This window comes from Neodiprion fabricii, chromosome 5 (genome assembly GCF_021155785.1).
Source record: "Neodiprion fabricii isolate iyNeoFabr1 chromosome 5, iyNeoFabr1.1, whole genome shotgun sequence".
Taxonomy (NCBI): domain Eukaryota; kingdom Metazoa; phylum Arthropoda; class Insecta; order Hymenoptera; family Diprionidae; genus Neodiprion; species Neodiprion fabricii.
This window is the reverse complement of record NC_060243.1, coordinates 26,882,560-26,946,445: the sequence shown is the minus strand read 5'-3', so window position 1 is coordinate 26,946,445 and position 63,886 is coordinate 26,882,560. Positions and strand designations below refer to the sequence as shown.

The window sequence follows — 63,886 nt, the reverse complement described above, 5'->3', positions numbered from 1 at the left end:
ACAAAAAATCATCGTCCGTATAGTTGCATACGACACACCGAACTATTCAATTGTAGCCTATCGCAATATCCTGCAAGGTAAATAATACACGTACCGCAAGTGTATATACATACCTATACAAGTATGAGCAATTGACACAATTGCATATACAACTTGAAAATTCGAAATCGAACCATGATATACCTATAAGTAAATCTTTGAATATATATTAATTCAATTTATACAATTTTTCTTCCAAAAAGATAAAATTTAGGCGTGACGAAAGCATTTTCGGTTAAACAAATTCAAACACATTTACATGGCAGGGTGGCCACTCAATTCCGGTCACGGAATTCCCTGACATTTCCCGGTTTTCCCTGACTAAAATCATTATTTTTCCCTAACAATTTGTGCAGAAATCACTAAAAACTATAGTAACCTAGGTAAAGTATGGCCAAATATATTAAAGTTATAAAAGTTTTTAAAAGTTGTTTATTCCGTTCATTATGATTTTTGAAAGTTGACAAAAAATGAAAATTTCCATTTCCGTGGTCTTGTTAAGTATATATTTAAGAAGGGGCTCCAAGAAGCGAAATATTTTTAGAGCTATTATTTGAACATTTATGCTGTTTGCAATGAAAATTGAGGTTCGAAGAATTATGACTAATTAACGAATGTGTAACTTTTTGAAAAATATACTTAAAAATTTTTTTCCAACGGGACATTTTTCTTTCAAGTGTTAAGAATACACCACAATTTATCCAAATTTTAAAATTGATATTCAATACAGCAAAACAATTATTTTATGCGGTGTACTGTCTAGACGCGGCACGTCTATGCCGTAACAGTTGCGCAGAGCGTTAAATTAAAATTACTAATACTGAAGATAGAATTCCGGGTGCTCGTACTTTTTTATTGGAAATTTCCTCCTCTTTAAGAATCTTTTTAAAATTTTCGCTAGCGCTTTTACTTTTTCAGTTATTGCCAAAAAACTGAGGCTTCGTTTTTTCTAGACTATTAGGCGTCGGTGAACGTGCGTCTCCACACGCAGTGACGGCCGTAGATAAATCAAACCGATGTCTGCTCGTACTATTGAATTCATGTGACAATCAAAAACTAAGCTTATAATCGTCAATAAGAAGAGAAGAACAATTGGGACGATGCGGTGATAGCATCTCAATTTTATGGACAAGGCTTTTGAAATCCGTGAGTTCTATAAAAAGTCCCTGACCAGCCAAAAAATTCCCTGACATACAAAATTCCCTGACATTTCCCGGTTTTCCCGGTTTTCCAGACGGGTGGCCACCCTGTATGGGTATGTTGTTGCTTTAGTTTTAAAAAAGATTGGTTAAAATATGTGAGTGAAAAACATAATAAAAAAAATCAATTATTCTAAGATTGGCTAACTTATGAGAAAAGTCTTTTGTCACGGAAATAAAACCTTACCAATTACCTATCCTTGAAAACCACATCGAGGTCACCGATGGTATTAGTGCAGTGATAATGGATTATATCTAAATTAGATGACATTTTTTAAGCTTATATCTTGTCGATAAGTAAATTATACATATATCGATGGCTCAGCGGAACAACATTGCATCGTAGAATTTTGTTGTACTTTAGATTTGATTTCAATTTCAAGTATATCGAGTTAAAATTCAGATTGTAACATTTCCTAAGGCTGCGCCGCAGCTGCGTACATGCGATTTGAAATTAAAATTATTGTTGCTGGTTCTCACAAAACGTGATTAAGTTCAGTCATGTGCCAAAAGATATTAAATATTTGAATCGCGCAATTGAGAATAACGATTAATTAATCATCATCAATGAGCAATTGACGAAAATAATCGAGCGTGTTAGATAACAAGTGTAGTAATTAATTATGCTCCACAAATGAGCCATGATGAGGGAAATAAAAGTTAAATCCTAATCGCATTTCCGTGTTGAGCAGTATCAATATTTCTTCAGTAGCGAAAACTCGGAAAAATTTTCGAATGACATTGTTATTAGAGATACGATCGTATAGAACCAAATTTTGAGATCCAATGTTTTTGTGCTTACAATCAGCCATCGACGTATGTATTTTTATGTTTTTCATTCGGGCGCGATGTGAAAAAAAAAAAAATTGATAATCATACACTTCTCGCAAAAATTAAGGGAACAACAAAATTTTCGCAATTTTTTGGTGATTTTCAACAGGCTGTATTTCAGTAAAAATGGTCGTACAAGAAATAAAAAAACAAAGCTTTTGAAGCTTGAAGACTCTAGTTTTTGAATTTTTCGGTTAAAAATTTTTCGAAGCACTATTAGCCATGCAATCCTTGGATAAAGCACGAAGAAAAAATTTTCAAAATTTTTTACATTTTTTTTTTCGCTCTACGGGCATGGAAAAATTTTGAAAAAATCAAGGGAACAAGGTTTTTGTTTCTTAAGGAACCTTGTTCTCTTAATTTTGTCAAAATTTCAATCAATCAGTCCAGGAAAACCGCTGAACCGATCGATTTACCGATTTAGAGGGACCTTTGGGGTACATTAGGCTGTAAAATTTTCTTCTAACCTAAGCTTTTCCCCCAATATTGACGAAGATACAGTCGATTATCCAAAAAAAGGCAAAATGGCATTTTTTTGCTCTTTTTTCACGTTAACGCTACAGGTGGAAAAAAATTTTTTTTTACATCAACCATGACAGATTTTTGTAGGAAATTTTCTGCAGAAAAAGAAACTGCCCTTCGGCTCGCTGTGCGATCAGTAGTTCCAGAGATATCGGCAGTTGAGTGAAAAAGGATCCTTTGGCATTCAAAATTCGATATCTCGAAGACAAATGGTCGTATCGAGGTTTAAAAAAAAGCATCTTGAAGCTGAATAAACAGGCTATGCGACCTATGCATTGGTTTAGCTCGGAAAAATTTTTCCATGCCCGTAGAGCGAAAAAAAAAATGTGAAAAATTTTGAAAATTTTTTCTTCGTGCTTTATCCAAGGATTGCATGGCTAATAGTACTTCGAAAAATTTTTAACCAAAAAATTCAAAAACTAGAGTCTTCAAGCTTCAAAAGCTTTGTTTTTTTATTTCTTGTACGACCATTTTTCACTGAAATACAGCCTGTTGAAAATCACCAAAAAATTTCGAAAATTTTGTTGTTCCCTTAATTTTTGCGAGAAGTGTACTTCTGGTCTATACATAACCTATTTATAGTTATAAATTTATATTTATTTATTTATATATATGTGTGTGTGTGTGTGTAATATATATATATTATACATATTTATATATGTATGCGTATCTGTATATACATATATATGTATATATCACAATGTTTTTCTTTTTGTTTCATTTACTTTTAATAATCTTACCCTAGACAAGAGCAGTAAAAAAATTATTCAAAATCAAGTGTAAAATACAAGTAAAAAGTATACATTATCCAAAAAGGATTGATTAGAATGTGTACAAATAGAGTTTCCAAAGGAAAACTTTATATCAAAAGTACTAAGAATAAAATAAATGCACCATACAATGAGGTAATACAGTATTATATACATAAATCAATGGCTAATGTAATTTGTTCATGAAAAAAAATTGGGAGAAAAAAATAAACTGAATCTGACTGTTCGAAATACGTATCGGCAGTGGTAAAAAGTAATTTGTGATTAAGATTGAAGAGATTATTGAAAATAGTAAGACTCTTTTCTTTCTTTCTCTGTTTTAGTTTTAATGAGAAAACTAGAAATGAATGATGCTGTGTATTTTTGAATAATTTTTTTTTTTTTGTATAAAACTGCTAGAGATTAGAAAAAAGATTTCAATGATTAAAAAAAATTATAGTAATCACACCGTTACCTCAGAAGCGGTGATTTTATACCAAGTATTATAAATCTGAGGAAATGGGATGCGATATTGTGAACTAAATACAATAAAATTGGTTTCAACCGATGCCCACCGTTGTTAACGGCAGTTGTCATCGATTGTTATGAAATGGTGACATGTTTATTCATTCCGTTTTTTTCAATAACAGCCAGGTTATAAATTGAGCCTTCGCCATCAATGGTAATGAACCTTTTAAAGTTTTTTGAAATGCATACATTAGTCGCTAAATTACCGTCAAGTTTAATAACGCTCAACAAACCGGGTGTATCGAAATCTTTTGGCCGTTTATCAGACCAACAGAAGGAAGGAGAGTTGTGACCATTGCCGTTAATCTCATTTGTGTCCTGTTCCGACGAATAAGCTGAAACCGCACTGCCAGTTGAATTTGATACCTCTTCAGTAGCATCATCATGGTTGTTGTTCAAGGATTTATTTTCAGATTCTTGTATAACGCTACTGAATTGAAAACTTTGGCTATTCTTCAAAGGCTCGCGAGGTAAATTGGGATCAGTGGTTACATTCAAATTAGACGAAACCGTCAGGTCTGTGTAGCTTTGACTAATTTGTCGATTAGAACCTGCTATATTATTCTGCGACGAGCTTTCACCAATTCGAGATATGTTCCACCAGGCCATCTCGTTGCTCAAAGAGAGAAGAATCTGTTCGTTGAGGCTCGAAGGTCCCCAATATAGCTGTTTTACAGCTCGACGATGGAGATCTAATAGTTGTATCTCCTTACTAGATTTTCCATCAATTATCTGATTGGGGATATTGAGAATAAAGTATAATTATATATCAGTCTTGTTCCTCTCGCTTTTGAAGATGTTTCAACTTTCGCAGTTTCAACATCTTGTTCAACGCGTATGTAAATTAACAAATTTGTGGTAAAATTAGCGTGAAAAAAAAAAAAAACAAAAACAATCATATAGTAAAATTGCTTACCATAATTTTACCCCTTTTCATTCCGACAGCGAGTAAAGTTCCGTTGGGTGAAAAATTACAGGCTGTTATTTCATCAGGCAAATTTTGGACGGTATTTTCTTGAAACGCTATAGTGTTACCAACTTTCTTAGGCACCAGTTTGCAAATAGTGAGACATCCCGAGGCGTTGGCTAGTGCTAAATAATTCTCCTCGTCGCTGAGAGAGCAGCAGCTCACTTTACGCATCTTTGTCGGCACGTACTTAACTCGAAGCCGCCATTTCCGGTCCCATAGTTTTGCAACTTCGTTGGCTACGGTTAACACGTGTTTCACGTTTTTTAAATATTTGGAAAATATCACAGATCCGCTATTTTCAATTAATTGGTTATCCTCAGGACCCTCCCAGATCTGAAACTCGGAGAACGGTAAGTTGAAAAACAAAACAGAAAGAAAAACTTAATCAACCGTCTAAACTGAACAGTAAACAACTGAAATAGAAAAAAATAGAAAATATGGAATAGATAAAATGGAAAATCTCGCACCTGCAAATCCGCGGGTCCATTATTGCACACGATTACATTTTTCTCCTCGATTCCGAGTATAGTCATAAATCTCACGGAATACGACAATTGCAATATTTGATCACAATGTTTGTGTTTTAAGTCAAACAAGAATATTTGACCCCCTTCAGTCGCATAAGCGACTCGATTTTTGTCTTCAAAAAACATTATATTAGTTATCTTCGCGTTAACCGATGGTGCCTCGGCGATAACATTGTCATTTTGAATAATCTGCACTGTTCTATTGGATGTCGCTACAGCAATAATATTTTTCTCAACTGATTCGACAATTGCGTCAAACAGGGGCAGTCTGAAAGCAGGAAAGCAATATGTCGATGAAATTAATTTGTAGACCGATGAACAAAATTTATAAAAATAAAGTGAAAAATTGAAAGAAAAATAAAAAATTGCCATCAATCTTTCTTCATTTACGTTTCAGTTTAACATATTTCTTGTACTACGGGGATGCTTTACCTTTGAGAAACAGGATTCTCCGTAGGGTCAAATCTCCACCTGTGGACCATTGGCACAAGTGTATCACGACTGCCGGCACAGATCTGTTGAAATAAATGGAGAAATAATAAAGGAACTAAATTCTATCGAGTACTGAGCAATAAAATCACTCACCATGTGACAGCGTTCATTCTCTAGCCACTGAGTATCAAGGCTAGTAACACATTTCTTGTACGTTTTTATTGTTTTATATCCGTTTCGAAGACTGTGAACAGTAACGGAGCAGCCAGTGTCCGCAGTGATGACGTACCGGCCATCTTGAGTCAACGCTGCGCAAGTATATGTCACCGATTCATCGGCAAGTTCGGCAAATTCGTTATATGTCGGATAGCCTGTGATTTCGTCAAGTTTCCAGGTGACGGAAAATAATTTTTTATCCAACAAGCCAATCATAATATTGGCAACCCCCGGAACAGAGAGGAGTGATATCACTTTTACCATCTCAGAGGAGAGGGTACATTGTGTCACGTAATTGCCGTGCGTAGCGTCATACATAGTCAAAGCTCCTGTTTCTAGGTTGACTGTATGAAGTTTCGTACTGGATATCGTGAACACAATGCAGTTTAACGTTGAATTGCTGAAAGCGAAGTTGCAATTATTCGATCGTGCGGCTAGGATGATGCTCATTTTATAAAAATGATACAGAACGTTATGCTCAAAACGTCTGTAACGAATTTAGGATCAATCGTCAAACATTGATATTTTTCATCAAAACTTACCCTGCCATTGAAATTTGATCAATCAAAACTTCGCCGGTCCACTTCCATACCTGAGGAAGGAAAAAAGTTGTTCAAGTATCTATTACGGTCGATATTGTACAACAAGGAATGAACTCTGTTATAAAATTTCAATCATTGACCTCAAATTTCAAACATTGTACGTTTTGACACAGGTTTTAATCATTTTGTTCATGTTTCTCTCTTAATTTAGTACCTAGTGCTTTTCTTGGACAAAATATCAGATTAAGAAATTAATAAAATGGCCAACATACCATGATGTTCCCATTCTTGGTACAGGCAGCAATTTTCTGGCTACTTGAGCAAATAGAAATATCCATAATTTTCTGATCCTTGACTGCGAAAGTAAATTTACTGTGATCCTGGTGGATATCGTTTTCGTACATTGTTTTCCAGTCCTTCTGCCTGGTTCGAGGATTGAGAGTTTTCATGTAAAACTCTCGTTGTTTGCTGAGATCGAATAACTTTGCTGTACCGTCTTCGCTAATAGAGACAAAGTACTCTCCGTTCCTCGGAGTGATAATCTTTCGGATGGAATAATCCCTATTGTTCCCATAAAAAACAACGTGGTGCCCGTCGTGGCAGTTCCACAACACAACTTCTCCCATGTCATTTCCTATGAGGATCACACTAGCTTCGTTAGTAAAAGCGACAGATCGCACCTGCATGTATAATTCATCGCTCAGAGAATTCAAATTCTGATTGTTGTTCTTCAAATGGCTTAAATAGAGGCTGCTCTGTCGCTCATTTGCCAGAGACTCAGCCATGTCTCTGACAAAGCCCGAATATGGGTGTTTCAGGGCCACTTGAACAAGGTCAAGGCAGTTCCGTCTTCGATATTCGGCGAGGGTTGAGGCCTGTTGTACGAGGAATTTCTCAAGATCTGTAACCTTATCCAAGAGCTCTGGAGATTCCTGGGTAATGTGTTTTCTGTACTTTTTTAAATCAATTAGAAGATCACCAGGACCGATATGGTAGATTTTTGCCTCGATGAATTTAAAATTAAGATAAACTTCCGGAAATTTTTTTAGTAACTCTCCCTCTTCCATATGGTGTCCAATATAAGAATAGATGTAATTGTCCTTTGGGAGATTTGACAATTTCCCGTTGCATGCCTCAAAATTTTTATTCACATAAGTCTTATGGAGATTTATTAAGGATTCTGCTGTCAATTTGTCTCGAAGGTGACGCAGCACCAAGTCGTGAACACCGTATATATATGTTTTTAGATGTACATGCCACTGTCTCACGGCCATTGATTTTTTGCAAAATTTAGACATTATCAAATCGACTTCTGGTGGATCCAGATCCCAAAATATTGACAATGTCTGCAAGGAGCATAATTGAGGATGGTAAGATCAGTTAGTTCATTTTTTTAGTTTATTAAAATTGGATATTCTTTTTTTTTTCATTAACAAACCTTTGTTGTGATGTTCACGTCTTCAGGGAATATAGCAAACATTTCATAGTAATGTATTTCGTCTTTGGAAAGCTTATTTATGCACATTTCGAATATCGCTTTCAACTTGTCGAGACTCTCTTGCAAAACGCTGCAATGAATAAGAAATACATGAATGGATAGTGGCTGTTAGTTGCTCAATTTAACGCGAAAAATATTGCAGGGATGTAACGATTTTTTTTCTTTTTTTTAATCAAGACAAAAATTAACACTTGGCTATTCATGATACGTACGCAGATTTCTTCTTCTTCAATGCATCGAGGTAGTAAGACCACGTGTCAGCCCTTTTATCACCTTCGATAAGACTCTCTTTGACATCTTCAAATTGGGCTGAAAACATCGCGATCATAAGAGGCATTCCCTTGCATTCCTCGTGTATCTGGCGAGCCTGTTTGGGCAGCTCCGAGGCATCGACACCGATAGCTTTGGCAAACAAGGCAAGCGATTCTTTCGGGGTGAAGCCCTCGTTCATCTGAAACAAGTCGAGAAAAAGAATTATCAAAACAAAGCTAGACATGACGGCACAAAAAGTAAATAGATAAATAAGAGAAAACTGAAATTACGTTCGAGGCAACAGTAAATTTTTGCATTGTACAAACATTATCAAGGCAGGAAAACTCACCTCAATGATATCGCATTTTTTTCCTCTCAGTATGTCTGTGTCAGTTGTCAAGACAAGAGTCTTGCATCCAAAATCAAATGCTTCGATAATTTCGCGCCGATTAACATCGTCCAGTATTAACAGGGCATGATTATGTTTGGAAAAATGGTGCCTCAGAAAATATTTGAGAGAGTCTTCACTAGTCGGTTCTGTCAACAGATCCAGATTTCTCACTCGGTGAAAAAGCATGTTCAACTGAGTGAGTATGTTCTCTGCGACTGATTGTTCCGATCCAAATTTAATCCAGTACATTTCCTTCTGTCATGGGCAATGAATAAAAGTTGGTTTTTGGTTACAGAAAATTTGTTAGCCTTTTTCATATTAAAAACTTAATTGCATTAGGATTGTTTTTTTGTAAATGTCAATTAAAAATTGGTACAAATTTCGTTTATATAATCAAGCGACTGACTAATTAGTTCTCGACAATCGCATTACCTGGAATAAATCAGTAGCAAGATCATCGTCCTGTAAAGTTTCACTGACCAAAGTTGATTTACCATATCCTGGCAGCGCATGGAGAGCCAGGTAATTACTTGGTTTCAACTCTTCCAGCCCTTTGCGCAACTGTTCCATCTGAAAATACATGTCCAATTATTGATGTTGTAGTCCATTGAATTTTTTTTATTGCATATATCGACTTGCAGATTAGAAAATAGAAGTCTAAGAAGGTTACCTAAGTTGATTAGCTTGTAGTTTTTGACCATTCAAATAACAGTAAAATATTTTCTGATGATATTGTTTTTTTGTGGTAAAGTTATCGGGGTTTGAAACCTGAGAACTCGAAAATGTCAAAAATATCATGCAATAAATGCCAGTTATTGTAATAGAAAGACTAAATTAGATTGAGACTGGGTACCGGCATTCTTGAATTCATAGTTCAGAAAATAATGAATTTCAATTTTGCATGTACCTAATTTATTTACCATAAGAACTTACCGATTTTATCGACGCCGCATTTGAAAGCACAGGATTAAAGAAAATTCATACAATATAAAACATTACACAGCAATAATATAAAGATCTACAGTAAGTTAAACTAAATTTCAAAGTATTCGAAAAGATAAATGTTGATGAGTTGAGAGATTATAGTCTTTAAAAAAGTATAATGAGATTACTAAAGTGAAAAAATTAATAAACCTTTCTTGTCCTTGACACATTTAGCGATGGAATTGCAGGAAGATGCGGGTGTGGGACGTTTTGTCCTACGGGAGCATCTAATGAATCTACACTGTCAAAATTCTCTTCGAGCTCATCCATTTCTTTGCTGATCCAATCATAATTTAGTCGCATAGCTTCTTTAAATATGGAATAAGCCTTCGGACCGCGTCTAAAGATTATGCAAACAAAAAAGGTGCAATTGTGAGAAACAATTCAATGCATGCAGAAAAGTGTAATATTTTGAGTTTGAACAATGTTAATAAAAAAAGTTGGTGATAATGTTCTCTCTGATTAATCTAAAGCTTGAAGAAATATGAGTAAGGTTTGTAAGAGGAAACATGTTTTAAAGAAATACTAATATAGACTTTAAATAGACAAAAAAAAAAAAAAAAAAACTCCAAGGAGCAATTTACCCCGGTAGGTGAGATAGCAGCTTCCGGATTTGCAACTCTCGATTTCCTGCATTAAGAATCTCTTCATTGGATGCCAAGGTGATGATGTTCTCTGCAACCAGCGTGTCAAGGACATTCTGATAGTCGAGATCACGGACGATCGCTGGTTGCACTTGGAGTAGGATATTCCGATGTTTCTCTTCCATTCTCAGGACAGACTCCTAAGGGAGCCTTGAAACAAATTCATAGATATATCACACATAGATATAAACACATCACCGTACAGGGTGTAAAAAAAATGGATGTCCCAGAAGTGCGCTGTCATATTTTGAGTAAAGAACTTAAAATTCATATACTCGTAATATACAGTTCAGTTTCAATGTTTCGTATCGCTTGAAATTGTGAGCAGAAGGGGAAAAAAATTGGAATATCCGACGTATGATGTGTACAAAATTTGAGTATCCTTCATCACCATTCGATTGTTTAAAATTCTTCTTATATACTATACAGTCGCATGCAAGAGTGTCCGGCCAAAGATAATCTTATGATTAAGTAACGCTTAAAGGATGCAAAATGAAAACACAAATACATCATCGTAAAGTTCTTTTATTTTGCAATTAAAATATGTAATTCAAAAATTGTTAATAACGGTTAACGATTATTTGTAACAAAAATAACACTCTTTGCTTCTTCATAAAGGTCTGGCCAAGCATAAATTACGCACTCTATGCAAAGAAAAAATATAGTAACTTGAGAAAAAATAATTGAAAACGGTAATAAATGTAAGATTTTCATCAATACTTGGTAGGCATACACTTCAAAGCTATCATGGCAGAACATCGTTGCGGCCTTGGTTCAATAGGTATGATGATCTCTATAAAGGGTTTAAAAAAGTCGCGCATCAGTAAAAAGAATAAGAAGGCCAGATTGGAATACGCAGAAAAATATCAGAGCTGAACTGTTGAAGATTAGAAGAAAGTGCTGTTTTCAGACGAAACTAAAATTAAATTGTTTGGTAGAAGGTACATTCGATGACCAAAAGGTACTAGAAAATCTTACATTTATTACCGTTTTCAATTATTTTCTCTCGAGTTACTATATTTTTTCTTTGGATATAGTGCATAATTTATGCTTGGCCGGACACTTATGAAGAAGCTAAGAGTGTTACTTTTGTTACAAATAATTGTTAACCGATATTAACAATTTTTGAATTACATATTTTAATTGCATAATAAAAGAACTTTACGACGATATATTTGTGTTTCCATTTTGCATCTTTTAAGCGTTACTTAATCATAAGATTATCTTTGGGCGGACACTTTTGCATGCGACTGTAGCTGTGAAATGAAAAGTGCAAATGTCATACAATTGGTCTGGTGAGTAAGGTAATTTTTGTTGATTACGAAGCTGCGGTCGGATTAGGCTATACGACATTGCACAAGGAAAAGTCTCGAAACGACAAAACGTCAGATCTGATAAGCCCTGTCTTGTTTTTTCTATCAGACTGCCGGACAAAAGGAAAATCTTTTCTTCTACTCTGTAGTAGTTCTATTGCCCCATCAAAGCGTGAATTTTGTCAATAACGCTTATGTCAGGGGCAGCTTAGCATTACCTAACGGAATGAAAATCACATGCCGCACCATCAGCCGGACTCCAAACAAAGTGGAGTCCTGCACGTGAGCTTCGTTCGTTTGCACTGGTTAGTGCTGCCAACACAACAAAATACGATGAACAAATGGTGACCCTAATTATCGGTGATAACTGATTTTTCGCTTTTATCGACATGTAGTGACTAATTTAAAATCTAGGTGCTCAACTAATGGCAGTGTACCTGTAAATACTGCGAACTTCAAAACTTAGTAAAATATAACGAATATATATGTATAATCCCGTTTCAAAATGGCGCGGCAAATTCTTATCTTCAAGTGTCTTCAGCTACAGGTGACTATCCGGTGTCGCGAACGCATCGGTTTCAGATCCGGAAATTCAAAGTAACCCACGCGCGGAGTAGAGAAACTCGGGATGAAGGCCAACGCACTGACCTTTCTCTACCCGTGTGATCAGGTGTCAATGAACGGACTTCGTGCCGGTGGCACGGAGACGAAAAACTCGGTTTCTGACTTTGCATAAGCGTGGTTAAATTCATGCGTGGCTCCGACGTAAGAGGGAACAAACGTAACTGTACTTTTTTGGCGAATTCTTCCAAGAACTTACCTCTCTGAGCGTTGGCGTCGAACAGGAGGTCGCGTCAGATAATGCTCAGCTAAAGTAATAAAATATGCCGCCTGCCGATGAAGTTCGTGGTAAATTCATTATTATTTTTTATACTTTTAATCGCACGCGCAGCGATTCTTTCACCCTCTCTGCACTTCGCGCATTTCAAAACACGAGTTTCACTCAACTTTGTTTACACAGTCGATGCCCTCACTTACGTGCAACGCTTGTGACGGTCCGTCCGCAACTGAATATGCATGCATCGCCGGGGAAAGCTTTGGCACGGGGTATGAAGGTAGGAGAGAAAAGACAAAGGCATCTAGCCGAGTCTGCGATGCACCGGCAGATGGCGACACGCGCTTCACTTCGCTACGTTTCGTTGCCTTCGCGTTCTTTTTATCCCGTCAACGTTCCAATCTCGTCGTTTGTTTCCTAGAACGGAGGATTTTTAGATTTTTTTGATTCGATTATTACCTATGCGTCATAAATTAGCGCTGCGTACGTGACCGGGTATCGTGGGTATTGGATGAAATTTGGCAACTTCTGCATCCCGTATACTCCGAACAAATTATGGAGTGATCGGAATCAGCAAAGACTCACGGTAAACACATGCACATACATTCTACATCGAAGTAATCCTTTTGTCTTGTATTTTCCTCGAGCGCCACATCTAACACGTACGACGAGTCACGCGATTCTTTGTTAATAACTTCTAATCGATTTAAAAGAGATGCGCTCACACGTGGATGACAATTGTCAAAAGTATTTCGGCCCAATTTAATTTATTGTTAAAAATATTATTTCGCGAAATGTTGAGATATTATTCCAGTTATGTTTATTCCTGTCAGTAAAAGTGATTGTTGCAAGACGATTATTATAAAACTGGACAAACAACGTTTGTACGCTGGTCAGTTTATTTTGACTAAACGTGCTTAAAATAGAGTCTGCAGGGACATCTGGCAACCTTGCATATACATTTAAGTTTACCAGCTGCAGGTAGAAATGTAAGTACTGTGCATCTTATCTTATTCCACGTCATTGCACGCGTCATTTGACGTCTTTTAAGAAGCCCTGAAAGCGTGGTGTCCACAAGGAGCGTCCCCGGTAGTTATTGAAAGTATATACATTCTTAATAGTCACAATATTCGAGTCTCAGGCGTAGAATCGGCAAGCAGCTACGATCTAAAGTATTCAATGCCGCATCAATACACATTCCGAAACACAAATAACGAGAAGTATTTCGACGGAAGACGAGGTGAACGGTCCTCTTTCGCTTCCGCAATATTGGCAAACGTGTTATCTTCCACAAATCGAACATATACAGGATTAGTCACGTTGTTATCTATGCCGATAATAACTTATTGTTAGCCCTCTAAAATATCTGAGAAAATCTGCAACGTCAACGTTTGTTCAGGCTTCCCGAAGCTCATTTCAATTTATATTTACAAAGATTGTAAGCGATAAATGACCGTTACATCGAACTTTATAAATTACATTTCATTCAGCAAAGCATTACAAGCTCTGTCGTGTAGGTCCAAGTTGTAATCATTGACTCAATGTATCACTATATGAATCACCGAATGAAGTCTTTTGAATATAGGCCGATTATAGATAACCTAACAATAAGACGAGTTTCAAAATGCCTGACCTTCAGTGCTATCGTTGATTATATCTGGATTTTTAAAGTTTCACTTTTCAATATTAAGCCTATCTACAACCTATCAGTCGTATTGAAGGTCATCGGACTTGTAATACCTGCAACGAGGCTAGAGCAAAACGAGTCGCGAATCACATGTCGGTGAGTGTGTATGTAGGGTACCCGTTTTGATCGCCCCGGGCCAATACGCCGAAGCTAAGCAGGACACTAACGTTTCATACAATATATTCAAAGTTCAGAGGAGGGAAAAACACGAATGCACCAGATATTTTTTAAGTGGAGCCACCAAAATCGGGTCAAGGCCTATTAAGTTTTTTTTTTGTTAACGGAAGGTATATTTTTTTCATCGGCATATGAAAGGGCATCAAATATCGCATGAAATTATAAATTAGATAGAAGTTCTTGAAAAAATCTGGTATGCTCGTCGCCGCTTTTTCTTCCGATAATTACATTTTCGATATTATTTTTTCCTGCTAAATAAATTTATTCGAATTTCAAACATATAAAGGAATGTAGTTGGTACCAAAAATGCGTAGAAACTTCTGCTCGTCTCAATTGGTAAATCCCGATTAAGATTCTAGGGTAAAGCAGGATGCAAATCAAAGGCAAATAAAATCAAAGGCTCATCCGTTTGTCAGTGTTGTGCGAGTCTCTGCATTATTTAGTCAAAGTGGAATCGAGAATTGAGTTATTCCGCAACAGCAAGTTTTGTACGAAGTTTGACCATCTAATACAGCGCCGTTCATAAATCGTCCACTTCCGGTATCGGATCTAAACCGAGTTGTGATTCAGCCATCTACACAAGTTACACCAATGACCGAAAAAACAATTGCAAGATGCGGTTGCGAGCAGCTCGTAAGATGGCGGACCGTAGTCGACCTTTCGTCTGAAACGATCGTACATTGTGGAGAATTAAGTTGTAAAATCAATCGGAACGGTGACGCTGCGTCGATCATGAATACAAGTATGTAAATTTCCACTAAATTTATCGTCTTCGAAACGAAAAGGGCGACAGGTAAACAAACAACGGAATCGAAACTTCGGCTGACTCGCCAGTCCCGTGAAGTCGCTCTTTCGAATCGCTTCGATCGGCTTTTGTTTACGACTCGTTCATCGCCAGTGCTTTGTTTATTCGGTTTGCGGCGAACTTTACGCCGCACATTCGCGTTCGCAATAAGATTGGTGATTAACGTTTTACGTGTTGGTTTGAAAAGTGTTTCTTCTCGGTATGTTTTATCGCGTAGTGTGAATTTGTGGTGGAAAGTGAATTCTGCAGCATCGAAGTGGCTTCCTTCGCATCGGATCGGATCGGATGATCAACGGTTGAAGGTACGTATCACGCTTCGAAATATCTTATTCACATACGCCACGTATTCCGCACTTTTCATCCTGCCGAAATACTCGTTACCACCGACGTGGATAACACCACGATAAAACCTTCGTATAAGTTTACAGGCATAATTGAGTGTGGACTTGAGTGTACAAGTAAAAGGAAATCAATTATAACATTTTCCTCGACTCAATGAAAACTTGTCTAGTTGTCTACCGAGGCTTGTGAATCGGAAAGGACGTTCTTTTTTCCTCTAGCAGATTCTCGGACGACACCAGGAAGATTTACTACGATATTGTATAAGACGATGTGTTATACGGACATGCATTGGTGTATCCCACGGATATGACGCATCTCGGAACGTACCGCAGAGACATTGGAAGTTCACTAGTTTTTCCTTGTATTTACCGCGAACGGCGAGAGTAGACTCGGATCTATTTACTGCGAAGAATTTAACTACGGTAGAACCTAGATTATCCGAAGCAATTTGAACCGAGACTGGTTCGGATAATCAAAACGTCTGAAAGACGTCGTATGATTTTTTTTATATCTTTTTCACAAAATCGTTAATTTTCGATTATGCGCGCAGTTCTTGCAATATTGCAGTGAGCAACAATGTATCTTTCGCGCCAACCTTCAGATCATTGAGCGTTCGGATGAACTAAGGTTCTATCGGATAGGAGAAAAAAAAGAGTAGTCGAAAATCGTGCAACGTTTCTCTCACATCGGAATCGGTTGACACTTGATATAAAAACACAGCAAATTTTTAAAAAGTATTCATTGTCTTTCTTTCTTTCGATTGACCGAGGGTTTCGTTTTGTGAAGTTGGCTCCCCGAGTGTTAAATTCGATTTTCATTACCAAAATCGACAGAAGTATTTTCAAAATTTGGAAAGAACTCTAGAACTATTCGAACGGAAGCTAGAAATCCGAAAAAAAAAGTTCGATGTTCGATGAATGAGGGGTCGAGTCAACGGAGATTGATCGATGCGAACATGATTAAGAAGATAAGAGAGCAAAATGGAAATGTGTGATAAAAAAATAGACGTGCGATGGCCGGGAATCGAACCCGGATCAACTGCTTGGAAGGCAACTATGCTGACCATTACACCACCATCGCACACGGAAGTTGTTGCCAATCGAGAATTCCTGTTTATCAATTCAGCTAGCTGTATTATGTGTACAGGTGGCCGGCTAAGCCTTTGCTTACGAACGGTTTACGGCGGTGGTCGAGCCGACAATGAACGACCGAGACTCGGTATCGTGATCCGTAAAAATGAGAAAAAATACGTTTCGAAAGTAAACAGAGGAAAACAATACAGCGGCAATTCATTCCGCGGTAAGACGGTTTTTAATTACACCGAAACTAAGAGAACGAATAAACTCCCGGCGGGTATTTTACCGCGTGGATTAGGCAGGTTTTGCGCATATTAAAACGCATCGCACAGGCGGGGATCTGTTCGATTGTGAGCTTCGTGATTATTTAAACGATGATTTACGCAATATATCAGGCGTTCGAAGGTTCGGACGACATCGAGGTGAAATATATTCATGGTGCAGGTTCGTCCGCCGGGTGTATACGTATATATACGGATAGGCGGTGGTGCCATTTCCATTTCGCGGGTAAATCTGGCCGAATCTAATTTTCTGGCGCCCGTGTGCATTAGCGGATTAATGCACTCTATTCCCGGTGCAGCACCGAGTCATGAGGTATATTTGCATGACATTACCCTTCTAACCCCTTCCGGTCGCCCTCTAATTATCCCCGTAGCACGCGACGCCCTTCTCTGCCTCCCCCCCCCCCCCCCCCTCCTCGTGTCCTCCCTGTCTAAACTATACAGGCGATAATTATATTACAAGCTATCGGAGATTTACCTACGCGTTTCACGCGCCTCTCTTCTCTTCTCGGTCCCGGCACAGCAGTTTCGGACGCTCTATGTTGGGGCGTTGAGGCCCCGCTGACCTGGCCTCTCATATATATATATATATATATTTGCACATATATATATATATCTATATATTTCGTGCGGTCAGAAGTGGGAAAATTTCCTTGTCGAATCGTGCGAGAACGGGGGTAGGAATCTGACTGGGAAAATTTTTAAACCGTAGCTCGAATAAAAGCGCACATACTTATCTCAGTCGTTGCTAACGTAGATCGCCGATAACGTTTGTTGAAAATAATGACGAAATAAATAAAATCGCGTCACATCGAACGTGGCCGATCGGAAGTACCGAGTTGTTGATTATTCACCGCTTCTACGATTTCAGAATTTCTTTCACTTCCGGCACGGAGATAGAGACGTGTAAAGGCAGACACGTGATTCGGGAAAACCAGTTCCATCGGTCAGCTTTTCGTAAATATGACACGATTGGACGAGGAAATTTTCAGGTAGCAGGAGCCCTTTCACGACCCACGAGAAGTCTGTGTCTACTTGTAAGCGATCTCATTGGACGGAACTAACGAAACGCGCCAATGAAATCAGCGGTCTTAGTTGAACGTTGAACGTTCGGAAGCGTTGTAAGCGAGGCTGCAAGTACTTACGACCTCACAGAATGGAAATTTACAAGCCGGGTCAGCAGTGCCTTAATCCTTACGCCGCACACTTATTGTGTATAACAGCGGTAGCTCAATTTTGAAAGGTGCAGCTGGCCATTTGAAATTTCCCACTATAATAAGACGCAAGAAAAATTTTTTTTCATTAGAAATGCCGTAAGTATTGCACGTTTAGAGATAAAAAAAAGTTTCAAGGCATATTCTTGTAGTGCATTAAATTCTCTAAATAAAGACCCCCTAGTCGATTTTCTAGACTCTAAAATTCGCATACTTACGGGTCTTGAAAGTCGAGGAAAAGCAGAAATATAGAGTTTTAGGGCTCTACGATTGAAAATATTCGTACTAAATGAAAAAACTTAAACCAAAATGAAATAAGGCGTGTGAAAGATGTTGTTTATAAACCAGATTCGTCAAAGTAGTAGAGTTTTGAATCATTTATTTATTTTTTATTGTACTTTTAAACAGTAATACTCTTTTTAATTGTCGATAAAACTTTGTTACAATTAGGATATTCCTGGCGATGTAATTGCACTACTTGCAAAATAAATTGTTTTTCTTCTTTATTTTTCGTTAAATTTCGATTATAATTATGTATTAACGCTATTCTGCATATTTCCGCTTTTCTTCGACTTTCACGGCCCGTAAGTATACGAATTTGGAGTCTAAAAAATAAACTCCTGGGTTTTTTTTTTCACAGAATTTAATGTCCTGCAGGAATATGCTTGGAAATTTTTTTTTTAATTCAAACGGTTCAATAGTTACAGCATTTTATATGAAAAAAAAAAAATTTTTGCTTGTTATTTCAAGGGGAAATTTCTCTCAAGACCATAGATTCGATGGGTTAGTTTTTTCGGCTTACCCTAATATATACCTTATTGATTAAGTTTTGAAGTTCGTGACTGTGTTTGTTGTATGATTAAATTTTCGTTGGTCGAAGCAGTCAATGATGACAAGATGCAATTCATAGAATGATGCTTTTATTACGACGTTTCGGCAGGACCCCGTTTGCCATCGTCAGGTTTATTTCTAGACGTTCCTTAACTTAACAGTTGTTACTTACGCGGTGTTACAGAAGGAAGTCCTCATTTTTAATCAGAAAATTTAATCAGATGACTGTATAATTTTCACAGGAAACGAACGTGTGATATACGCCATCCCAGTTTCGGTCAGTATATTACGAGAACGCGTATTCTTTGTACAGCTCTGCGGTTAATAAGAATGTGAGGAGCGGCTCGCGATAAGCGCAAAGTCCGTATTATTTCTGTTCGACATGCGGTGAAATCAGATAAGCTTTGAACAGAAACGAACGGCAACAAAAGTAGTGCCAGGCTAAATACGCGTATAGGATAACGCGTAATAGAAACTGTCTAACGATTGTTTGTTACATATTAAAGACATTTCGATGACCTATAAACCTAGTTATTTCTGTTCTCATTGCGGCTTCTGCTCTTTTTTTTTTTTTTTTACTTCTTACAAAGCTGCTCCATTACACATTTAACCAATGTTTGACGGTATGTTATGTGGTAGGTATGCCAGTATTACACACGCTCTATGTAATATTATACACGGTATAATAATACGCGAGGCGGATTGAATCTACAAACGATGAGCTAAGCATTTGTGGTCATTTTAAAACGGAAATGACAGAGAGAGAGAGAAAACAACGAAAAGGAAAGAAGAAATACAAATCACTCCGAATAGCGCAGGCTAAGCCCCGTGCAGTGGGGTAGTTAAAAATATATTTAGAGTTTTTCTCTCTTTACTCGTGTAGCGTTCGGCTGAAATTCAATGGATTTTCAAAGCGGGCGTCACGGATTATTGGTTTCATTAATTACTCATGCACTTCGTGCCGCTCGGTGTGTCGTTCTCGGTTTGTCCTAGCCGTACAACGAACGTATAACGTCACATCCACGCGATCTGCGCGCCTACGCACATTTACGTGGTGAAATCCTGATGGATTTTCGCAACGATATAAATTCAAAGTGGTGCTGCTGCTACGCGATCGAATATATCGAATATGTACACACACGCACACATGCGTACACTATGCATGCGCGTTGCTGCAGCTTCGTTCTAAATGCACGTGCAGAAACACACAAAAACACGGACAATTCGTTGCAGAAAACCCCCAGGGCAGAGACTGAGTGGACCCGAAAGTAGCTGCCCGCGTACGTGCTGATACTCGATCCGGCTTAATCAACCGGGGTCTGGCCCCCCAGTCGGTTTTTCACTCTCCCTCCCTTTGACAAAACTAAAAAAAGAGAAACGATCTTACAACTTGCGAATCGAAAGAAGCGCGCGCTGAAAAAATTTTATCGCAACGACTAATATGAAAACGGTAAGCGAGTGACTTGTTTGCCATTTTGATGCAAAAATTTTCAAATATTTGATAACTATAATTCATAGTTACAGCGACTATGCTCGAAAAAGTATCAGTTACTGTAATCAAATATCAACTAGTACTGTTGAATTTTCTCAGCGATAGATCGAATTACAATTAGAAGAAGACATTATTATTACGTAATTGTATCGTATTTGAAGGAATGTTTCACAGATATGTGGATGTATGTACTGGTTTGTAGAATCGGAATTTGTTCACAAAGGTAATAAATTTTCGCGTAGTATACTAGGAGGATATTGTAACACCTTCAAGGAAACGGATTATAAAATTTGATTTGGAATTCGGAAACACAGACAAACGCATTATTTTCGCGAAGACATTTCATTGGGTCTAACATGTATAACAGCCTTAGCCAAAGAGACAACCTGTGTTCAAACAGTTTGACATGTGCAGAATATTTACAGTTTTCAATTGATCGCCGTTTCGCATCGCAGCGGCGTAGCTTCCATCCTTCCTTATCTACCTTTTCATTCGCTGTTGTTGTTGTTGCCGTTGCACAGAGACAGAGGCTAGTGCAACCCATCGGTCTAAATATGCTAATGAACGCGTTAGTTATGTTAATTTTTTTATGATTCACCTAACAAACATATGGCGCCGCACGGTATAATTCGCTGACCGAGTACGACCACCTGCGGTCGAGAAGTTTATTCCTATCTACCTATCTACCTAGCTACCTAGCTACCCAACTCTAATTGTCGATGAATTATTAATCAGAAAATCGTCGCCCGCATCGCGTCCACCTTCTTTCCGCAGCGCATGGCGCAGCCGGTTGGCTCGACGAATGCATGTTACATGCAGTATCTTCCATGATCTATCGTAGGATCTGTATTGTTGATCGGGTAGCGATCAGCCGTCGTGGTTATATAAGTAAGCTCTTTGTTGTACGAAAAGTTTAACGGTAGGCTGGACCAAGTGATTTGTGTTGGACTGATCTTGGCTAAAGTTATCGCCATCGTAATCTGGTTGAACATAATGCTGCGTATAGAAGCATACGAGAGTAGGTGCGTGTGTTGGTTTACTTAGTGGAGATTGATAAGTTTCGCGAGGAGTAGTACGGTAAGAAAGTGAGGTTCGTTCAATTCCTAATTCATAGTCTAATGCTCTACGAAATCTGATTGTGAGTTTTGATGCCACAAATTTTTTTGGAACTGTATAAATTTTGGTCTATGTATACGTATACCTTATACGCGAAGCGCAGCGTACGAATAATCTTGCAATTACAACTGAACGAAATTTATTATCGGTACAATTTAATTCGTCTGGGAAATTACAGTAATGAAGGTTAACTTGAGTCTTAGTCGAAATAAGCAATTGCCACTATGGAGAAATAACCACTTTAAAATATGTTTCAAGTTATCGGTGATTCGATTGAAAGTGATAGCGTCATGTGAGGTGGATGTTCTTTTTCAATGTATCGATTCGTTTCGTTGGTCAACGTGAAACTTTGGATGATAACGATCCGATTTATAAATCAGAGTATCAGACTATCGGAGATTATGAGAAACTAAACTGGAGAGTATATCAAACGCTAATTGTGAATTGGGAATTACTTTCGGACGGTTGACGGGGTGGTCGTAACATCGTAGTCTACAGCGAGGATGGATGGTACGTTAGTGTTGCTGGTGTGGCGGGTGAAGGAGGAAGAGGAGAGATGAGCTGAGTATAGAGAGATAATAAAACGGTCCGTTGGCATCGGTAAACTAGGCGTGAAGTGAAATTAGGTGATGACGTCAGTGGTGGCAGTCGGTTCGGTGGTGTTATGGTATGGTATGGGTACTGGTACGAGAAGGGAAAAACGCGTATATAGAGGGAAAGGGAGAGAGAGAGAGAGAGAGGGAATGACGGAGGAGCTGGAGGTAATATTTTTGAGGGTCGATCAGAACCATAGAGAATAGGAATAGGAGAGGAGAGTAGAGGTGAGGATGCGGGGAACACGAGAGTCGTAAACACTCGGAATGAGCGAAGGGTGGCCTACGCCTACGCTGTGCTGTGCTCTGCCTCTCTGTGAAGGATCTTGACGTTGTGTGCGTGTACGGGTGCCGAGGACGGGGCGAAAGGCGAAATGTGAAAGCAGCGGACGCGGGTCGTCAACGTTGATGATCCGTGGATCGCGATATACCACCAGGCCTCGACGGATGAGACGGCGTCGGGAACCGGAATCACCGTCGGCCCAACCTCACCCGTGCCATTCTCATCCGCCCCGCCAACAACATTCAAATGTCCGCGTCGAAAGTGAAAAAATATGGTCCCCAAAATGCTAGAGATGGTTTTTACTTCGTTTCCCGTTGACGTTGTAGCCTAGGATCAGACCACGAGGACGTTTTATTTTTTATTATCATAGCGCTGAAACGTAAGTCGTACGTGCAGTTAGGATGCGCCAGGCAAAGTCTCATGGTTTGCTCCGCACAGTGATCGTTTGGGTTGAATAGTAGTGTTCAATGACTCCGCTTCGAATGGGGTTGAATGAGGAGAATGAATTCGCGAGTAAAGAAGAAGCCAAGTACCGTACACTTTGACTCAACACTGACGTATGCAAGGTAGCAACGAAGTCGATTCGAACCTTCTCTCCGGATGCCACGACGGCGCTCACCTAATCGTAAATTCGATATGCGTAGGATTCGTCGTTTTTCCTTTTCCTCACGGTATTTCAATAATCGCGAAGCGAAGAGTTTTCTATTTCTCATCGTCCCATTCTCTCCGTGAGACTAGCTGATTAAGGAACACGTCAGTCAAGGATATGAATCTATTATGCATGGTTAATTGTGTCAGTCAAGTGGGCTCCCGGTTGGCTGGACGTCGTCGTTGCTGGTTCTCTTCTCCTGCCTCGTCTCCACTTTCTCATTCTTCCGAAAAACCTTTCATATTATTTCTCGTTTCCTTTCATTGACGTTGATCGGTGGCGTCCGGGAGTAGCGGAACCCGGTACTGTACTCGGTTTTTCCTCTTTCGTCTGGTGTGTTGCTGTTGCTGGTCCGGGGTCACACCGGGTCCGATTGCCTCGTCAACGGCGCGTCACACTCTCCTCGCCACCACCCGACGCTGAGAGAGAGAGAGAGAGAGAGAGTGAGAGAGAGAGAGGGAAGGTGGAAGGGAGAGAAACGTAGCTGCGAACACGTTTTTTCAATCTCCCCATTTCCGTCTATCCGTCCGCAGCGCCGCTCAGTGTCCTTCGTAATTTCGCAAATATTCCCTCGGCCCTCGATAAATCGGTAGGAAAAAAAGGAAATCGTACGAGAGAAAATAACGCCCCCGAAGGGAGTTTTACGCTGTGTTACAGACGTGTCTCTCACCCACCTTGGTGTGTGGATGCTGCATGCTTTAACCGTGTGTTATTCCGCGCAACGGGGTTCGAGGTCTACGGTACATACATACCTCTACCTACATCCCCAGCAGGAACGTTTACATTCGTATCTACACGAGTCTGCACATGCTGTCATCGGGGAGCGAACGCGATCCCTAATTTTTCCCTCATCAGGCATCACTCGTGCATTTTTATTGGTAATTAAAACCAAGCGAACTGTGTGATTGGAATTAATGGTCAAATGGTCAATCTGTTACCGCCTCGATGCGTCAACCTGAATCTACGGTGGTGCGGAGAGACCAAACTGACTCACGTATGTAAATTACGACCAGATATTCGTACCACTAATTACAATTTATAATAAACACAGGATTAGGATGCACTTGGTTCAGCAACTCCGTAAGGTCTTTGGTCTCAGACTACTCGCGGATCGTCATTCGAAATCTCCAAAGTTCTCGACATGTTTTTACACATGTACGACTATACCGCGTTAACGAATGGAAGCTCTTCTTTGATCCGTGGCTAATGTGGTTTACGTAAAGATTCATGGATGAGTTGAGTATTATTCGAGAAGATTTATCCTATACAACAGAAGCTGGCTGCTCAACATATCTCTAATATCCCGACGGATGTGAGTGTGCACATTCGCGTCCTCTGCACGTGTGTCTGCGAAACGATCGGCACACTGTTTGAAGGAGAGTCGATGTTGGTACACGTTACTGCAGTTGTCATGGTGGATGTGGTTATTATCCGTAGGCGCTGAGCTGGAGCCGCTGGAGCGACCGAAACCTTAGATGGGGAGATAAATAAAGATGCTGCTACTGGTGGTGGTGGTGGTGCCACTACCACGGGTTATACTCTGCGATAAGTGAGTTTGAGAGCGACGAACAAGAGAGAGTGAGAGAGAGGTAGGCCTAGTATCGCCGCTGTAGGAGAGTAATATTGATGGATGATGACTCGGCGTAACTCCTCAGTCGCTGGTCTGCACGCTCGCTCGGCCAGCAGTATCCTCAGCATCAAGTATCGAATAGGAGTAGGAGGATGAGGAGGCTGGAGGTAGTTTATCATCCCTAACGAGTGCATTATGGCTCGATTAATCTTTCGATATATATGTATATATATATATATACACACATAAAGAGCCCTTATTCAATAATACACTCTACTCTGAAGAGGGTCTCTTATACTTTTTCGCGATACCCTCCGACTCCGTAATTGGGTTTGGTACCTGCGTTAAAATCCGCTACTTCCATACCGCCAACTTTTCTCGGACGGTACCGGATCGCGATGAAAATTGTTCCAGCATTGAAAAATATTTCGCGTTCCTGCGCTATCTTTTGTCTCTCTTCACTCCTCCACGTTTCCCTACCGATGGGACTATCTGCATCTTCAAGATATCAGGGAACTGCCGCTTCCGTGCGGGGCTTTCTATCCTGTACCCCCATAGACGAATAACCCATTGATATGCAAACTAAGTTTTCGATCGTAAAGACCCGTAATATCATGGACGCTTTGCATACGCTTTTCAGCGATTCTTGCCACCCCGTTCTCTTCCCCCACCTCTCTCACACTCCAGCTTTCGTTATCCTCAACGAGAGTTCGGAATTCAAGTTGCCCGTAATCACCGCGCGAAATTTTCTCATGTAGATATACACGCCGAATTTCTTTCCATTTCACTCCACCTCGGTGTTCATACTTTCTCAACGAACATTCAAATTTCTTATTCGCATGTCGGTTGGCACCGGTACAGTTATTTCCTAACCTTCGAGATTGATGAAATGGGATCAACGATCACCGTACCGCGACTGGAATCTCGTGTTCGCTCTCGTACCAAATTGAAAAGGGTTTTTTTTTTTGTTTGTTCTCTTGGTCGTGATTCTGGCGAGTTTTTGACCGATGCGCAAGGAAGAGGGTTCGAAGGCCAGTCAAGTAACAAACGACCCTTTTGTTGCAGAGCCTTGTCCATATTTACCCCAGTGTTTCTTCCGTCCGCCGCAGCAACTTCTGCATATCTAATTATTCCGAAAAATCCCGCCGCCATAAATACAGACGTGGTAATAATATTAGCATAAAATCCAGTCGGTTGCGGTGACGCGGTCATTAGGTGGCTCGGAACGAGGTCCTTCCGTGTGTCCTGTATTGTACAAATTCGTATCGTGTACCATTTAGGAGGGTGACATGCGGCATATGAATACCCCCGGACACAGTAACTAACCTACACCGTGCCGATTATTGTCTAGCGTAATATCGACGAATTTATGACAAGGTGTAAAAAAAAAATAAATAAATAAAAAAAAAACACCACTCACCTAATTCATTCTTCTCCTCTTCTGTTTCAGGTATGTAAGCTTGTCTCTCTGTGTTACCGGAGTACAAACGGCGGTGCATCCCGTGACCTCCTCCTCGCGTCTATTGTACCTACCTACACATTGGGGTAAGAATGAGAATGAATCAACGGCCGCAGTGTCGCCAAGGGGTTTCTCGTCTCTTCTCGTTTACAGCGTCACTACGTACAGGGCGATGAATTTGCGGTCTGCCAGGTAATCGCTACCTACCAGTTTTCCTTTTTGCCGTTCGCTTTACCCTCTTTCAACGGTATCTCACCGTTGTGTTTGCGTTATTACGTATAGGATAGAACATTTATCAGTCCTAGAAACAACCTGGCTGTACGGTCACAGGGAAGTTCTTCGTTACTTATAGTTTAGGGCCGGTACATTTAATTTATACTCATGTTCTTCATGTTCCCGCGTACGTGCATTTGTATACGTATATTATTTCAATTAGGGTTCCGGTATGTTAACAGCGTTTCGCTGCGTAGTGTCCGTTTCTTGCGTGTATTTCGGTTTCTCAATATCAACGAAATTACGATGCCACTGCAAAGGTGACCAACGCTTGATGTTGGGATGATTCACATATAGGGAAAATTCCGGTCAAACTTGTCACTCCATCACCAGCACCAATTTGTCCCCATTTGTCAGCTATGCTCGGCACGTGTAAAAATTATTCGCGTCTGTCTGCCTTTTGACCAAAGATTCCGTGTATTGCAAACCTACCGCAGCTCCGATTCTGTTTTATGAATTAAACTGGACGGGGTCGGTACGCGGGCACTTTGGAAGTTTTTTCCTCGTTCGTAGTTATTCTGAAACCTGGCGACGAGAGATTCAATTCTACGCGTAAATGATCGGGAACGGGTCACTGGAACGTTGAATACCGATCAAGGACAATGGTGGAGAAACCATCCTGAGTAGTAATTCGTAACTTTGAATATCACCGAATACTGTAAGTAACGTTCACATCGGCTTATAAAAAAAGTTTCAAATATATTTCCGGCATGAAATATTGTCTAATACGTTTAGCTATTTTACGGTCATAGAATTGTTATTATTCGTTTCGAGGAAGAAACAAAATATTTCAACGCAGCTCTGTCAATCTGTCGAAAATTTCCCCGTATACTGTACAGATCAGTGTTATCTGTAAAACGTGCCCACTGTACGAAACGTTGCCCGGTGCGGTGCGCATTGTGGAAAATCGGCCTTTGCATAGGCGTCGAGTTTTAAAAAATCCAAAGGTTGCTCTATGGCGAGGCGAATAGCGCAGAAACACGAGCCGTCGTGAAAGCAGAAATCTTGAATCGTGAAGGTGATGTTAGTCACGTTAAAAGTGAACAAACTGATGGGAAAAAAAGTTAAGAACCTACGAAGTCGAATCACCCATCATCCTGTATTGCAGCACTTTTTTTTAAAATTGATCCCTACGCTGAGAGAAATTTTTACTTCCGATTATTGCTCAGTCCTTAAATATTTTCATTTCTTACCACAATCGAAAAATATAGTTCTAGGTAGAAAATGAAAATTAGTTTTCTAGCTGTTACCGGAAAGTCTAGTATCCGTTACTAGTTACTAAAAAAGTTACTAAAAAAGTAGTGTAAACCCCACAGACCGATTTTGCGTTGCAACAACCAAAAAAGGATCGACGACAGCGCAAAATGGTTCCGCGTACCTCGTTTTTCGCAATTCCAACAACATTCAAACAGTTTGTTTTTTAACGATACCCGTCTTACTCAACTTTTTCTAGTTACCCTAACAAATGAAATTTTTCTCAGTGTACGTAGTGCAAACGACACGGTACTACACATCATCACGAGTGCTAAAAAAACATCCGTTCAAATCATTAAATACTTCGAAACGTTATAATACAATATACATTTTTCTAAGCAACATGCAATACCTACTTGCGATTCGAAAGTTCTCGGAGGGTTTGCGAAGTGACCTCGAGTGTCGGCGCTTATGGGTGGTTGTACAGGCTCGCGGTGTATTTTCGAACCATCGGTAACGCTCTGGCCCATGGACTTCGCTCTCTCTCTCTCTCTCTCTGTCTCTCTTTCTCTCTCTCTGCTTCGCTCCACTCTGCAATTACACCTGAGTAATAGCTTTTGGTTACACAGCGAGGCGGGGGCGTTGACAAGCGGAAGCCCTACGCGATACATCTGTAGCTGTCCACTTTGATGGTGTGACAATTGCACACGTTGTTGTTGTTGACGCTGTAACGAGACTCGCTCGTTCGAATTGACGCGTTCCGCGGACGCGAGGTGGAGAGGATTGGGAATGCGAATTTTAATCGTTTCAATCGATATATATATGTATATATATACCATGCACACCCGTATACCGTATATTCCGTGAATTATGCAGTCATCATTGACACCACCCTTCATGAAAATATTCGCACCACCTCGCGCTACGACTCGTTCAATATGCGGAGGGACTCGGTTTTTTGGTCTCAATTAGGCTTGATGACTGCATTCTCTTTCGAACAATGTTTATAATAATTTTCTTGGTTGGCTACGACGTACGGAGTGTGGTCTTATTTAAACGCCTCGAGCGAATGTCTCGGAGACAAATTGTAGGTTTTTTATGGGGAAAGGCAACGACGATATGCTTTGATTTGCGCGTTGGGATACTTTCGTGATTTTCGATAGGGAACATATGTTTTGACTATGACCAGCTGACAGCGGGTTTGAAGAGGAAATCGTAATGGTAAAAAAAAAAAAAAAAATAAAAATCCATTCTATTCGAAATTCAAAATGTATTCGAAGGGTCATCGCGTCGGCGTTCCTGATCGGTCAATCAACGATTTTGTTAACAATGCCAACGTGAGGTCGTCTCTCGCACGCCGTCTTTCGAATTTCGTCGGCAAAGCCCGAAAACTCTGATTATTATGATTCTGAGCCGAACGGACACTCCTCGTAAAATGGCGGCCAAGATGGAGGTGATTGGGGGAGTCAGTTTCGTAGGGACTCTACTTTTCTTATACCACCAAAGTTGATGCAAACTAAAAATAGCCCAACTTTATTCGATATTTCATTTCATACATTCCAAGAGAATTCATTCACGAACGGAACGAGCCTTAGTTTATGAAAATTGTACTGGAGAAATGATTCAATGATAGGATCTTTTCAAAGTTATTAATAACCGTGCTGTTGCGGCTGAAAATTTTAGTTTTCAAAATGTTTCCGTGTCAAGGAAATATTGAGTCAAGTATTTGAATTAAAACAACCCGATTAAATCCAGTTTCACTTTTAAACATTCCCTGTGTCGTATTAATTGTCGCGACAACTTTTTGACTGGACTGTACGTGCAGTTTGGTATATTCATTTACATCCTCGAGCTATCTTCAAGTGTCACACATGGTGAAATGAAACTCTAACGGCTGTCAAGTTGCGAGAAAAAGAAATGACACGAATGCATGTAATATCCGTCAGCCTATGTTTCGGTTGATGAAAAGTTTGATTGTGTATTGATATATAATTGATTCACTGCTTGGGTGTTCCTTGAAATCAGTGGCGAGTCTTGGTACACTGGCTTGGCAACAAGTGTCGACTTGTTCTCGTTTCAGGTATACAAGAATCCCAGAAGAGCTGTATGCACTGAGCGGCGTAGAGCGAGAGAGAGAGAAGGGGGAGGGGAGAGAGAGGGAGAGAAAGAGAGAGGGAGCGAGTTGGCTAGTTTCGGTATATTTACCGAGCTAGTTGGAATTTAGTAGGCAGTTAAGCTCTCGGCATATATCCTCCGCTTCGAGAGGCGACATTCATCTTTGAAAATGGTAGGTACGTCGTCTATGCGGGAACGATAGAGAAAGAGGTGCTGCGGGAAAAATTCTGCCGGAGCGAAATGCAAATCGATCCACAGATATATATTTACTCGACATTTTTATGTGGCGTTCAACTTCACCTACGTTATCCGCTACATCTATTAATATCTTACTTGGATGGGTTGTGTAGGAACTTGCAGTCATTAAACTCGTGCGCATTTATATCGTGGTAGAATTGTACGATTAATATGGGTATCTACCACCCATCTGCCCGAGGGTTAACTAACCTTGAAATTTGGTATACGCTGTACACCTTTCATGAAATCTTTCGAAATCCTTGGAAATCTCATCGAATCGCAAGAAGTATTCGAAACCTCATTCAATGATTTAAAATATTGTGAAATCATTGAAATCTTTGAGACCCCAAGAAATCCTATAAAATCCCATGAAATTGTATTAAATCCTCGAAATCATTGCGCACAACCAAACTGACAAGTGGTTAACCCCTCGCACCTACCTTGCACGTTACAAAAACACTACTCACTCCCCCTGTTCTATGTTCCACTCCGCTTAAATACATGACGCTGCACGCATAGACGCACACCTTAGATGTAACGTGTGCTGTAACGTAACGCGCTGTGCATGGACGGTTTGCGATATGCCATTGAAGACGGCTGCTGCAAGCCGAACAACACCGCACACCGTCGGTGGGTGATATTCCCTAATTACTTAACCGATGTAAATTACTCGGCATAGATCTGCACGCGTAAGCTCCCGATTACACGTCACGCATGTGCGGAAATTCCCACCGAATATAGCTATGCACATAGGTAACACCGCCACGGCTGGACGCAGTCATACGTACACAGTGTACCCCGCATATCACCGAGTCTTGTTCATCGTCGTCCAATTCCTTCGTGATACTCTCATTCGATTGACCAAATATTATCTACAGCAACTAAATACTCCGATTATTGCCGTTTGCACTGATGCAACGTGGCCTTTCTTATTGAGAGCTTGTAGAAATCTGGTGGAATCGATAACGCTTTTCATTCGTCAAAAAACTGATCCACGTGCAAAGTGTATTGCGGAAATGGAATCGACTTTGGTAGGCGTGCGTATAATCAATCTTACAGTCAACTGTTTAATTTTAGAGTTTCTGCGGTTACCTTATTCGTTCTCAACGTTCTCGTTATCACCGATCCAATAAGCGTAACTTCAAAAGATGCGTCGCTAAGATAGCTTGGTTAGTTTACAGTACCTTGTTCTCGGCACGAAGTTCAGGATGTGCAGGATTAAATCAATTCCTGTTAGAAAGTGGAATATTCTTTTAACTTACGTAATAAAAACGTGTCATGTGTCGTTGAATCCAAAAAATGATTGAGGAGATCTCGGTGTATTCACCCGTAGGTACTCGTGTTCCAAGTCCGTACGGAACATGATTCAAGGAAACAACCAGTTGCAAAAACCTTGACGAATCCATAAATTCTTCCACCGCATCGGCACGAACGTTATACACCCATATTATATACCTCAACGGGACGACGTGTAGGGTTCGATTCCGAGACACCCAGTACGATAGCAGCCTCGTCGAGCTGAGCTAAGGGTTCATGTACGTATCGTCGTGTATGTAACTTGCAGGATCGAGTAGAGCAGTGGCTCAGAATCAGTCGACGTACATGGGGTGGGGGTGGGTGGCATACGTGAACATACGTGAACATACGTGAACATACGTGAACGTGCGTTCATGAACGGTGTACTGTACACTGTAGAGTGAGTGGCAGGAGGTGGTTGGTGGATGCGGAGTGCCGCGCAGTGTAGCATAGTCTGAGCGTATAGTAGTAGGTTGGTACGCCGATTATATGCCTATTAGAGAAGTACAGATGCATGCACATTGCGCCGGTGGCGGGAGGAGGCGAAGGGAGTTCGAACTCGAGGAGCGAGAGGACCCGGATAGGCTATTACCTGTATTGATGAGCAGCTGAGCATAGGAATTGGTCGGATACGTGTGATTGAGCTGGTTAATCTAAACGCGAACCATGGACAATAATTGTTTTGCTCTACGTGTGTGTGTGGAGGGGGGTGGATGTGCATGCATCGCGTAAGTCTCTAATGCATCCGGAGGAGACATCGACGTTGACGCTGTTCTCAGAGTCGGAGAACCGTCTGTCTCTAACTAACTCTTATACTCCGCCAACATCTGTCCGAATGTTTCTCGTGTATACATGCTATTGCGTGCATGTCTCACTCAAGCGACGATTCGTATAGCATATATGTGTACAATATCCACGTATTGGTGCAGATGATCAAAGAAAATTATACTTTCGGGGCAATGCATGTACGTGTGAGTGGGACATTTGAACAAATGTTGACGCATATTAGGCATACCTACGACTGTGTATCATCCTTTATATTTGCGAGTTCGATTATCAACGGTTACTTTATGCGTTGTCTTATCGGTAATATGGATTATCTTATCGGCCAGACATATCGGTGAAATTGGTAAGGGGGCATCCATTAATTACGTAAACTTAAAATTCCGGGAGGGGGGTGCAGCAAAATTTCACTAAATATTATTTAAAGGTCGGGGGCGTTTCGAGTACGAAAAGCATTACTGGACAAAATGTTCGGTTGTGAAATTTGTAAGTCAACACTGGCGTGTGTGTATATATAGATATGTATGGGCTATTCCGCGTCAACCGGATCAGTCATCTCTCAGATGTTTTTTTAATTTGGCATGTGGATTGTGTAGGGGGAGTTAGATTTTTGTGCCAAAGCGCGAATCTCATAATGCAAAACTCGATTTTTTATTAACAATAACAAATTAGACTCCCATTTTTTTCAAAAATTCACAACTTTGGCAAAAAATTAGATACAATATATTTTTTTTTTCAAATTACGCGGAAAGCTCTATAGAATTTAAAAAAAAATACGAAATGGTAAAAAAAAGTTGTTATCAATTGTTTATTTAACAATTAATTTTTCGAAGATTTTTAAAACAGTGACTGAGACGATCAAAAAATTTTTTTAAAATTCTGACATGTTCCTTGAACCGTACTACAACCTGTGAATTAATTCCAGAGCGGCGTTTTCCTTCGTTTTCGAGTTAAAAATCATTAAAGGTGTCGATGCGCATGAAATTACGGCGCGCCGAGTCTCTACGTAATGGCGGGCGGCCGGTTGCCGTCCACCGCTACCCCGCGGTGGCGTCGCAGCGTTATTTTAGAGTCATTTTCACGATGTAGGACACGATTGGAGAATCTGAAAAAAATACTGTACCTTCACAAGGCCTGCTCAAAGCGATAAGTGAAGTTTCAACAATGTGTTTTTCACCGTTTTTTTATTACAGAGATTCAAAATAACGGTTACGCACCATGAGAGTGCACATAAGTGATAATAATTACATAACTTGCTACTTATTTTAAAATAAAAACATGGAAATTTTTCGATTCGGGAAAACCAGTTCCATCGGTCAGCTTTTCGTAAATATGGCAGGATTGGACGAGGAAATTTTCAGGTAGCAGGAGCCCTTTCACGACCCACGAGAAGTCTGTCTCTGCTTGTAAGCGATTTCATTGGACGGAACTAACGAAACGCGCCAATGAAATCAGCGGTCTTAGTTGAACGTTGAACGTTCGGAAGCGTTGTAAGCGAGGCTGCAAGTACTTACGACCTCACGAAATGGAAATTTACAAGCCGTGTCAGCGGGGCCTTAAAGAAGAAAAGTAAAGGAGAATGTACCACGTGATGCGTGCAATGTTATAGGTACCGATAGATGTCAGCACGTCGCTGATGCGGCCGGACGATAGAGTGTCGTTTGATTCTGAAAATTGACCTAAAACCTCGACGTGTTTCTCTTTTCACGCGATTTTCAGCGACGTCTGTTCTTCTATTCTCTCTCCGTGAGTACGTGTCGTCATTTTCCGAGACCCTCGGCGTGTATCGTCGCCCTTGCGGACGCCATTGGGCGCCCCAGTGAGAACCACTTTGCCGAATTAAGGGCTGCACTGCAGGGACCGAAGCCGCTGCACGCGATGCCGATGCACATATCCATTTGCATCGCCTGTAACCTGACCGGGTTTTTAAACGCCTTCGTTTAAGCTCCGCACCCTAATTCTCGCTGCGTCACTGTGTCACCGATTTTACGTTGTAAAAAAGACGATGTTCTAATAGTCCATAATTCGATGATCTTGACTGTCATAGAACAAGCATCGTAATCAATTAGAAAATTCGATATCATAGCAGACTTGTACGGTGTTTATATTGAGATCGGATAATAGTCTGTAATAGTTTACAACGTATTTTTCTCATCTATACACGTAGGCATAAAACTCAAAGTCTTTCTAACGCATGTTCGTTTATAACTCCAGAACTGCTGTATCTAGTCCGATTCTTTTTTTCTTTTTTTTTTTCTGTCGATAGCTACAACATCTGTCCAGATTTTTAGGCTACATCTCGTTACAACCAGATCAATACTTTTTGATGTACAACAATATTTGTAAACCAAGTTGGAGCGGGACGACACACTCGTGAGAACGCTGACTGTGAGCGATCTTGGGTTAGGTTAGGTTAGTTTAGGTCAGGTCAGATATCATCAATTTCTGTTTAAATGTTCTTAATTGTAAGCAAAATTGTTTCGTCCGAATAGATTTCAATTTTATTTAATTAAATTTGGATGCAGGATCACGAAATTGAGATTAGCGTCGCGTATCGTCAGATTTATTTCCGACAGCGCATGCGCGCGGTACGGAAAATATCACTCCCAACTGCCAGTAGTAAAAACTGTTCTTTTCCGTACTCCACCCATGCGCATTCGCAGACTGACTCTGCCGTCATGGAAACGGGTACTTCGTGTGCGAAAAAAATGCATGAAAAAACGCGTTAACCGTGCTCGCGTTGTATAATGTCATTTTTTGGGTGGTTCATGGTTGGGTGGCGACATCGTTTCAGGTTTCGCGGTGATTTAGAATTGTGAGGGAACCAAGGCTCCAGCACGAAATCGGGCCTCCCTAGCGTTATACTACACGCGTTTCGCGGCGGACAATTTTCCCTTGATTGGTTTAGAACCTGATGCCGACCGGCTGATCGCAATACCGCTGCTGCAAGCACATTCATGCACCCTGCATGCATCGAGCTTTCGAAATGAATTGCAGGGTGCAATATAGCTGGCTCTGCTCCTGCTGCACCGTTGCGTGGCAACGACGCGACGCATCCAATGCCCGATGACGACGCTACTACCAATCCAGCCGCAATTAATGTGCTTGCACACTCCCGTCGAGCTTTATCATCACCCGATATAACGAAACTCGATTATTATCGTACAATGCTCAACCCGCGCTCCGCGTATTACCCGAAACTTCATTGCATTGCATCATATAAATATATACCGTGTCTCACACGCGATGCATCGGGTATATTGTTAAACGTACGTTCTTGTTTTTTTTCTCATTGTTCTACACCGTTTCACATCGTGCATGCACGTTCGTTATTTATATATTTAATCGAAAAAACATTTACATATATATATATATAACTTAGAAAAATCGAATTGATATACATTATATCGTTAGCGGTGGACCTCTGCTCTAGACTGCGAACTCTAGTTGTACCTACAACAACCAACGTTCCGATAATCTTGACTCAGTAAAAATGATATCGGATTAAAATGGCCCAATTCTTTGGCTTTCTTTATTCCACGACTGATCTGATAAAGGCGTGGTCAGGACATGTTCTTATTCCATTATTTCATCAACTCGCTGTTAAGCGACGAGCTTTCTGCGCCCGAACCTTGATCAGACACCACTCCTCGTCACCTCCCGGACTACTTACTGCTGTCCACGATGTCCTTTACGAGCAATTTGCGGGTTGAGAAAGTTGATGTGATCTGGCGCATTAATATGCCGTGTTGATCGGGCAATCGCCGATTAAGGATTCCGAAATTACGTTGATCTCGCTCGAAAGTCACAAGGATCCATCTTGTGATCGCGGCGCGCGTATTCGTCTTATCACAGGAGAGGTGTCGAAGTGAGGCCGGGTCCAACGGGCCCAACTTTCGCCGCGGTTACGACGATCGCGATCACCGGCCAGACCCGCCAGACGGTCCTTGAACGGAACGTGACATTGAAAAGTGACGCACGGAGCCGTGACATGACCACCGAAATCCGGTAAGAATCGTAATTGCGCATTCACAGGCGAAATGCACATGCGATCACCACGAACGGAGGACCACTTGGCTCGTTGGTCGATCAAGAACGCAGCTAATTGCGCGTCAACTTTTGAGCCGCAGGACACACGAACGTCGACCAAGTTTCATTGTGTCACCGACCTTGTTGTCTTGGAGATGTTCGAATTACCGGTCTTCACGCGATTTCTAAGAATCGCAATCGGGACTATTTTTTCCCAAGCTGAATCAGGCCCAGCCCGCCAGTCCGTCTTGACGAGAGAAAAGCTCGCCACTCGCGAAGCTTGGTAGGTGAAGGATGCGCTTGGCTTCGTTTCGAATCGCCTGGTCAATGTTGGTCAGGGTTTGCCGGGACGGAGACGCGGTTACGAGACCATACAAGCGTCTCGGATCACTAGGCGGGGTGGCTTGTTCGCTATCGGTCTCGTTGTCATATTTATCCTCAGATGGAGTTAACCCCCTACTTAGATCTGAACTCTCAAGCAACCCGTTTAGGCGTCTCCGTGGAGAGATCCTACCGTCGTGCGTCCCGGTCACTGAAGACTTGGCACCCTCTGCGTGTAAGTGGCCCCATTCAGGATGGACTTGGACGCGGATCGGTCCTCCGGGACAAGTGGATCCTCCCCAACACCAGCTTTCGCGGTGACATAACCGTGTGATTCGATATTGGATTCGCTGTTTCCTATTTCCTCGCCGCTGCTGCCGTTGCTGCTTGGTTGCTTGAAAGACTACCCATCGATATTCGAAGACATTACGCATAGGTCACGGAAACGAGCGAAACGGTTGCCACGCGGTGACGTATGTTCACGGAATTTTTTACACGAGCTGCAACCGAATGCGCAGACGGTGATCGGTGTCGCTCTGCCCGATTCGATCCTTTTCTCTAGCCTATCGCGTCGTGACCGTGTCATACATGATCGTTTGAGGTGAGCAACCCAGACACTCGAACGCGAAGGCAAGGACCTCGGGGGCCGATCGTGATCGGCGCGTGATCCATAGATCGTTGGACAACGCCAATGGGGGGGGGGCCTTAACGCTACCGCGCGAGTCTTCCTACCTTCCAACCTGTCGCGGTGTGACGTTGGGGTCCGGGTACTGTCCTCCTCATGCCCAGGCGAAGATAGGTTGACAGTAACGGAGCGCTGCGACCAGCTTCGTAACTTATCTCGTTCGACTCAAATTGGTCGTCAATGAGTCGATACGAACCCAGGAACGATCCCCTCTCGGCACCGAGGAAGCCAAGGCGTAAACGACCAGCCGTGAATCCGCGTCTGAGGTCGTCGTAAGCTCGGCGAAATTTGGGTCCGTTCGATCCGGCCTCACTCAGACACTGATCCTGTGGCACGACGAATATATTGGCCCGCTGCCACTCGGGGGACCGATGCCGCGATGTGACGTTCGAGCTGGAACAACGTAATCTCGGAGTCCTTGATCAGCGAGTGCCAGATCAACACGGCATAGCTGCGGTCGGTCGATTAGTTTGATTCATCGATTGACATTTGTCGGCAATACTCTAATCTAGGTGTGTAAAGTAAATTATGCGAACTCATTAATGAACCCATTCGGTTTAGGTTCGTGAGACACGTATATCTATGTATAGGTATAACAATCGATATTGTATATTTCATTTTTTTTTAAACATCTTCCGTATTATCAAGAAGTTTGTCCGGATTGAAGTAAAATTTATTTGAATTGAAGATATCTTGGACCGATGAGGCGCAGAATTGAAGACATTCGCGAATAAAGTAAACGTAGAAATTATGCGAGTCGAAATTACCCCCTACTTTGAAATAAATACAATCTTAATTTATTCAAATGTTATTGCAACTCATTAAAATTATTTCGAAATAGCCCCTGAATTATTCATTGTGAATACTCGAATGTCGCTGTAATAATATACCTATAGAGAAGGAGTTACACGTCCAATGGATGAGCTGTGGATCGAACAGTGTCAAAACAGGTTCGCAATCTTCTACCGCGAGAGCGTGGAAGCAGGGTTTGGTACTTTTTTTTGTACTTTAATTTTCAGAAGCTGGAAGTTAAATACGGCATATCTGGGATCGGTTTCCGTCAAGATAGGCTCGAATAGGCGTTGAATTTCGACTCGGTTATGTATCCGTTTCTTCGAAACGAGTTTTTAATTCCAACGCATCGGATTCGCTGATTCCAATGAATATTTAACCTTGTAACTACACAGTGAGCGCGGTTCAGCGAACGTGTAAAGAAGGATAAATCGGTGCTATCTGGACCCCGAGGACGAGGGTTGCTGGTGGGCGTCATCTGCCCCGTGCTTTGGACTCTTGGTACTTATTGGGTGGCGTCCGCGACGCGGCTCGGCTCCCCTTTTTCACGGTTGTAACTGCGATTAGCCGTCGTCTGACACGCGATCTGAAAATTTCCAACCCTAAAAGTGTTTACGCTCGAGATCACCCATTGATCGAATTTTAAACCAACGTACCCCCGTGCCCCGTTACTGTGATACGCCCGTGTACGAGGTCTCCAAGCCTCGTGTTCAACTACGTACATCCACAAACCGTACCACTCTTACTTCTTCGGACGGCACGTGTGTGTCTCTGCGATACACGGTACGTGGATAATATTCCGTGTCGTAGGAGGATCGGTGACGCCGCTTTGACAACCGGATCTACTGATTTTACAACCAGCGCACGACGGAAACGGATTCTGGGAATGAAATTTAGGGTTGAACTCACGCTTCGTAACCCAAGAGGGGAACTTCTCTCTGACTCTGTATGGAAAACCGTGCGTATAAGGCTACTTTTTATTCCTTGATGTTACGCTGCTTGTATGGATGTTGCGAATTGGCATCGGTTACAATTTACCCAGAAATTTTTACCAACCCAACCCTCCCTCCCCTCTGATATCCATTCCTAATCTTGCGCTGCTAGTAGTCCTTTTATTTTATTTTTTTCCACACCTTCCTTCTTACGTTTATGTTGGATCTAGAATTTCACTCTGCTTTGGCTACGTGTGAGACGTTACGCTCTGTGCAACTAATCGATAATTAGACCGACCCGAGAATCTATTTCACGAACATGGCGTTTCCTCCGGCAGAACCTACGGAAATAAAAAAATTAGAATGTTTGATTCCGTGAAAATTTTTACGGGCGATTACGGGAGCTTTCGCGATTTTGTTTCCATTTTTTGCGTTCACGTGTTCTTGAGATATGAACTTTTGATTTTCTTTTTTCGAAATTTCACAACTTCTTCAAAAATCAACCAAACTGGAGGTTTTTTTTTTTTTTTTTTTATTGAAAATTTGTACGGAATCGATAAGTCGAATTTTTATTGCCGTTCGTTCTGACGGAGAGAGTCTCACCTATAAAAATGCCTGGGAATCTTGATTGTGATTAGGATATTTTTTCAAAACGTTCCGTTACGCGGAGTAATTAATTTTCAATTGATCTCGATACAAAATACATTGACGAAGAAATATTTTTTCCCATTCGCCTTTCAAAGTACTAAATTTATAAAAATGATTTTTCACAATGAGAAAACAGGCTGACGAGTTTGTAGAGAGTAACCATTTTTCTAAAAAACGAACTTAAGCTCATGTGTGTTAAAAAAATTTATTCCCAATTCCAATATTCTCACCGTTGATACAGAATTAAGTATTTCAACTTTATCATAAACAAAACATGAAATTTACTTTTGATTTTTCGAATCAAGTTATAATAATTTTATTTTGTCTTCAGCCAAAGTCTAACGAGTTTAAACGATAACTTATTTCAATGAGATTAATTTACAGGCAAGTTCAAGAATGCTGCACTTATAGTTCCAAGCAAAAAAAAAAACAAACAAAAATTACATAGCCGAAAAGAGCAGCTTCTTTTTCATCCAGAATGAATCATACAGCGAAGCTTCAACTCGTATCGTGCGTATGCAGATCGCGATATGTGCAGAATGTTGCATATATAATTTATATATTACGCGTTATATAATCTGAAAAATAGTACATCCGTATCTTCGCAGCGGGTGGTCCTTATCTTTCGCTCTTTGTCCCTATTCTTCGACTCTCCTTATTGCCCTTTTACGACAATAAAGGAATTTCCGATTTGCATCAGCGTTAATCAACCGATTCGTTTCGTTCCAGGTCTTATATGTACATACGCATATATTTACGTACACCTACGTATAATTTATGTGTTTTTTAACACCCCATATTATCGCCACGATATCTCGATTTACCGAATCGAATATTCGCCACACCTCTGCAGATAATGCATATCAAACGATCGTTCGATATTATATTTGCGTTACTTTCTTTTTTTTTCTTCTCTTTTTTCCCTACGGACCGTGAATTTTGAATATATTTTTAAAATCACCGTACGCGATGTACAGAAGTTAATGATTTTGAAACCAATTTATCGTTCCGCGGATAGAAAATAAATTACCCGACCAGTATGCCATTCAAACCGAGTCAAACCTTCGATCATTTTTTTTTCCCCTGAATCGGAGAGGAGTTGAAAATAAATTTATTTATCGTTAATTGCGTGGCTCCGCGATAAAAATTGTATTTATTTTGCGCTGAAAACAAGAATGTAAAAAAAAGAAAAAAAAGAAAAAAAAAAAGGAACGAAAAATTTTTATCCCCGTTTTTATTTTTTACTTTTACTTTCGGCGCTCGCTCGTTTCCCAGCTCGTTGTAATTACTTTGCTAATTATGAGGATCCCTTTTGTGCATTTCATCCTGTATCTTTCGCAGCTCCCTCCTCGAGGGCAGGCATTAAAAAGAATGTTTACGAGGACGTGTGTATAGGTATACTGTATACATACAGATTATATACATACATATATATATATATATATATATATAACCTCTTTAGCACCGTTTTTTGGCGCCAGTATAATTCGAGACCGCCTTAGGCCGTCGCTATACAAGGATTAAAATTGCTAATTGTTATTCTCAAAGGCTGTGTTCACTTTCCACTTGTACAATACGTATATAGGATGGATTCAAGGAGGGAATCAGTGTCCTGGAAAATTAAGGATTAACGCCGTAGTCAAGCTTTATGAGAGATCCTTCCTCGAGATCTTGAAGGTCTTAAAACTCGCCCGGTTATATATATATATATATATATATATATATATATATATATATATATATGTATATACCACTACATATACACGTATATATTCATACAGGTACGAACTTTCTTCGGCTTTTCTCTCCTCAGCTTTTATTTCATCACGAACGAACAGGCAGGCAAAAAACAATGGCAAATACGCAATATATGCAACAAGGATATATTGTAACAAGCGAAGGAAATACCGAAAAACGCAAAAAGGTAGAAATTACGATCAATCGGACCGAAAACGATATTGCGTCGCAAGTACAATGATTCTTTTTTACTTTTTATCACCTTTCGTGATGTGAGAAATTTATCGGTTTCGACCGAAAATCATATTTTCATATTTCAACGAATCTTTACGTTTTCGAAGTTCTGGAATCCGGTGAACGGGTTTTTGTAAAAATGTCGATCTGTCCGACAAACTCTCGCCGTAATCTCGGAAACGGTGGAACGAAAAAATTTGAAACTTACAGGATTTTACAACCAAATGACGGGCATGAAAAATTATCATATCCCGTTTAATGATATCGATTTTCAATGTCTTATCGATAAACATATGCTTTTTCCTCCGTACTACTTTTTCTAAATAAACGATCATGTTTTTCCAACTTTATATATTTATTATTAAAGAAATATACAAATTTCTAGTTTTTCAGAATATTTTCATTTGCCTGCAAAAATTGTCCTATCGGTTTTACATATCTCACGCGGCCATTTTTAAGATCATCGCGAACGTTTGTCGGACAGACCGACAGTCTCTTTTCCCTTTTCACGGTGGTGAAAAGTGTCGCAAGAAAATTGTTTTTCGGAGTTGTTTTATCTCTGTCGCGTTAGATTTTCTTTCCCTCTCTCTCTTTGCGCTTAATTCGTTGCCGAGATCAGCAACCCTGCAAGATGACGACGATGAGACGAGGATGATGAGGACGACGGTGGCGACGAGTGGTGGTTTCAAACAATAGATCTTCATTCGCGCGAAGCGGTGCATAAGTCACGCCACGGGGGTCAAGGGCGACTTAGCCACCCCACCGATTCTTCGGCACGTATAGATTTCGAACCCCCCCCCTCTAACCCCCGATTTCCCTTCCTATTCTCGCCTCCTTTACCACCACCCATAAAGCGTACGTTGTTCGCGAGGCGCGTGCAATTAGGGATGCAATTTTACCGTACATACGATTTAGCAACGTCCATCGCTGTTTTACACGTATTATATGTACCAGGGTGGTCCTTATTTTGGGTAAGTCGGAATTTCAAACCTCTCACCCCTTGCATATCTCCCATTTGCCAAAAAAAAAAAAAAATGTGTGCACAGTTTAAGCCCAATCGGACAACGTTTACCCGTGGCCCAAGAGGGTCAAAGTTTAATATTGGAGCCAAATGGTAAAAACGAGCTTGAAGGCCTTTATTTAAGTAGACCAGCGAAAAAAAATCGTAGCAGGCTATAATCCACAAGATTTCTAACTAAATTCACAACTAATTGAATTTACTGATACCGAGTTCCGCCAAAAATTTGTACGTCGAGTTGTAGATGTACGTATTTGTAGAATCTACGTATTTACATCTACAACTCGACGTAGAAATTTTTGGCGGAACTCGGTATCAGTACATTCAATTAGTTGTGAATTTAGTTAGAAATCTTGTGGATTATGGCCTGCTACGATTTTTTTTCGCTGGTCTACTTAAATAAAGGCCTTCAAGCTCGTTTTTACCATTTGGCTCCAATATTAAACTTTGACCCTCTTGGGCCACGGGTAAACGTTGTCCGATTGGGCTTAAACTTTGCACACATTTTTTTTTTTTTTGGCAAATGGGAGGTATGCAAGGGGTGAGAGGTTTGAAATTCCGACTTACCCAAAATAAGGACCACCCTAATATGCACGTACACGAGAGCTAGGTTATTGCGATCGATGACTATCGTCGAATGCTGTTTTGTTCCTCATTTCACTCCTTGCTCAAACCTTCTCGACGTACCCACGTTTCTTTTTCTTCCATCTGTTTTTGCGCATCGGCAAGTATCCCTTACAGATGTGGGGACAGTCTAGACCATTTCGACCCGGATCTGACCCTCGCTCCGAAAGAAACTCGGTTCCTTTTCTTTTCTTTTCTTTTCTTTTTTTTTTTTTCATTTTTATATTTTTTAATCTTTTCCACACCGTTCGAATTATTCAAAAGTTTTTTGAAAATCGCTTTACCGATCGACGCGATTTAAAAAAAACCGAAGGAACAAAAACTTTCAAAAATCCGTTGCGACATGCGAAAACGTTTCAGCAACCATCCGTAGTGAATTAACTCCGGATTTCAAATTTTTTTAACGGTTTTTTTTTTTTTTTGATTCTTCGAAAAAAGATTAAAACAGCAAGAAGAAAAAATCTCCCGAGTCCGGCTCTAAGCTTGTAAATTTTCGTATCCGGCGCGCGATTTTTGAAAATTTCAACGGAAAAATCGCGTCGATCGGTAATATCGTTTTCAAAAATTGTAGAAAATTCAAGTAGAGTCAAAAAAAAAAAAAAAAAAAAAAAAAAAAAAAAAAAAAAAAAAAAAAAAATAACAGAGTGTCTTTCAAACCGAGAACAATCGTATGAAAAATCATGGGCCCAATCCGAGAGAACAAGGGTTCGGACCCAGGTCACAATGGTACGGACTGTCCTGTATACCTCGGTTTCTATACCCTGTAGATAAAGTGAGTTTGCAGGTGCGTCCTTTCGGGGGTCTCGTTCATCCATGGTCAGTTCCAGAAAGAATTAGGGGCGGAAAGAAAGGAGGTATAGAAGAAAAAGAGAGAAGGGAAAAAAAAAAATAAAAAAAAAAAGAAAACTACACCGCACCTGAACCTATGGGGCATGGATATATCGGTGTTGTCGTGTACTTTTTTCATTTTTTTTTTCATTTTTTTTTTTTTTTTTTTTTTTTTTCCTCTCCTTACCTATCCTTTTGTCCCATTTTTTCGTTCGCTTTTCGAAGCCACCTAAAAGCAGTGTACTCCTCCCACTCCTCGTTCTCCTCCGCATCGACTGACCAGTGTGTTTTACGTTTCGCGAAGCCCATCGAGAACGTCGAATTTCGCCGAGATTTTATAAGGTTTTCTCATGCGATTTAATTTTCGCGACAAGGCTGGGGATCGGCAATGTATAATCATCCGGGTATAACTATTGGGTTGTTTTCTCTTCCTATTTGTTTCGTTTACCTTTCTTTCTTTCTTTGCGGTTATTTTTTTTTTTTTTTTTTTTTTTTTGTTTTTTGTTATTTTTTGCTTTCTTTTATTTCCGTTGTTCCGACCTCTCAACAGTCAGCCCCTGTAACCCGTTGCGTCTAATCGTTCCGTACCTATACCAAGGTTTCAAGTATCCGCAAAGTGATACTCGAATCGGGCTGTCAATATTATTGATTCGAGTGTCGCACGTTTTTCGATTCGTTTTCTCTTATGCATTCATTCGCGTTGTTACGCGTCGTTATAATTTAAGTACGAGCGTCAGACCTTTCAAGCCGACTCGGCAAACGGTTGACCGTGACGTTTCTTTACTTCACCGAAAATTTTTTTTCTTTTCTTCTACGTTGGTAAGAACTCTGAAAGGATTCCACGAAATTTTTTTGCCAAATTTTTGCGAATCGCCGGTCTATGTTCTACGATTTTTTAAAACCATCTGATGAAAAAAAAAAACAACAAAAAAACTACCACATTGATTTTTGGTAGAAACGAGAAGAGAAGAAAAAAAGAAAATAAAAAAAAACAAACCATCTGGTTTCCGAAATCAAACATTTTCACGAGTGAAATTCGATGACGGAGGAAGGAGTAGAAGAAAAACACCGATCTTAAACTTTTTAAAACGGAAGAAAAAAAAAACAGACGAGGGAATTTTCATGTATAGATACTGTAAGGATATAAAGAATTATAGAATAAATTAAACAGGTTCCTGAGCTTGTAAAGCGAGTTAACACAGACAGCGAAATTAAGAGGTTTTATTGGTAGATGCGTGTTATCAGTTTAAAGTTTGAAACGAGACTATTTTTACAATAATACCGATCGACGCAGCAAGATTATTCACTTTGTGTGTCGCGTGAAAGCTCTTGTATGTATTTTTTATCCATGACGACTGCTAGATCAGAAATGGAGGCAGAACGGCTGATCTCACCCTTTGTAACAATGTTATACATACGATACGTACAGAAAAGTGTATTGATAAGTATAAACGATTACGGAAAGTAACGCGTGGAGGTTTGAGTCTATGATGTAAATATAAAAAGTGTCGAAAAAAAAAGAATCCAAAACTGCATAATAACAGGGACTAGGGCCGAAGGTTGAAAGTTTGTCGAATAATTGGCGCAACAGAATTCCCCGCATCGTTCGGAAAGGGTAAATAATGTACAAAAATTGCACCGTTGGCATTTGTTTCGACGTAGGGAAAAAATTATAGACGCTGTAACGCGATATAACTTCAGGGGTTGGTGCAGCAGCAGCAGCAGCAGCGGCAGTTTTTTTTTTTTTTTTTTTTTTCCTTTTCTCGTTCGTCATTTTTTCCCCCGTCACGCGATCTGCAGAAGTTGCAGAATGCGATGCACACGCGGATTACGTGTATAATGTAATTTCGTGTACCTGCGGCGGTCGGTTAATGTTTATAAGTGGATTATAAACGCGAAGTGAGTCGCGAATCACGCTGATACGGTGCAGCATAGCGTATAGCTGCACTCGAACCTCATCTCCTCATCTCCTCATCCTCTGACATCCCGTGCCTGCGGACAAACGGCGCGTTTTCCGAACTTCCCGCTTCACTTGCTTTTCATCCTCTACCGCAGATCACGTCATCAAAGCAACTTATACCGACCCCCCCCCCCCCCTGCTATCCGCTTGTTGCAGCTACGTGCATTTGTCATTCCGATGCCCCCGTTACGCATGCACGGTGCACCGTTGATCAACCCTTTTATTTTTACTCCTCTTGTATCGCGGCTGAAACGACGTTTCATCCGGTAATTTTATAAAAGTCCGCAGCTCCGCGACTAAACGGGTTTTGCTTCTTTCTCTCTCTCTCTCTCTCTCTCTCTCTCTCTCTCTCTCGCTCTCGTCTCTGGTCTTTGCGGACATTTTGTTCTTTTCTCTGACGTGACTTTTAGCTATTTTTTATTTTTCTTTCTTGATTTATCACGTATCAACGCGTATCAATGATCATTTCGACGTCACGACATTTAAGAAATCACACTCTCAATGTTTATTCTTTCTAGAGACTGTAATGAATTTCGAGTTTTGTTCATAGTTTCGTGCCTTGTATGTTTTTGTAAAAAACGAACTTCGGTGCAGTCTTATTGACAATGTGTAGAGGAAAGTTGATTTAGATAAATTCATTTTTGATTTTCTTTTTAATTCTACGATGTTTTTTCGTTTTTTTTCTCAATTTTCTCTTCTACCTCAAGTTCTATACTTTCGTTTCGCTTTGATTATTCGAATGAAAGCTGAGAAAATTTCTTGTCAATTAAAAATAATCTTCAACCACTTTGAGAACTTGAATAATTGGTCTTTTCATACGTAATTTGAATTCTTAAATTTACATAACTGTACTAACGAGTCGCGCAATTATTTGAATATAAATAAATCGTTGATATCAGTGCAATATTTACCAACAAAATTTATCGTAACAGATAAAGTTCTGAAGCTGATAGTCGAGAAAACGTATAGCCTTTTACAAAAAAAAAATTGAATTTCAACTTGAAATGAAAGTTTTGTAGGTTGAAAAGAAAGCTATCCTTGAAAGTTGTAAAAAGGAATCGAAACAATTTTACTTATCTCCAATGAGTAAAAAATTGTGGCATCGCATCGAAGCAAGGGTGGCCTAGGATCGTGTAAAAATGAAATTACTGAAAATAAAATTAACCCCTGATATGGTTCCGCGCATATGAGAGGTGAACCACGGAGCTTGCAAGCCTTCCTGCCCTTCGGCGTAGTGCATTCTGGGCCTGTGTGTATTGTCGGTGGTCGCAGAAGGGGGAGGAGGGCGGCTGTGCCAAACCATTTTTCGGTTTTAAATTACACCGAAAATTGAGCCTCGCAAATTACTTCCAATTACTCGATGCCGCTTTTGCTGCCGCGAGCTAAAAAAATTAAAAAAATGTATGCGATAAAAATGAAGAGAGGAAAATATTGCCAAGGGATGATAGCGACCGTTCTTTTAATGGGCAAGTAATTTATTTTCAATAATTATACCGAAATTGATGTACATTTTACAGTAAATTAGTACACTTAATTATTGAAACGAAGAATAATCCTCTTAAAAGGATATTAAATTTAGACTAGCTGTGAGGTACGTTTTTTAATTGTAACTGGTACATGATTAATTAGATTTATAAATTATATAGTCTTAGATCTGATGAGATCCAGACAAAATTTCGAATCAATTTAAACACTAGGCTATTTCTTTCCGGGGTATTAAACGGGTGTTTGTCAAAAGCTTTCGTGTACACAGGGTATTTACAAGTGAAAACTGCAATTTGTCGGGTTGCCTAGCACCGAGGAGAAGAAATATCGGTAAAACAGATACTCCAAGTTATCGATAGGTGGCCCGTGTTGTCAAGTTGTGTGGATTTGTACAAGCAGTTGTTTCGTTGTTTAAAACTTATGCCGGAGCGTTTAGTGATCGCGTTCCGGAGTCACGTTAAAGTCGTTTTATGACTTGACTTGACTCAAATGATAACGACTCGGTAGGCCTGTCTTACCGATATTTGTCCCCCTCGATGGTAGGCAATTCAACATCGTTTACTTTCAAACACCCTGTACAAGTAGCAAAATTTACCGTGTAAATTCTGACACAATCACAGCTTCGTTATATTTCTTTGGCAGTCGTAGACGGATAAATTTCACCTTTATTACGCGTAATAGAATAACTAAACAAACATAACCGAATGGGAAAAATAAGGAAATGAAGTACACGGGCATAGCATACGACTCATTCCGTGAGGATGTATATGTTTATATATATGTATAAACGTAATTTCGAACGGGGATTTTCGCCCTGATATATATTCAACGTATGCGGGGGCGTAATTCGCTCGGTGCAAGTCATCCAAGGGATGATCCATGCGTTTATATCCGAGAGTGGAGGAGTGTAAGGTGAGGTGCAAGCGTGGTTGATGTTGTGCCGTGCGTTGCCTTCCGCGTGGAGAAGATGACGCGTTATCAATCATTCGACGACAGCTTCGAAACGCGGAGCGAAGTGGTCCAGTGATGCTGCTAAACGTGATGCTAAGCAGCCATTTTATACCCCTTATATCCCTACATCGGCTTCTGTTGCTTCGTTCTCTGCGGGGACGTGTTGAAAGATCATTTTTTTTTTTCTTTTTCTTCCTCTTTGCTTCTTTATTGATGAAAAGTAGATTTTTCAGATCACATCGTTTTGGCATCGTATTTTAGATCAGACGTATCGCCAAGTTTTACGATTCTCTGTATCGCTTGTGATAAATATTTCGAAACGCCCAAGTCTTTGATATTTCTTGACAAAGGTTATTGTAAAATTTTTTATTCGATTTGTAGAATTATTCAGGCACATGTTTTACCCGCTTCGATGGAATCGGCTCGTAGTCGACTCGTAGAAGCGGTTAATTACCGTATATAGAGAATGACACGTTTCTTTTTATCAAAAAAAAAAAAATATGCGCAGTTCTTTACGTTTGAATTATTTTTGTTGAGGTACGGTAGGAAGAAAAAAAAAAATTACGTACCGTATAACTTGTCAAATTTCTGAGTTGCCTGAAAGTAATTGCAAAGTAGAAAAAAAAATCAAAATTAGTATATTTACGGAGAACGGTATATACGCTTTTTTTTTCTTCGTCTTTGGTAAAAAAGTGATATTTTTTGAGAAATCTGATTCATTCGTCGTTGTATCCATTTTAATTTATCGTCGAACTGAACAGGCAACCATTATTTTCATCATCCCACCTGGGTTCCCTAAAAAATTAGTATCGCCACAAAAATCATCGCTTCACTTATAAAAAAAAAAAACGCAACAAAATTTCTCATCAAAAGCGATAAGGTAGCTTCAACTTCTGTCCAATCTATTTTTGTTATTTATTCTCTTCTTCATTCGGAGGGGACCGTCGCGTTGCACAATAATAATAATAATAATAATAGAGATACCATTTCTTTTTCCGCAGCTTCTATCTTATTTTTTCTTCTAATTTTCTTTTTAGTTTTCTTTTTCTCCACCCCGCACGCTTTATCTCCACGTTTACCGTTATTACACTAGGTATATAGAAAGTTTACGCAAATTTAGGGATCGATCGATCGTTCCTACGTTGCGGCGCGCTGCGGAACGATCTTATTATATCGCCTTATGTCCTCCCTTGGGAACCTTGATCTCCCTGCAATCGCGGTGAAATAAAGCTCAGCGAAAAGATCTTCTCTCTCTCCCTTACACCATATATATATATATATATATATAAGGAATTCTCCGTAATCTTGGCCACTTTTTTTAGTCAATAATGCGGATATTTTTTATATTCCGTGAGTTTGTGATATTATTCGAGAAAGACGTCTACGAATTATTTCCGATTCTTAGGACGAACCCTTTGGGAAATGACATCGTTTTTTCAAGTCGGTACAAAAAGCAAGCTATTGGTTGTACGAAAAAACTTGCCGCATAACAAAGTTATCATTTGTTTTCAACTGAAAGTACAAAAATCAAGTTTTTCAAATCGGTGGACATAATTCGATGATTGTTCGATCGATTCACTTAAAATTTGTACCACATATGCTTCATTCCTTTATCTTGGAATTCAGTCGGACAGATTTTTAACAAATTTTCCTTTCCACTTTTTCAACTCGAATCACTGTGTACAAAAATGAGAAATTGTTGCTTTTTTTGGTTCATACGGTCGGGATTTTTAAAAATTTTGGAAAATCAAAAATGTTACCACTGAAATTCTAGTTTCATATCTTAACTTCGAAATGACGTTTGGTTTTTTTTTTTTGGTTCAGACCAGCCGTTTAGCCGGAGGGATCACCGCCGTAGAAAAATTTCACGAATACTCGAATATGTGTACTTTGTTATAAAAAAAAAAAGTGGAGGTCTGAATGAAACAGAATGACAATAACAACAAATCGGCCGTTTTTTCGGCCTCTAATGTAACCCAAGTTCCCTTAAGCATCGGTGAGTGAAATTAATCCAGGATATTTCTGCACATAATTCATTGCGTCAGATGGATTTTTTCATCTTCTTTATTCACGATCATCACGAATACTGAATATTTTTAATGTCAACGCAGAAGAAATTCGTGTTTTTGCGGGTAAGGTGATTTATCGTCGTTTGGAAAATCTGAATCTTTGTTTTTTTCGCCAACTCAAGTGGCGAATAAAATTTTTTATCGGGTCGTTTCATACTCTCCGAATATCTGGTTCATTTATACCGTCATAGATGTCAGCTGTTATCGAAGGCAGCGTGGCCGAGCGGTCTAAGGCGCTGGTTTTAGGCACCAGTCCGAAAGGGCGTGGGTTCGAATCCCACCGCTGTCAGAATTTTTTTTTTTTTCTCCATTTGAATTCGTTGCCAAATCGTCTTGTTTCCGGGATCTCGAGGTCCGACATAGGATGCGATAATACGAAGCTACAGCGAGTGTGAAATACCAATATTTAATGTTTGGAGTGTAAACAAAGGATACTCGATATTTGAAAACGAGTAAATAGCGTGACGCGGTACGTTCGTATTTGCGTAAAATAAACGGTTGTGGAGAAAATAAAGAAAGAAAGAAAAAAATCAGAAAGAAGAATAAAACACGGAGAGATGAAAAAAAACAAGGTCCCACCGAGATTTGAACTCGGATCGCTGGATTCAGAGTCCAGAGTGCTAACCATTACACCATGGAACCTTTTCGTTATCTGAGATAATACGAGAATTCAAATTACCAACGCTAATCGACGATGGCGAGACTGAAAGGATGGGAAACATGGCGATTCGTTGAATCTCGTGAGAATTTTACGATTCGTTTAATTTTTTTCATCGGCAATGCAGCGTGAGATCACACGAAGTAGACTCGATGACGAATCGTCAGTCAAGTACAACCGTGTGCAGGTATCATGTATCTGGGGATGTAGCTCAGTGGTAGAGCGTTCGCTTTGCATGTGAAAGGCCCCGGGTTCGATCCCCGGCATCTCCAAATTTTTTTTCCAACCTTTTCTCTTGTCTAGTTTTTTTGTGTCACCGGTTATATTACGATTTTTTTTGTTACGTTTTGTTGCGTTCTTTTTCTTTTTTTAATATTATCATCGGATCTGGGATACTCGACGGTGAAAAAAATATATAGGATCAGAGAGAAAATAGTTTTTGTTTTTTTTTTTTTTTTTTCTTAGCGATTCGATTTTTAAAATATTCTTTTGATAAATCCATTTTTTGTGTTTTGAATTCCGTTGTAGTGCCGATTTTTTTGTTTCTATAAGATTATCAATTTGTATATGGGGGGGTGGGGGAGCTTTCTACGTGAAAAATTTCAGTATACGGTTGACCATGATATTTTTTGATTTCGTCAAGGATTTTTTCCTATGTTGGTACGACCTATCAAAACCTTCACCAAAAATATTCAAGTTTTTTCAGACACTCGTATCTATTATCTTGAACTTTAAAACCCACCTCAAAAACAACCAAATGGATATTTTTTAATCAGGAAAAACAAAAAACAATTTTACTCTGAATTTTAGGTGAGAATATTTTATTTGGAAAACGGAATGTTTTTATTCTTGTTCAAAAAAAAAAAAAGTAACGTTTCAAGTGTATTTGTGATGGGTTTTGAAAATTCACTAGGTAAAGAAAAAAAAAAATTGTTCGCACGAGCCGCATACAAGTATAGGAAAAATCATTGATAATATGAAAAAATGTCTCGGTCAACCAATCACCAAGTTCACATGGAAAGTCCCATGTATAACCTCGTATGATACGACAATCGGATCATTTCGTGGGGTTTAGCTGAGTCTAGTCGTGACGGAATTGAAAGCGCTCGGGGTTTTTGAATCAGTCACACCGTTTATCTCAGCATGGGACGATTCTTATCGCCGAGGAGATGACGGTGTTCATTTTCCAGGGGTTAAATAGGCCCGGAAACAGCATGGAAATATCACTCTGGCAGAGATTGAATACCTACTCGGCAATAAGTCGTTGTACGCATTCAGGGGGGACGAAGCCCTGAACGCAAAAAAATGTACAACCTTAACACGGTCGATGTGTGTTCGGTAATCGTGGTGCACTGACAATGAGAGAAATTTTTATTTCCGGTTACCGCTCGGTCCTTGACTATTTTCATTCCTTACCACAATCGAAAAATATTGTTCTAGGTAGAAAATGAAAATTAGTTTTATAGCAAGAATAAATTGACGTCAAAGCCTCGTTTAGCTAAAAAAAGTAGAGTAAACCTCACAAACCGATTTTGCGTTGCGACAACCAAAAAAGGATCGTTTTTCGTAATTCCAACAATATTCGAACACCTTTTGTTCAACGATACCTGTTTTAGAAACAGCAAAATTACATATTTTGCTGGACTAGTGGTTAAAATGATCCCTCTTAAAAATCATAATTTTCCAATACACTTTTCGCGGTATATAATTTACAATCAGATATTAATAATCATACGCTGTTCGGAGTATTCACCAAATTTATACTCCATCACCTCGAGACAAAACGGCTCGAAAATCTCGTCGCGATCGATGTCACCAACGAAATAGTTTTCGCGTCGCGGTAAACGCGGTAATATTATCCACCCAGTGAAATCTGGTATAATAAAAAAAAAAAAAAAAAAAAATGGGTGCGTGTACTTATGTACACGCGTGAGAAGTTATACTTCTTTGGCATTATTAGAAAATACACAACATGTCAAAATCTTCTGTCACACAATGATAAAGAAAAGAAGTATGTAATAAAAAACAATAAAACAAATAACGGATGTCTTACATTATGTTTAAATAATCTATTAAATTTTTGTCACGAACTTTTTATTAAGTGTTCTATTAAATTTATTTCCTCATTTTGTAAATATTAAAAAACCAATAATAAATATTCAACATTGATAACTTAATAATATTTAGTATTAATTGTATTAAATAATGATATTTTAATTTATATCAATAAATAATACATACGGATAACTAACCTCAATTATATTGGAGCACTTGAAAAAGTATTTTAGCACAATTTTTTCACTAATATTCACAAATAGTAAATAATATTAATCCAAATATTCAATTTAAATCACTACTGAATATATTTTATTGCCACATATATAATTCGCACTTGTATGAAAATAAAACACGTGTTGTGACTGTAGAAACTAAAACCATGCGGATAAATATTATAAATGAATATGAAAACGGTGATCAGAGGCGACAGGCGTACCAACATTAGCTTTTTTTCGAGACTTAATGAATTCGGTTGAGTGGGCAACTTCGTCCTGTTAATTTTGTGTTACAGTTTTGTGTTACAGTGATGCGCGCGCATCCTGAAATTTCACTCTCATCAGTTTTTCATAACGCGCCTAAAGAAGTATAACTTCAAAAAACAAAAAAAATGCAACAGTCGTACGAGATTTTAGGAAACGGTCGAACGCCTGCAAATCTTCCCTTTCGACTCTTCGACGCGACGTAATTCGTTCGACCGTTACGCTGCGCGCTGCTGCGCCTTTTACGTTTCACGTACATACATGCCTGTAAGTTTATAGATACGTACGTATATATTGAACATACACGTGTGTATATATATATATATATATATATATATATAATATAATGTAATATAATATATACATATAATCCGACGGTGGCGTAACTACGTGAAAACAACATAAAAATCTCGGGGATATGATAGGGTATAATATTCTCGGGGCTCACCGTTTTGACCCTGGACTTCGGGGAGGGTCAGCAGTCGAGCGTGTCACCATTCCGCCACCCTTATAACAAAATTTTATTTACGAATATACTTATTTTTTCCTCTCATTCCATACACCGCGCCTCCCTCTCTCTCATTTCTCTTCTTTTTCACGTTTTTTTTTTATTTTTCTCTTATTTCACGTTTCTACATTATATCATGTACTTTATGTACACGCTGCAGATATACAACACACGTACAACACTCGCATGCGATATTATCTTACGTACCTATTTTTTTTTTTTTACGCAGCGATCGTTCACCCGCGGCGATTGCCGAGGAATAAATTTTTATTTCTTACTCGCACGTACGTTCGAAAATATCACAATGAATAATGATCGAATGTCGTAAAATAGTTTCGGGAGTACAATTTGGAGAGTTAAGTATATTACGAGGGGTTGATCGCTGTTGTAATCGGTTCACGCGTGTGTTACTGTAATCCCTTGTAATTACTGTAATATTTTGTTCCAACGTGTAATTTTTGTAATCCTCGGTAATCCTTTTTTTTTTTTTGTAATATCCGCCGATCGTTTGCTATCTCTGTTAGTTCTTTGTAATTTTTTCTGACTCCTGCAGTCTCTATAACCGTTTGTAATCCTTTGTAATCCTTGCAATCTTTTGTAATCCTTGTAATTCTTTGCAATACCTTTAATAATTTGAATCAATTCGTAGTCTTCGTAATTGCAGTAATCGGTGTATGCTATTTTTGCACAGTGATCAACCCCTCGGTGTGTTACACGTCTGTAGATTTCACGGTTTTCCTTCGATTCGTGGATTTTCGGGACAAATTTTTATCGCCGTATCCGATACAGTGTAACTTTAGTGTCACGTTTGTTTACCCGTAAAGAAACAGCGAATTTTCTAAAATCGTGGGAGTGTATTATTTGGTATACGCAAATTCTACTTTACGTTCCAAGTATACACAGGTATAGAGGTATAATCGGGAAAAAGGAATTCAGACTCTCGTCAGAGTAAAAACTGCGCTGGAATAATGAAGAAAAGGGAGTTATAGAGAGAAGGGGAAGTAAAGGTGATGTCGGAGTGTTTGAAATCCATCAGATGGAAAGGATCACCGCCGCGTCTGCAACGGCTCTCTAAATTTCAAGGGAAAAAAGCAGTTTCAGTTTCAGTTTCAGTCACTGTTTCGTTCCTCGGCGTTAGAGCAACGCTATGTACGACATATTATACCCAACTACCTAAAAGGGTATATCGTATATACGTGTACTTGTACCGTAGGATTGACAATGGAACCGGAGCTGCAGACAGTTTTTGTCCATTCCCGGTTTATTTGTATCAAGCGAAGGATTTCACTCGACCGTGTATAGCTGCATAGTTTGCACACTTTAACGCCAAAATTGTGACTCGCGTTGAACGATCGTGCGTGTTGGTACTATCGGTGTGCAATATCATACCCTTGGAAGGAAGGAGAAGGAGGACGAGGAGGGTGAGCTCGGGCTTCAAATATTTATGCGGCTAATTTTGAGCGGAATTTTTAGAGTCGAAGGAAAATTCTGTGCCCGAGGTACGGAGGAGGATTGAAAAGACGCGGAGGGAATTCCGGCAACACCCTCCGACATCGTCGCTGCTTGATTCTCCAGATGCCGCGCAATGCTCGACACCCAAAGAAGCGAAATATCCTCCAGACTGAAATAACAAGGTGTATACGTCTACCGCCTTTAATCATGATATTAAACATTTACGATTTCTCTCTTCTCTTTCCATTCATCTCATTCTTTTTCAATGTTTCCCTACGTACAATGCGTAGATGTACGGGTTCTTCAACTTCTCTCCTCATTTATCCCCTCTTTTGTATCAACTCAGGCTTGGTTACGGAATGTCGCAACTTCGTGAATTCAAGTGACTACAATCGACTTCCGAATCGAAGTTAGCAAAGTCAACCTAATGAAACCATTGACACAAAAATCACCTTTTCAAAACTTTGGAATCACTTGACGGAGTACGCGTAACGTACATAGGTATGGATTCTTCAACTTTTCTCTACATTTATCTTCTCTTTTGTATCGAATGAGGTTTGGTTGATCATCGTGAGATAAGGAATGTCGCAACTTCGTGTATTTTGCTGACTACAATCGACTTCTGAATCGAAGTTAGTAAAGTCAACCTAATGAAACCATTGACACAAAAATCACCTTTTCAAAACTTTGGAATCACTTGACGGAGTACGCGTAACGTACATAGGTATGGATTCTTCAACTTTTCTCTACATTTATCTTCTCTTTTGTATCGAATGAGGTTTGGTTGATCATCGTGAGATAAGGAATGTCGCAACTTCGTGTATTTTGCTGACTACGATCGACTTCTGAATCGAAGTTAGTAAAGTCAACCTAATGAAACCATTGACACAAAAATCACCTTTTCAAAACTTTGGAATCACTTGACGGAGTACGCGTAACGTACATAGGTATGGATTCTTCAACTTTTCTCTACATTTATCTTCTCTTTTGTATCGAATGAGGTTTGGTTGATCATCGTGAGATAAGGAATGTCGCAACTTCGTGTATTTTGCTGACTACAATCGACTTCTGAATCGAAGTTAGTAAAGTCAACCTAATGAAACCATTGACACAAAAATCACCTTTTCAAAACTTTGGAATCACTTGACGGAGTACGCGTAACGTACATAGGTATGGATTCTTCAACTTTTCTCTACATTTATCTTCTCTTTTGTATCGAATGAGGTTTGGTTGATCATCGTGAGATACGGAATGTCGCAACTTCGTGTATTTTGCTGACTACGATCTACTTCTGAATCGAAGTTAGTAAAGTCAACCTAATGAAACCATTGACACAAAAATCACCTTTTCAAAACTTTGGAATCACTTGACGGAGTACGCGTAACGTACATAGGTATGGATTCTTCAACTTTTCTCTACATTTATCTTCTCTTTTGTATCGAATGAGGTTTGGTTGATCATCGTGAGATACGGAATGTCGCAACTTCGTGTATTTTGCTGACTACGATCGACTTCTGAATCGAAGTTAGTAAAGTCAACCTAATGAAACCATTGACACAAAAATCACCTTTTCAAAACTTTGGAATCACTTGACGGAGTACGCGTAACGTACATAGGTATGGATTCTTCAACTTTTCTCTACATTTATCTTCTCTTTTGTATCGAATGAGGTTTGGTTGATCATCGTGAGATAAGGAATGTCGCAACTTCGTGTATTTTGCTGACTACAATCGACTTCTGAATCGAAGTTAGTAAAGTCAACCTAATGAAACCATTGACACAAAAATCACCTTTTCAAAACTTTGGAATCACTTGACGGAGTACGCGTAACGTACATAGGTATGGATTCTTCAACTTTTCTCTACATTTATCTTCTCTTTTGTATCGAATGAGGTTTGGTTGATCATCGTGAGATACGGAATGTCGCAACTTCGTGTATTTTGCTGACTACGATCTACTTCTGAATCGAAGTTAGTAAAGTCAACCTAATGAAACCATTGACACAAAAATCACTGTTTAAAAACTTTAGAATCACTCGATGGCGTTCAGTTACCAAAAACCGATGATTACGCGGTACGCTTTGCTTCATTACGATGGTTTACCGAAGTTCCTGAAGTTTCTAAAAATGTGTCCTCGCGTAATCTTCACCAACACTTGACTTCTGGAACGGTCAACCGTTTTTCGCTCTCTTTCCGAATCTGCACCTTCGAATATGCGAAGAACGAATTCCAAGCTTGCTCGCGCCGCGATGTTTCATCGGGATTCTTTGGGATTAATTTTTCTTCCTGTCTCTGGAACGCGGATTCTTTCGCGAATCATACCGCCGGCCATTATTCGCACGCTTTGCACGACGCGACTCTGTGCCGCTGCTTATATGCACGTACATCATTTTTCTTGTCACTTGGAGACATTGTCTTCTCGCCTGGATTATGTCCTCCTTAATATACCCTCGCGCACACGCGTTCCCTGTACCATATTGATGATACGGCAGACCGCGAGGACGCAGCTTGTGAATCGGCTCAATCTAGACCGTGTTCAGGTTTGTTTTCCTTTCGTGTGCAATTTGTCATCCATTGTCTGACCGCACACGTGGGAGAGAGAGAGAGAGAGAGAGAAACTCTGTATATACCCACCATGTACAACTCCCGTCCACCGAACAGTTATTTATGGCTTCTCGAGTTAGTTGATTAAATTTTTTTTTTTTTCCTCTCCCTTCTCCCTATTCCGCCATCGCCGTTCAGCTTCGTTTTCAAAAAACTGAGGGTGAAAAGAGACTGCGGATTAACGAAAAGAAAAAAAAAAAACTATGGAAAAATCGTACCTATAATATCTAGGTACAGTCGTAGGATGATTGAAAAATTACTCCACGATACGTTGGATTGAAATTTTCGTTTCCTATCGCGTTGAAGAAAACAATTTTGCTCAACTGACGTACGTGATAACGCGACGCGACGGTGTAAAGAATATTTTATGAAATTCGAATCACTTTGCTTGAACCGTCAAGTTACGGAAAACCGCTTTGGTCGAAGGCTCGGGGGGTTAGAGAGAATATCGAATTCGTCGTCGAGGAAATCCGTAATTCAATTTCACGCTGCGCAAACATCTCGCAGTCTCCGGTTGTAAACCGACTTCATCTATCTATATACGTATATAAGTATTACAAATACGATTTTGCACGCGAACGATGTCGGGGGACGTTGTCGATGCACGTTGCCCGGCATTTCGCCTCTGCTTTAAACCATTTTCCAATTTTCATACGGGCGGAAAGATCGAGTTACAAAGTGAGCATGAGATAAGTTGATTGCCGTTTCAGAACGAGGCGAGAGAGAGAGAGATCCTCTTGGAACTTGCCGTGCAGGGGATTCGGCCTTTCGATTTATCCACCAACGTCACCTTCGGTTACAATGCTTGCCATTCTTTCTTCCTTTTGCAAAATGTGGTGTAAAAAATATTTCACCAATGTTAAATTTCGACTGTAACCTACGTACGTTTCACAATTTATTCATTCATTGATATATATTTTTTCTATCGAAAGTTCGGGTATGTTTGGCACACTGAGAGAAATTTTTACTTCCGGTTACAAAAAAGGATCGACGATAGCACAAAATGGTTAAGCGTGCTTCGTTTTTCGTAATTCCAACAATATTCAAACAGTTTTTTTTTTTAACGATACCGGTTTTGCTCAATTTTTCTAGCTACCGTAACAAATAAAATTTTTCTCAGCGTGCCTCTAGACTGTTGGAAAAATTTAACTGAACGTAATGTCCCAGCAGATTAACTGTATATTTGTGTTATTTGTTACACTCGTGTCAAGCGAATATGACACACATTTTTAATTTATTTTTTTCACCAAGTAATAAATTAAAAAATGGTTGAAAAATTAACCCAAAAATTTTGATGGATCTTTTGGAATATAATTTTTTTGTTTTTTTTGTTTCCAACAGTATAATTCGTTTATTCGTCTCCCCTATTTTTTTTCTCAAATCTTGTTTTTTTTTTTTTTTTTTTTTTTCTCTCTCCTCTCTTTGAATCTTGTTTTCCTCACTTTGCGACGAACGAAAGGCGATACTAGAGTAACAGATGCAGCGGCGTTGGAATTGAAAGTAAAACGAAGACGCGAGCGTTTTGTGTCGCACATTTACCGAAATTGTTTTGACACCCGATTTAGCCCCCCCCCCCCCCCCCAATCTCGTCTCGTTCCGCGTCCCAACCCTTGGGGATTTCGCGTTTATCGAGGGAACGTTAAAAGGGATGGGGGGGGGGGGGGGGGGGGGCAGTAGGTGAAACACGGGGTGTCGAGTTTTGACAAGTTACACCGTCCGATACTCGGAGAGAGGCCAACGCATGTCACGGATGATTAGAAACGTGAGGCTTTGACGTGTCGCGGGTGGAGAATATCGCCAAGGACAAGTTCGTAATCGCGTTAAAGTTTAGCGACTCTCCGCTTTCACGACATACCGAAAATTAGTCACACGCGCGACGCGTTTTTCACACCGCGGCGGTCGATTACCTTTTACGTACGTATACGTATACCACCCGAACGCATTTGCTCGTATGGAAGAAGGCAATTAGGCTGAAGTACGTTTAAAGTAAGCCGAAAGTCCGCCCCGCCATCGTGCAGGAAACAAAAGAATTACCCGAACGGAAATACAAAATGGTTTATACTGTGATTGCGATTTTTTTTTTGTTCTCTTTTTGCGAAAACTTCCACCGTAATTCGTATGTTTTTTTTTTTTTTTCTTCTTTTCGGTCAATTCTGACAGTTGTATTATATGTGTACTATACGTTGCATTGTTGAAACAGTAATTTATACGCATGCGAAGTACGGTACAAAGTGCAGTGAAAGCAATTAGTGTATTCGTCATTTGTAAGGAAATAACGGTACCGTTTATCTCTCTTAACTTACGATCGAACCCTAATGGGGGAAATTATCGACACCGTTGTTGCGATAACGAGACGCAAATGGTTCGGTACGAGTAATTGAATTGGTTCGAATATATCGAAGATTACGGTTTTGTAACCGTAGGTTATGTATGGAAACGGATTTGATTTTCATTTTCTTTTTTCTCACTCTCGCTTTTCGTACTCTGCGTATTGTGAGAGAAATGAAGACGATAATAGACTGGCAGGGTTTGTCCGCGTCCGTTGGTAAAGCAAAAAAAAAAAATATATATATATATAAGAAACAAAAAAAAAAAAAAGATGAAGAAGCTGCGAGTGTAAATTTTCGGTGAATTATTCAACGCGCAAATTCTTACGCTCCATAAATCGGCGAATGCAGGAAGTATTTTCTCTGAACAGGGATGAAAACATTCGTTCGCTAAATGTTAGTGACCGTCGGTCTTTTTATTATTTGTCCGTCTCCACGTCTTTTTTTTTTTTAATTTTCTCTTATCATTCCTTACCCAGCGTTCGTAACTATTTTTTGCCCAATCCCAAAGGGCGAATAGTTTTCCTTCAAACTATCGCAAAGAAGAGATAAATAATTTTGTAAAAATTCGTTGAAAATCAGTACGCGCTGCGGTTATAATAGTTCGGTATAAATCTGGTGAAGATAAAAAAAAAAAAAAAAAAAGAATTATTGTCGATATTTTGCATTGCACGAATCAGCGTAGGTAACCTTGAGAGTATTTTTTTCAATGAAAAGAAGCTTTGTATGTCCTTTGCAAATTATTTGTAACTCACTTTCCGCTGACGCGAGTCATTTGCGTGGCGTTAAAATTCGCGGAAAGCGATAAACGACCTGAAATTTGAACCAAAATAAATTGTTCGAAGGCGCTTGTATCAAAGCACCGGATTCTCATCCTGGCCGTGTTTTCACACACACACACACACACACTGAAAACAACGTAGCCGCGTACCTCCGTCGTTATAATGAAACTGTCTGCGCGATTTTCCGTCCTCGCGATTGTACCTACAGTCGATAAGGAAGAGCGAAAGAGAATGAACCGAGGGGCGGTGGGGGGTGGAAGGGCTACGTCCAATAAAAATAGCAATATTGCGCCGACCGGCGAGTAGCCGCCGTGCTGTGCAGCTATTATTGCTATTAGCCGAGGACTGCCGGGTTCGCTGTTGCAGCCGAGGCGATTCATTGTTCGGCTGATGTCAGGTTCGCGTGTTTCGAATGTCGTACCAGTCTGCACCTATCCTGTTAAACCCCTCATCCCCCCCCACCCCCACCCCCCATTCACCCTCCCTGATATCATTAGCGTGATTATTCTCCGTCACTTATACCGTAACTCGAAATGCTTAAACTAGCACCAACTCCCGAAGAGGTAAACCACTCGAAAACAAACCCCTAAACGCCGTGTACTAATCAAGTTTGAGTGAGTGACTGAATGACTGAATGACTTGATACTCGTTCCATCGTCCTCGAGTAAAAGATGAGGAATTACTTTGTTTGGCAGACCGTAATACAGAAACAACTACCAGTAATGGTATGGCTACTAATACTAGTGGTTTATTTCACGTGGCATTCAGGTAGTCAACCTCGCCTGGCTTGGCTGACATGCCACTCGTCTCGAGGAAGCCTTCGGAATTGATTTCGCGACACGCGACGATTTCTTTATTACACCGTAACACACACACACACACAAGCCTGGCGCTTCTTTTCTTCCGCGCAAGCTTATCGAGATTTTTCTCTTTGCTCGTTTTATTGTCTTGTTTAAAGGAAATTTTTGTGTCTTTTAATCTAACAGTTTTTCAAGGTGTGATAGAGTTCGTTGTTGGGTGAACGATAAGGTTCAGGGATTTTGAATTCGGGTCTGGACTGAGGGTTAATTGCTTTTGAAATTTCGGGATGTACGAGCTGCTTGATCCTTTCTCGCACACATTTTTCCTTACATGCGATTCGATGGAAATTTTTTGCACACATGAGCTGGTCGGGTCGTTGATCACGAATCTGAACTCGAAATTTGGAAATTTAAATTGGCGGATCCAATACAGCTGACGAGCAAAAACAACGCGAAGAAAAAATTTTCGACGCGTTTTTAGTTTGTGTAAAAATTGGCGATCGGATTTTCATCGTAGATCAGCACGAAAATGCTTTTTTTCGTGGATAAGTACAAATTTCGTCCATGTTGTTTACATGTGCTATATTTGCAATAAATAGATGAATAAATTTTATATGTTTATTTATTTTTTTTTTTTAACTAAGAAATATTTTCGGGATCATGTGGAATCAAAAAACTCCGATATTATTACCAAAAAAGTAGCTTGATAAATAAAAAGCCACAAAAAAAAAAAAAGGTGGGAACGCTAAGCGTCCCAACGTGAATTAAAGGGTTGAACTATACGAAATCTTTCGAAGTTAGTGATATCATCAAATTGCCGAGTGGTTACTTACAATTAGTCTACATAGAATTAATCAGAAATTGGCGAAGATTGTATGAAAATGAATAGATCACGACTGGTTAGGAAAAAGTGACGCGTCAGCAAGGGAACGTTTTCGCACGGTCGCCATTTTTCTTGCAATTCTGCGTGTATTCCGTAAGTTTTATACCAGAGTTTGAACCCCTCGTCCAAACTAAAATACTATAAATTCTAGCCAGTTTCGTCGGATACCAAAGACACGTTCGTTTCACCGTCAGTCTGCAAACTCCTTCTTTATAATTCCTGCATTCGAATCGCACGTTTGTATGCAACGTTGAGAAACGGACACTACGTAACATAAATCGCATCTCTGGGGGCAGAGGAGGGGATGAGGGCTGTTGAAAAAAGTTGTCAGAGACGTCGGTCGGCGTATATGTATATATATATATATAGCCGGTGTAATCCGTTCGTCCGTCGCTCTTTCTCTCTGCGGCGATAATTGAGAGCAGAGGGATGATTAACCCTTTGCCAGTTTTAAGCTTTGACGATTTTAATCATCTTAAGAGAGAGAGTCTGCACAGCACGGTTGACGTGCTTCGGGCCACTGAGGCTACCGACGGTGATGATGCCGGCGTTGTTGCCGGCTTGATTAGTAATATATTTCACCGTCGTAAAAACCTATGGGGACAATGCTCGTGACGATAGTTGTTTACGACCTCGGAGAGTCGCTCTCTCTCTCTTTCTCTCTCTCTCTTTCTCTCTCTGCGCAACCCTTCGTCCCTTTCGAACCGCGGTAAGCTCGCGAACGAAACGTCGCGTATATCGCTTGTTTCAGAAATAAGAAAGATGATATTTCGAGTCTCGAAAGAGTTTAGAATCGGTCGGGATTCGGCGGGGAAAAAACCAACCGATCAGTCGTCGCGAGATCGCGTCGAGTGACAACGTTCTCTGACAAACAAGCTGCCACGATCGCTCGATAAGGGTTAGGTTTTTTGGCGGGAAAACTTTGGAATGCGCGGTAGTCCGGCTTGGCCGGATTGTTTCAGCTCGACGGGATGTACGGGGGCCACTTTGATGTGCGGCGAATAAAGGCCAGCCAGAGTCCCATGCGGTATGGAGGAAACAATGCACCGCCGTCGGTGCACATGAAAGTTGAAACACG

At 40.0% G+C, this 63,886-nt stretch overlaps 1 protein-coding gene and 3 non-coding genes across 4 annotated transcripts; 1 reads left to right on the top strand and 3 right to left on the bottom strand.

Moving 5' to 3' along the window:
- Positions 1-3,229: 3,229 nt before the first annotated feature.
- LOC124182025 (apoptotic protease-activating factor 1) lies at positions 3,230-12,711 on the bottom strand. Its single transcript, XM_046568802.1, has 14 exons — positions 12,458-12,711; positions 10,265-10,474; positions 9,831-10,020; positions 9,129-9,266; positions 8,655-8,951; positions 8,266-8,504; positions 7,994-8,123; positions 6,828-7,901; positions 6,556-6,605; positions 5,951-6,413; positions 5,798-5,880; positions 5,306-5,633; positions 4,785-5,171; positions 3,230-4,600 (listed from the first exon to the last, which is right to left on the bottom strand). Exons 2-14 carry the CDS (start codon positions 10,447-10,449, stop codon positions 3,944-3,946), a joined length of 4,221 nt encoding a protein of 1,406 aa, XP_046424758.1. The 5' UTR covers positions 10,450-10,474; positions 12,458-12,711; the 3' UTR covers positions 3,230-3,943.
- A 3,780-nt stretch (positions 12,712-16,491) lies between these two features.
- Trnag-ucc lies at positions 16,492-16,563 on the bottom strand. Its single transcript has one exon. It is a non-coding gene; the product is annotated as a tRNA-Gly (tRNA).
- Positions 16,564-50,467: 33,904 nt separating this feature from the next.
- Positions 50,468-50,547, top strand: Trnal-uag. Its single transcript has one exon. It is a non-coding gene; the product is annotated as a tRNA-Leu (tRNA).
- Positions 50,548-50,828: 281 nt separating this feature from the next.
- On the bottom strand, positions 50,829-50,900 carry Trnaq-cug. The gene has a single exon. It is a non-coding gene; the product is annotated as a tRNA-Gln (tRNA).
- Positions 50,901-63,886: the final 12,986 nt, after the last annotated feature.

What these genes read in the sequence shown, in the direction of transcription:
- LOC124182025 (XM_046568802.1), bottom strand. Translation starts at nt 10,449, where the DNA reads ATGGAAGAGAAACATCGGAATATCCTACTCCAAGTGCAACCAGCGATC. An exon ending in CCAAGAATGGGAACATCATG is followed by an intron (nt 6,606 to 6,827) that starts GTATGTTGGCCA and finishes TTCCTTCCTCAG; the next exon opens with GTATGGAAGTGGACCGGCGA. An exon ending in ATGGACCCGCGGATTTGCAG is followed by an intron (nt 5,172 to 5,305) that starts GTGCGAGATTTT and finishes TCCGAGTTTCAG; the next exon opens with ATCTGGGAGGGTCCTGAGGA.